General features: G+C 55.6%; 1 protein-coding gene across 1 annotated transcript; it reads right to left on the bottom strand.

Annotated features, from left to right (window-relative positions):
• Positions 1 to 47443: 47443 nt before the first annotated feature.
• Positions 47444 to 50965, bottom strand: BARX1 (BARX homeobox 1). Its single transcript, XM_045064960.1, has 4 exons — positions 50617 to 50965; positions 48686 to 48977; positions 48519 to 48603; positions 47444 to 48093 (listed from the first exon to the last, which is right to left on the bottom strand). Exons 1-4 carry the CDS (start codon positions 50840 to 50842, stop codon positions 47929 to 47931), a joined length of 768 nt encoding a protein of 255 aa, XP_044920895.1. The 5' UTR covers positions 50843 to 50965; the 3' UTR covers positions 47444 to 47928.
• Between the last annotated feature and the right edge of the window lie 19116 nt (positions 50966 to 70081).

The raw sequence follows: 70081 nt of genomic DNA, 5'->3' as shown, positions 1-70081 counted from the left end.
TGAGGAAGGCCAGACACCAGACTGACTAGATGACAAAGACTTTAAACTCGAACAAAGAACTGAAGAAAATTAGAAAAATAATATATAAATGACATGAGATTTTTGAATAAAGACAAAGGAATTGTAGAAAGAAATGAAACAATAGTTTCATTTTTGGAAGTGAAGCTGAAAAGTACAATAACTGGAATGAAAAATTCACTAAAGGAGCTTAACAGTGGATATGCAGGGCAAAAAAAAAAAAAAAAATCATCAAACTTGAAGATAGGCCAAGTGAAATTATTGAATCTGAAGAGCAGAGACAGAGACCAAAACGTGCAGAAAAGGGAATGAAGCCTAAAGAACCCGTGGAATGCACCAAGCAGGCCAACATAAGCATAATGGGAGTCTCAAACAGAGAGGAGGGAGAGAAAGGTGTAGGAAGAATACTCCAAAAAAACAATAGCCAGTTACTTCCCAAATTTGATAAATCTACAAATCCAAGGAGCTCAACAAACTCAAAGAAGGGTAAACTCAAAGAGGCCCACACTGAGACACATCATAATCAAACTGCTAAAAGACAAAGATGAAGAAAAAAATATTGAAAACAAAGCAAGAGAGAAGTGACTCGTTGCATACAAGGGATCCTGGATAATAGCAACAGCTGATTTCTCTTCAGAAACCATGGGAGGCTGGGGTGGGGGAGGGGGGTAATTGGGTGTTGGGCATTAAAGAGGGTACATGATGTGATGAGCACTGGATGTTATATGCAACTGATGAATTACTGAACTCTACATCTGTAAATAATGATGTACTATATGTTGGCTAATTGAATTTAAATTAAAAAAAAGGAGAGAAACCTTGGAAGCCAGAAGAAAGTGCTAATATATCCTGTGTTCATGGATTAGAAGAATTAATATTGTGAAAGTGTCCATACCACCAAAATATATCTCTAGATTCAATGCAATCTCTATCAAGACTAATGGCATTGATTACAGAAATAGAAAAAACAATCCTAAAATTTGTATAGAACCACAAAAGAGCTCAATAGCCAAAGCAATCTTGAGAAAGAAGAACAAAGCTGGAGGCATCACACTTCCTGATCTCACACTATATTACAAAGCTATAGTAATCAAAACAGTTTGGTACTAGCATAAAAATAGACGTTTAGACCAATGGAACAAAATCAATAGTTGAGAAACCCATGTATAGATGGCCAACTATTATTTAATAAGGGTATCAAAAATAATAATCTCTTCAATCAATGGTATTGGGAAAACTGGATATCCCCATGCAAAAGAATGAAATTGGACCCCTATCTTACACCACTAGCAAAAAGTTAATTCCAAGTGGATTAAAGACTTAATTATAAGAATTGAAACTGTAAAAATCCTAGAAGAAAACATGGAAAAATCTCCAGACATTGGTCATTACAATGATTTTTTTTTTAATATTATACCTAGAGCACAAGGAACAAAAGCAAAAATACGCAAGTGGGACTACATCAAACTGAAGTTATTCTGCACAGTAAGGAAAATAATAAAATTAAAAGGCAGCCTATGGAATGGGAGAAAATATTTGCAAACCATGTATCTGATAAGGGGTTAATATATAAAACATATGAGGAACACATACAATCAAATAGCAAAAAAGTTTGATTTAAAAATGGGCTGAGGACATGAATAGATTTTTTTTCCAAAGAAGATATATAAATAGCCAAGATGTACATGAAATGGTGCTCGAATGTCACTAATCACCAAGGAAATACACATCAAAACCACAATGAGATATCCCCTCACACATAGTAGACTATTATCAAAAAGACAAGAAATAAGTGTTGGTAAGGATGTGAAGAAAAGGTAACCCTCATGTACTGTTGGTGGGAATGTAAGTGGGTGCTGCCACTATGGAAAATAGTATGGAACCTCCTTAAAAAATTAAAAATGTGGTCTCCATATGATCCAATGATTCCACTTCTGGATAGACATCCAAAGGAAACAAAATCAGTTTTGAAGAGGTATCTGCTTTCCCGTGTTCCTTGCAGCACTCTTTACAACAGCTAAGACATGGAAACAACCAAAGTGTCCATCAGGGGACAATTGGGTAAAGAAAATGTGGTTGATGTAAAGGGATATTATTCAGCCATAAAAAAAGAAGGAGATCCTGCCCTTTGAAGCAACATGGGCGAAGCTTGAGGACATTATGCCAAGAAAATAAATCGGAGAGAGGAAAACAAATACTGCATGAACTTATATGTGGAATCTTAGAAAAAACAAAGCTAGAACAGAAAGTAGATTGATATTCGCCAGGGGATGGGATGGTGTGTGCTGGAGTGAATGGATGAAGGTTGTAGGTTGTACAAACTTACAGTTATAAGATGAATAATTCTAGAGATCTAAAGCACAGCACAGTGACTGTGGTTAACAATACTGTGATGTGTATTTGAAAGTTGCTAAGAGAGTAGGTCTTAAAATTTCTCACCCACTACGAAAAGGGTAACTACGTAAGGTAATGGAGGTGTTAAGTAACCTTATTGTGGTAATCATTTTGCAATATACGTGTATCAAATCATAACATTATACACCACAAACTTACCCAGTGTTACATATGAATTATGTCTCAATAAAGCTGGAAAAAACAGAGCTCAAAAGTATATGAAGAAACTTTGTCAGATTTCAAGAAAGAAATAGAGAGTTGTATATTAATAACTGGAAACTTCGAAATTCTACTTTCAATAAGAGATAAAGCATATAGACAGAAGACTAACAAGAAGATAGAGGAATTGAACAATTCTCTAAACCAACAAGACCCAATAAGCATATAAAACACTCAACCCAATAACAGCAAAAGACACATTTTTCCCTAGAACATTCTCTGGGATACAACATATGTTAGACCACAGATTTTTAAAAGATAAGTATCATACAATGTATGTTCTTTGATCACTGTGGAATGAAGCTAAAAATCAATAACAGAGGAAATCTGGGAAATTTACAAATATATGGAAATTAAACATCCTAGTCTTAAACAACCAAGGAGTCAAGAAGAAATAATAAGAGAAATCAGAAAATACATAGAGACTACTAAAAGAGAAAACATAACACACTGAGCAAAGAAAAATTCAGACCATATAGCTCCACTAGTGAATTCTACCAAATACTTAAGGAAAATTTACCACCAGTTTCATCAGATTCTTCCCAAAAAAAGAGAAAAGGAGAGATTTGCCTGGGTGACTCGGTTGGTTAAGTATCTGGCTCTTGATTTTGGCTCAGGTCATGATCTCAGGGTAGTAAGATCCAGCTGTGCATAGGGCTCATGCTGGGCATGGAGCCTGCTTGTGATTCTCTCTCTCCCTCTGTCCGTGCTCCCTATGTCTCTCTCCCCTTCAGAAAAAGAAAAAAAGAGAGGAGTGGACACTTCCTAACTCTTTCTGTAAGATTAGTACTACCCTGATACCAACACTAGGTAAGCCATCATGATAAAAGAAAATTACTGACTGTGACTCTTATGAGTAAAGATGTAAAAATCTTCAACAAAATACTAATGTCTTAGTATACCATAATACTCTAGACTGGGTGCCCTAAATAACAGACATTTATTTTCTCACGGTTCTGGAGGCTAGAAGTCCAAAATCAGAATACTAGCATGTTAGGATTCTGGTGAGAAACTTCTTCATAGCTCCCAGATGGCCACTTTCTCACTGTGTGCTCATATGTCCTTTCCTTGGTGCATGGGTATGGAGAGGGAGGGAGAGGGAAGGGAAGGGGGAAGAGAGGGAGTGAGAGCATGAGGAAGGGAGAGAGAGAAAAGAATGAGAGAGAATTCTCTCTTCCTCTTTTATAAGGGCACTAATCCCATGATGAGGGTCCCAATTCATCTAAACCCAGTTACCTTCCAAAGGCCCTGCCAAATACCATCCCACTGTAGGTTAAGACTTTAACATATGAATTTGGTAGTTGTCGAGAGGTGATGCAAACAAAGTCCATAACAACTAGCAAGCTGAATCTAACAGAGTATTTGAAAAATTATACACCAAATTATGCACTAAGTAGGATTTATCCTATGAATACAAAGTTCGTTCAACATAAGAAAATCAATGTAATATGTCAGATTAATAGAAAGAATAAAAACCACACAATCATCTCCACTGATGCAGAAAAGACATTTGACAAAATCCAACACCGTTTCATGATAAAAATACTCATAAAACTAGCAATAGAAAGGAATTTCCTCAACATGATGCAGGGTATTTATGAAAAATTCATAGCAAGTATCATATACAATGGAGAAAGTCTGGTCCAACCTATGATCAAGACAAGGATGCCCACTTTCATCACTGCTGTACATTACCCTGGACTAGCCAGAGCAATTAGGCAAGAAAAAGAAATAAAAATTCATTCAAGTTAGAAATATTGATGTCAAATTTACTCTGTTGTAGATGGCATGGTCTCATATAGAAAAAATTCCAAAGAATCCACAAGAAAACTACTAGAACTAATTGAAAAATTCAGCAAAATTTACAGGGTGCAAGATCAGTACATAAAAGTCAGTTGTGTTTACATATACCAGCAGTGAACAATCCAAAAAAGGAAATTAAGGAAAAGATCCCATTTATAATAGCACTTAAAAGAATAAAATGCCAAGGAATAAATTTAACCAAGGAGATAAAAGATGTACACACTGCAAACTATAAAACATTGCTGAAATAAATTAAAGAAGATCTAAACAAATTAAAAATGTCCTTCATTCTTTGACAGAAAGGCTCAATATTGTTAAGTGTCTTTACTAACCAAGGACTCTACAGATTCAACACAATCCTTATCAATATTTTATAGCATTCTTTTTGCAGAAATGAAAAATCTGATTCCCAGTTTCACATTAATTGGAAAGAGCCATGAATATCCAAAATAATCTTGAAAATGAATCATTTGAAGGACTCACAGTTCTCAGTTTCAAAACTGACTACAAATTTGTAGTAAACAATATAGTGTGGTGCTAGCATAAAGATAGATGTGCACACCAATGGAAAGAACTTTGAGTCCAGAAGTAAACCCATGAACCTCTGGCTAGTTGACTTTGACAAGGATGGCAAGTCCCATTTTGGGGATAAGGATAGTCTCTTCAAAAAATGATGTTAAGACAACTGAATTTCTACAAGCAAAATAATAAAGTGGGATCCCCACCCCATACCATATATAAAATTAACTCAAAATGGATCAATATCCTGAATATAAAAGCTAAAACCATAACACACTTGGAAGAAAACACAAAGGTAAATCTTTATGATCTTTTTAGTAACAGATTCCAGATGTGACGCCAAAAGTGTGAACAATACAAAGATAAGTTGGACTTCAGTAAGGTTAAAAATTTTTATACATTAAAGAATATTATCAAAAAAGTGGAAAGACAGCCTACAGAATAGGAGAAAATATATTGCAAATCACATATCTGATAATGGTTTACTAGCCAGAATATTAAAACAAAAAACTCTACAACTCAACAACAGAAAAACAAACAATTCAATTAAATAGCAGCAAAGGGAGCACCCGGGTGGCTCAGTCAGTGAAGCATCTGCCTTCTGGTCAGGTCATGATCTCAGGGCCCTGGAATAGAGCCCCATGTTGGGCTCCTTGCTCAGCAGGGAACATGCTTCTCTCTCTCCCTCTTCACTCTGCCTGCTGCTCCCCCTGCTTGCACACACTCTCTCTGTGTCAAATAAATAAAATCCTTAAAAATAAATAGGTAAATAATGAACAAAGGCTCTTATCCAAATATCTCTTGTATTTTTATTTATCCAAGGCCGTATCATTAAAATGGCCAATGAGTACATGAAATGATGTTCAACATCATTAGACACGAAGGAAATACAAGTAAGTCAGAACTACAGTGAGACACCTCTTCACACCTACTAGGATAGCTATCATTAGAACAGAAAATATCAAGTGTTGGTGAAGATGTGGAGAAATTGGAACCGTTGTACAATGCTAGTGGTGATGTAATCTGGTGCAACCACCAAAGTTAGGCATTTCTTTAAAAATCCTCTCTGAAGAGATGGCCACCTGAGTATGAGCCTGAGGGAGGTGCGGAGTGAGTCATGAGGGTGTCTGTGGGAGCAGCAGAAGGGACAACCGGTGCAGAGGTCTGGAGGCAGATGGACAGGGACTGGAGCAGAGACCAGTGGGGAGAGGGGCTGGATGTGGGGTCGGGGAGTGGCCCTGCACGGCTTCAAGACAGAAGAGGCTCGGGTGGGGGGGTGTCCTGAGTAGAGGGGGAACGTGGCCTGTCTCTGGTGGCTGCATGGAGTGGACACAGGAAGCAAGGGACAGAGGGAGGGAAGACAGTGCAGAGGCTGCGGCACCAGCCAGACCCCTTGGACGCACAGAACCGGGTGATGGGGTCGTGAAATGACACAAGCTCCCTATGTATGTTGCCAGCTGTAGGGCAGCCTGGAAGGGGCAGAACTTGGGAAGTGTCAAAGAGACCAGTGGCTGCCAGACCCTCAGGAAAGGGATAGATGACAGGGCGTTTGGGGGCAATGAAATGCTTCCATGTGATTCTGTCATGGCAGATACAAGGCGCTACGCATTTGTCACAGCCATAGAACTTGACACAACAGAGAGTGAGTCTTCGCACGTGAAAAAGAATGTGTAGTCATTTAGGATGCCGAGGACCTCAGGACGGGATGCAGACTTGATGAGGGAGTTGTGTCCCAAATGCTTGGAGCAGCCCCACTGAGTGGGCGGGGAAAGGAGCTAAGCCCGAAGGGAGAAGGGCCGGCGGCTGTCAAGGGTCCGCGTGGTCATGGATTCGAGTGGGAGCCATCAGTGTGAACTTGTGTCTGACTGGCTCTAGACACAATGGTCCGCAGAGAAGTATTTGTAGACGCCTGCATACACACCGGTTAGTAGGAAGACCTCCGTCCTTTGCTCTGACGGCGGAGGAGGCCCGAGAGGAATGGTGCCCCAGCAGCAGTGAGCAAGTGGCCTTGTGATCTGGGTTTCTGAGGCCAGGGTGCCTTGGAGAGAGGAGTGATTCGCAGGCTGGGGTGAGACATGTCCAAGATGTCACTTGCCTGGGACATCTTGAAGCTGCAGGAAGCAGGGAAGTGCTCTGACACATGCTCACACGAGCATTCCACAGGCGCACAGCATGGAAGCCAACTGGAAAAGCTCTGCACGGCCAAAGCTGGGACAACTTGAGCAACGGTACAGAGGGCAGCCCTGGGTCGTGGCCCACACTGTAAGAAAATCACCCACAGAATCACACTGATACAAATACGTGACTGAGTGAATTTGGTCACGTGTTTGACCAAAAAATCTTGGTCAAATTCGTGGGAAGTAGGGAAGTGGGGAGAGACACGCATAGTTCTTCTGTTCAGGGGAACTTCAGATAATTTATGAAGAAAGTCTGTCCTCAAGGACTGGAGTTCGACTCCCCAACCCATCGACGCGGGCTGACAAAATGACTTTCTTCCCAAGAGGGCGGTGTGGAAAGGGGAAGGGTGGTTTTCCAGCAGAGAGACCTGACGAAAGACTCCTCAGCCAGCTGGGCCAAGCCAGCTCCAACCGTGAGTCGTGTGGACAGCAGCACCCTTGCTGGGATGTGAGGACTTGGGTGGGCGTGTGCCCGTCCCTGTGGTTTGGGCCTGGACCCAACACACTGTTGGCTTCTCTGCGGCCCAAGCACGTGAGGGCGGCCCAGATTTCCAGCTGGCAGCTGGGCCCCCACTGCACCCTCAGGGAGGCTCTGAGCCTCACCCTGGACAGGGCGTGGGCACGGGAAAGCCTAAAGAACGTTCAGCAGTCAGTCTAGCACCAGGGGCTCGGCCCACAGCTTGTTTGTACAAATAAAGTTTTATCGGGACACAGACACCTTTGTTTACAGTCACCTATGGCTCCTTCCATGGTGAGTAGTTGGGAGAAGTGGGTTGGTGCCACCAACCCACGCCCAAGGAGGAAAGCTCCCTGGCAGTGTCTTTGGGATGGACCTGGCCTGACTGAGGAGCCGCCAACTCCCTGGTGGCCCTGGGAATGGAACACTGATTTCCGTGAAGAGGCAGAAACCAGTGGCATCGTCAGTGCTCCCCACTTGGTCTTGGCTGTGTGTCTCCGGGTGGTCACCTCCCCACCCAGGCTCAAAGGACAGGCCCCTGAGGGTGTGCAGGCTCCACAGGGAGCACCTGTAGACTCGCCTGGTCAGGTGAGTGCTCAGCAGAGCAGAGCCCACAGACCTCCAGACCAGCAGGCAGGGGAGGGGTCCCCTGTTCTAGGCCCCTCCTGCCGCCCTCTGCTCTGCTGGGAGGGCGCATTCCTGCAGCCGCGCATCTGTGGGGGAGATCTCCTTCCCTATCTGTGTCCTGCTAATAAAGAGAAACACACTTGGTGAGGTTAGACAAACAGCAGCGAGTGATTGACACAGCCGCAGCCCGTGGCCCAGCCGCCCGGCCGCGCAGCGTGCTGCTGAGTAAACACCGTGTGGGCTGCCTGTCCGTCCGTGTTTGCTTTCCATTAGCGTCACGTTTTGCCCGTTAGTCACACTCTATCAGGCTGGCCAGGCTGGGAGCCTGCTCGTCCACCGCAGGTCTCAGGGTGTCCCCCGACGTGCCCTGGCTCGTCCCGCGCCTGTGAGGGTGGCTCTGCCAGGGGCTCTGGGCCTGATGCCTCCGTCTGCAGTCACAGCTGGGCCACCCTGGGAGCTGGGCTGAGCCGGCTGGGCTGGAGCCCAGGTTTAATACCTTCCCCTGTGTACCCCCTGTTCTTCCCGCCAGGGATCTACCTGGGGCCTAGCAGCCAGTGAGTCTGCAGGCCAGACTGGCTACGGGAAGGCAGGACACTTGTCTCGGGCAGACAGCCCTTGTCTGTCTACAAGCCCTCACTTGGTTTCTAACGAGGGCCTACACCGGGTGGGAGGCTAGGGCCCTGGACCCAGCCTGGTCCCTGATGTTGGGGAGGCTCTGAGCTCGGCACTCTGTGCCCCTTCCTACCCCTCTCTGGGGGCTTCTCACACCCGCTCCCGTCTCCAGCCTGTGTGTCACACAACGTCTACTGTGGGATGCATACAGGGCTCCCCATGGCCATCTCCTGAGTGTCCTTGGAGTGACAGGGCAAAGCTGCAGGGGGCGCTCCGGGGTGTTGAGTAGTGGGCAGGGGAAGACATCCCAGAGCCTCAACTGTGGGCATCCCTGGTGGCAGGAACTTCATTCAGTCTGACTCAGACAAGCCTGGGGCCAGTCCCCCCCCACCACCACCACCCCGAGAAGCAGCTCCTGTCGAAGCAGAGAAGCCGCAGCTTGGCGCAGGCAAGCCAGCTGCCCGGAGCCCCCAGAGCAGAGCTGGGATTCCTGCCTTGGGCCTCCACACTGTTCTCCATCCCACACCAAGAATGGTTTCAGGTGCCAAGACTGATGATTTGGAAATCTGACCGTTCTGCACCGTTCCTGGGTTCTTGGTCCCTCTCTTCTGGTTCCTGGCCTTGTTGACAGCACAGAACTCAGAGAACACCAGCCCGGCCTCTCGCTGCCTCAGTCTCCCATCTGCTCATCGGGATCCTGGCGGGAGGCAGCCAAGAGGGAAGTCGGCTGTGCCCACTGGGTCCACCAGGCTTCCCGAGGGAGGGCGGCATGCTGCCTGCCTCCCCCAAGGCTCTTTCCTCCTTCCTCCCCCACTCAAGGGGAAATTACCCATTAATGAGAGAGAATTACAAACGCAGCGTCTGGCCCCACGCCCAAGGTCCTCGGGCAAGCGGGGAGGGAGAGCGTGCTGGAAGGCAATTGGAAACAAATGCACGGGGGTGTTTGCTTTCGTGGATCCAGCTCTTTCCCACCCCCGCTCCTACCGCTGTCCCAAATTTGGACTTTCACGGAAACAGATTTCATGCCTGGGCTTCCCGTGAACTCTCTTAATTCAATTGAGGGGCCATTATCGGCCGGGTGTAATGGGCGGTTTCCGCAGCCTGGGGGAGGCCCATGGAGGCGAGGGCTGGACGCATCTCCCCTCTGCAGGTGGGGGCCGCGCCGGGTGGGACCGTGGTCCGGGGAACGACAAGGCTGAAGTCCCTGTCCTGGCAGGTGCGCCCACGGGCACAGGGGAGAATGCAGCTCCCTTGAGTGGGGGGCTCCAGGCCCACGGTGGCAGGACGGGAAGGAATAGCGGGCCACCTGAGGCAGGGGCTGAGTCTAGAGCTGCGAGGGCCACCTGCGGCAGGGGCAGCTGGGTGAGGGGGCTTGGTGGGAGATAGTGTCAGGGCCTGGGGCAGGAGGAGCCGTTTGCCGAGACCCAGGGTCTCTCTCTGCTCCACTCAGAATCCTCTCCCTCCTGCACCACCCCTGTGCAAGGCCCCTCTTGCTCACCCTTTGGTTAGGCCCAGCACCTCCTCTTCCAGGAAGCCTTCCAGGGTCCAGCCCAGGAGCCTTCACTTCTGCCCTGCTGGCACTGGCACTGTGAGTGACCCCGTCTCCCATTGTCAGGGCTCTAGGGGAACAGAACCAACACAATACAGGGTCCCAGAGGGAGGGGTGGAGAGGCAGGGCACAGCATGGGAACAGGCCTTTGGAGCTGACTGTGGCCTGGGCCAGCCCCTCGTGCATCACAGCAAGCTCCCAGGGAGCCTGAGGGTTAAGTGCACAGAGAACAGCGATAGGCAGGAGGAACACGTGGACCCCAGCCCTGGGCCTGTGGCAGTCCCAGGCAAACAAGGTGCCCAGCAGAGCCCCTCCCCACGGAGGCCCTTGCATCCTGGTCAAGGGCAGGATCCGGCGGGCAGCCCTGGGCTTCAGAAAGCAGACCCTGTGGGGCCTTTGCTTTTCGCTTTTGTTCTAGACCTGATTCAGAGTGGAGGCTCCCAATGGCCAGGTCTGCCTCCCAGAAGCCCGAAGTGAGTGGCGGGGGCTGTGGCAAAGGGCGGCCCGGGCCCCATATATACTGGGCAGGTACAGAGGGGAGGCGGGCTACCCTGGTGTCCCCACAGCCACCTGCCTCTGTGGATGACTGTCAAGCTCTCCCCCACAAAATGCCTTGAGGTCAGCTGCCAATCCCCAGGCTCCTTGTGGCCAGGCCTGGCTGCGGGACTAGGTCTTGGCCAACGGCTGGTGGGCAGGGACAGGTGTCACTCCCGGGCTGGAGCACGGTAGAGCCAGGTCCCACTTCCGGTTTCCTCCGTTTGTTTTTGGTGCTGCCACTGGCAGCCTGGGACCCCGAGGGACCTGTGGGGTGCAGGCCCTGGCGAGCTGTGTGCAAGGTGGGGTGTGCATGTGAGTAAACCTTCGGGGGTGAGGCCTGAAAACCAGGGTAGACGCCGTCTTGCCCATGTCCTTGTGTGGTTGGTCATGGCTCTGTGCGTGTCTGTGTCCTCATCTCTTCAAAGGGACACGGGTCCTGCTGGATCAGAGCTACGCTGACGGCCTCGTTTTAATGCCATCCCCGTCAAGGTCCCTCTGCCCACACAATCCCATCAGAGGTGCGGTTGGTGGGGACACCAGCCTGTGTGCCCTGGGGGCCCCAGCTCAGCCCACCGCAGAGAGGAGCTGGAGGAAGGAGAGGTAGGGGAGGAGGGAGAAGTCTGGGGACCGGAACGTCAAGCGCTGAAAACCGAGGCAGGGTGTGCTCAGGAGGGCCTGGCAGGCTCCTGACCTGGCCGGGGCGGGACCTAGTCCAGCAGGACGTTCCTCACGTGGCGGAGGTGCCGAGCCTCTCCCAGACTCCGGGGAGCCCTGTCAGGAGTCCCCTGAGCTTCCCGAGGCTCCGTGAGCTCGTCTCTAACAAGTGGCGGTGGGCCTCTGCACCTGGAGTGGGTTTCCCGGGGGTCCCACTGGGCCAGGCACACAGAGGGTCACAGGAAAGGGGGTTCAGGGACCCCAGTCTGAGGCTGTGCCAACCCAGCCCCCAGGGAAAGAGTCCAAGGCAGGCAGAACTTCAAATGCTTTGGGTTATTTCGTTTTATTTTATTTTACTAAGTGGAGGCAAAAATTGGTTTCTCGTGTGGGCTCCTGCTTTCCAAGCCATTACTTCACCGCTGGTCCCACTCGGGGTGGAGCCTGTGCAGCCCAGGGCCGCCCCCCGACACCCGCTGCTTCGGGCCCCCCAAGGCTGTGTTTGCTGTTGGGCCCGCAGTCTCCCCGGCTGTACAGTGCTGGCGGGGGCTTCCGGGCGTCCGCCCATCTGCGGCTCTGAGTTTCTCAGCGGCCCGGGCCGTCCAGAGCTCACCTGAGAGGACCCAGCTTGCTGTTCAACCTGGAGCAGGGACCCCGAGGGAGCCCTTCCTCCTGGAAAGCTCAGCCCACGCTGGGGAGGTGTTCCGCTGCTGCCCGGACCCTCTTCCCCTGGCCTCAGTCATGGCCTCCCTCCTTCTTCTACCTCCTCCCGCCCACCAGAGCTCTGCCTCAGTTTACCACGCTTTCCCAGGGCCCCTGGAGAAGAGGCTGTCAGGATAAGCACCCCAGTTCCTCGGACTGGTCCCCCACCACTGTCTCCACTTCCCCCTCATGGCCCCCTGTCACGGCCTGTCCCTGTGGTGCTGACACGGCTACCCTTGGGACAGCGTCCCCTAAGGCCCTCGAGGTCCTGCTGCTGCCGGCCAGCAGCCTCCTCCGCCTCCTCCTCTCTGAAGGCCACGCTCTCCTCCTGTCCTCTAGGTGCTCCCCCCCGCCCCCCGCGCACCGTCCCTCCCCATCAGCTCAGACATACCGCCTGAAGCTTCCTGACCCCCACACTCCACCCTCGAAGCCTGTGCACTTGCCCAGCCTGTGTCCTTCTGGCCTTGCTCTCTCCTGGCTTACAGGGGCTAACGAGCCCTACCGGCTCCGGATGCTTAACAAAGCCCCTGGACCTCGAGGTCCAAACTGGGCTCCCTTTTGCTTGAAAGTCTGTGGTAGTCGCTCCCCCGGTCTCCACTGACCCTGGACCCACGGAGACACCTATGGCCGGGGGCTCTACTCAGTTTCTCTGCTGCAGAATCACCCTGTGCTCAGTGGCTTGAAAGCACACCCATTCGCCAGCTCAGGGTTCTGTAGCTCGGAAGCCTGGCGGGGTGCGGCTGGGTCCTGTGCCTGGGGTCTCCTGAGGCTACACAGTGTTCTGTCCAGAGGCATGAGGGAAGACCCCCTTCCAGTTCGTGGAATTCAGGTCCACGAAGTCAGGCCTGAGCTCCTGTCCCAAGCAGAGGGCCAGGAGCTAGATTTCACCTTGAGGTGACAGGAGCTGCCTGGTCAGCGGACCGTGTCCCAGCACTGCTGTGGTTGTGCAGGTGTGTCCCCAAGTGGGGTCCTGGGGAGGTGGGGCTGAGTGTGTCCTGCCTTCATGGCAGGGAAATCAGTGACCCCCTCCAGGCCCAGTCAGCAGCCCACAGACATCGGCGCCCCTGCCAGATACCTGTTGGGCCCACCCAGAGAAGGCTGGTCACAGGTACAAGAGGTGTCAGGTGGGAGAGAGGCAGTTCTGCCCCTGAGGGACACCACCCAGGCCTTTCCTGGCTCAGTCACATGCTGCACGTGGCCCGTCTGCCAGCTGAGCTCGGGGATGGTGGGACAAGGTATGGACAGAGCCTCAGTGGCGAAGGAGCCAGGGTCCTTGATGACGGTGTGGGGCTGAGCTGGCCCAGGCTGTCGTGTAGCTCCTCGGAGGGCATGCCCATGCCCACCGTGCCTGCCCCCAGGCCCTGGCTTGGCTACTCCCTTGGGGCTTTGGGGTCTGGGGACCCAGACATTGGGGCGCTCAGCCGTGAAGCCTCCTGAGTTCCAGACCAGCTGGGGGGATGGAGGAAGAGGAAGTGAGGAGTCAGGGGAGGGGGCGTGGAAGACCAGGGGACGCCAGGAGAGGAGCAGCAGGAGCCAGGTTGTGGTGGGCAGGCCCTGGCCAGGCACCTGTTGGCCCCCTGGGCCCCGTGTCTGCAGCCTGGCTGTCCGTACCATGGCCCAGCAAAACAGTAATGACCACCCCATCTACAGAGGACACAGACCTAGGAGCTCCCAGGCTATCACAGGTGGACTTTGCACACCCCCCGCCACCGCCCCGCCAATGCAGCAGCTGGTCTCAGAGGCTGACCTGGATTCCTGGCCGTGGAGCTGGGGAAGCTCTCCCCATCACAGGCACGACTGGTGCTGAAGGGGCCACTGGGCTCCCTGGCTTCCCTCGGGAGGACATGTCCCCCAGGGCTGGAGGGACATGTGCGGGGCAGCTCCCGATGGCATGCCAGGGCCCTCTAGCACCTGGGGCCCCTGGCCTCTGTTCAGCAGGTGTCACGGGCCCCTAGAGGCTGGGCTGCCGCAATTTGCTCATCTGCCTGGGAGCCTCCGGAAGATATCAGGGCGGCACAGAGAAGTGCCCTCGGGGTCAGTCCCGGTTTCAGATCCTGGCCTTGCCCATCTCTAGCCAGGTGATGGGCACAGGTAGCAGGACCGCAGGCGTGGCACGTAGCCAGGTGAGGAGGACATGAGTGTTGCAGGAGGACTGGGCCACCCTGGGAGGGAGCAACCCCAGACACCTCTCTTGGCAGAGCAGCCCCTGCAAGGATTTACCCAAGGCACTGTCGGGCCTGTCATTCAGGCCTAATCCCTGCCCTTTGTCCGCCTGCCACTGAGGCTTTGGGCTGCCACCTGTCTGTGCCAGGTGATGTCACAGGAAGGGAATGTGGTGGGTGGGGCGGGGAAGGGCTGTCCTGGAGAGAGCCTGCCCATCCCCACCCCACAGGTGGGCAGAGGGCTGCAGGAGACAGTGTGACAACTCAGGACCACCGGCTCCCTGGGCCTCAGGCATCACCCTATCCCAGAGGTGACATGACTCCATAAGATCAAGGATATAAAAGTCGAGGAAGCTTCCAGAGCCTTGTGAAAGGGATGTACACCGCCTGGCTCCTGGTTACCAGCCAGCTGGTGGAAACGTAACAGCAGGACTGTCTGTATCCGGGCCACCAGGGATGCCCTGACAGGGCCATGGAGCTGGGCCTGGACTGGTTTCCCCGGGGAGTGACCTTGCTTTGTCAGGCTTCCAAGTCTCCATGGCAAGGCTCGGCAGCGTCGGGGAGCGGCTGTCCCGTGGGGTTAGAGTGGGGGCTGCTCTGGGGCTGTGTGTCTAGGCCTGGGGTCGTCCCTCCGGCTGGCAGTGCACCTGCGAGGCCCCGTGTCTATAGAGACTCCTTCCCTTGGGTATGTGGTGCCTGGGGACCCAGCCTCCTGCCCGGGCTCCAGACACATCCCACGGCCTCAGCTCCGGGTCTCCTGCAAGGGCCAAGGCAGGATGAGAGATGCGGGTGCAGGTGCGGGTGCAGGTGCGGGTGCAGGAGGCTTGGGGTCCAGCTGGGAAAGACACTCCTCTTTCCTCCGGCCTAGTGCTGGCCAGAGCCCTTCATGGGCCTGGGCTTGCTCGGCGGCCGGGGAAGGGCCGTCCTCTCACAGGGCATGGAAAGGAAATGGGGTTTAGTAAAGACGAGGAGTTTTCTGACCACACCTGGGTGTATTCCAGGAATCCTGGCCTCTCATTCAGGAATGGAGATATTGAGCTGCAAACCAAGTCCCACTTTGGAAACTGGTGTCCCCCCCCACCCCCGGCAGGACCCTGAGCGCTCTTGCACCCCCTTCCCTCCTGCCCCAGGTGCCTGGGAGCCTCGCTGGGGAGGCAGGAGGGGCAGGGAGCCTTCTGCAGATGAGGCCGTCAGAGCCTGGTGGCCCAGGGCAGGCCTGTGGGCCTGTGGGAGACGCCCCTTCTGTGACTTCTCCGGCAGGCCATGCCACCTCCTCACCCCCCGACTGCCCCCCTCCTGATGCGGGCCCACTCCCATCCCCTCCTGTGACTAACCGCGTCACTGAGCAGAGACCGTACTGGGTGGGCCGACCTAATGTGGAGGGGGGCAGCTTCAAGAAGGTAAAGCGTCAGAGAGATGCCCCCCCATGACCTGGGAGGTGCAGACGGCATGGTGTGAACTGTTTTGCAGGGGTGGCCTCCAGGACTGAGGGCAATGCCAGGACTGCCAAATTCCCACACGGCACAGGACGGAATTCTGCCAACCCCAGAGGGAGTGGAGAGGCCCCCCGGCCCCAGGTGAGACTGTGGGGTTGTCAGTCTGGGTTGTCGAGGCTGTGAGGTATGTGGCAGCATGTTTGCGGCTTTGAAGACACACAGAGGCCCCTCTTCCACCTGTAGGGTTGAATGATGTCCCCCCAGATGTCACACACACACACCCGGGCACCTGCGAATATGACCTTATTTGGAAATGGGGTCTTTGTAGGTACCAGGAGCTAAGGATCTTGAGAAGAGCTCCTCCTGGATTATGTTGGTGAGCCCTAAGTCCAGTGACAGGCGTCCTTAGAAGAGATGACACGGACACACACAGGGAGAGGGTGACCCCGTGATCATGGGGGCGGAGGTTGGAGGGACACAGCCACAAGCCCAGGGCACTGGGGTCACCAGTAGCAAGAAGAGGCCAGAGGCGAGCTCCTCCAAGAGCCTCTGGACAAGCCTAGCCCTGCCGACAGCTCAAGCTCAGACTCCCAGCCCCAGAGCTGGGAGAAGACTCGTTTCTGCTAAGAGCCCCCAGCTTCTGGGGCTTTCCTGGGGCAGCCATGAGAAACCAGTACAGGCCCCAGGTGTCTGTGCGGCCTCGTCGGTCAGCACGGACCCCATGCCCAGGTCTGCTTGCACTGGAGCCAGGCAGGAGAGCCTGGGACGGAAAACAGCCCCGAACTGAGAGGAGCCTCGTCAGCCATGGATCTCTGCCGAACAGCAGAGAACAACGTGGCCGTGGGGGTGATTTCTGCCTCCAAGCTGGAGCGCAGCGCCCTTTCTCCCCGCACAGTGGACAATGAGGGCTCAGCAGGTGTGACCTCCGGGAGCCTCCGAGAGTATCAGGGCACTCCCTCCCTGGCTGAGGGGAAACCGAGGCTCAGAAAGAAGTGGTTTGCCCAAGAGCCAGCCATCATCCCTAGAAAAACACTCAGAGGACACCGAGAGTGGGACAAGAATGTTAATTGCAGCCTTGTTTTTGTAGCAAAACCCCAGACCAGCCTAAATGTGCCTTGGTGAATAGAGGTGTCACTAAATCAATTAGGAAGCCCTCTGAGGCGCCCTGCAGGTTTGGACATGACAGGTCTCCAAGACACGCTGGAGGAAGTGGGTGCAGAAACACGATCCGCTGTCGCCTTGACAGCCCGGCAAATCCCGAGTCAACACGTGGACCACAGGAGGACGATTGTGGAACAAGCAGGGCGCGCTGAGCGCTGAGGCGTGTGCGGTGACATTACGGAAAGCCTGCTTGCTTTGTTAAGTGCGCTGATGGGATTGTGCACGTAACAGGAAAGGAGCCCAACCTCCGGGACAGCGATAAGACCCTAACACCCAGGGTTTGGCTGGAACTGGGGGGCAGGTGCAGAGGTGCCAGGAGTGGCCCTGACGGGGATGTAGAGCTGTGCCTTGGGGACACAGCTCTTCACGCCATCCTATTTGAAAGTTCCTGCAACTTGGTTAAGCCCTGTCAAGTCGTCCTATATGTTCTCCACACCTATTTACGTGTGTAGCAGCAAGGATGTCTCAGTGTCCGGAAGGTTGTGCTCCAGACAGGCAAGGGTGGACGCCTGGGGCCGGGGTGGGGCCAGGAGGGCCTGGCCATCATGGGGACAGGAATCTTAACTTTTAAGGTTTCCAGTTTTTTAGAGAGAGGATGCCTTTACTCGTGAACACTGCCCCCAAGCACATAATCTAAGAGAGGAGAAAGGGTGGTGTGTACCAGGGTTCAATGACCAGGTTGAGTGAGTGCTGGGGACCCAAAACTCAGAGCAGTGACGACCGGTAACAGGACGATACACTTCGAATTTGCAAAAAAGAGGTCTTCAGGGTAGTGCGGGGATGGGGGATGAAGCCGCTGACCAGTTTGGGCCAACTGTCACTTCTGCCAGTCCTGGAACAGGAATGTAGTGTCCCCACACACTGTGGTGGCCACAAACCAACAAGGGTCTCCCAGTGATGGTGTCGGGGACGGGGCCCTTCGAGGAAGGAGCCCCCCCACACAGCCCACCCTCTGGTCCCAGTCTCCGTCGACTCGGCCTCCCTAAGGAGTGCCAGCTGCCCGCTCCTCCTGGTTCTGGGGGCTGGAAGCCCGCGGCCGGGCTGCGGCCATGCCAAGGTCTGGGAGCCGCTCCTTCCCACCTGCAGTCGGGCGGGCCTTCTCGTTGTGTCCTCGCGGATGGGAGAGAGCTCTGGTGTCTCTTCCTCTTGTAAGGGGACGGGTCCCACTGGATCAGGTCCCTGCCCCTCTGGTGGCACTTACCCCGAGCCACCTCACTGTGTGTCTGAGACAGCCCATGACGACCAGGGCTCCAGCTGTGACGTGGGGGCGGTCTGCAGCCCGGAGCATGGCATCCCTCTGCTTCTCCCCGCTCTCTCCCACCATGCGGGCGCCCTGAAGACCCTGGGACCTTGTTGTCCCTGCCCTCCGGCAAGGCTGTCCCCACCTCAACAGAGGCCTGTGGTCTCCTCTGTCCGCACGGCCACTCCTCCCGTCAAACGTGGATGGGCCGCGTGGCTCCCTGACGGACAGAAGGCGGCCAGGCGGCCTCATCGCTGCAGACTGGGCCTGTCGGGGCCTCGTGCTCCCTGGTCCACCTCTGGGGGGCCTGCCTGGACCTCAGCCGTGCAGCGGGAGGGCCCCAGGAGGGCACAGTGGTGGGGAGAGGCCCTAGGCCTGCAGGGGACCACCGTGGAGCAGGATGTCTCAGTGTCCGGAAGGCTGTGCTCCAGACAGGCAAGGGTGGACGCCCGGGGCCAGGTGGGGGCCAGGAGGGCGTGGCCGATCAGCTGATGGTTTCAGACCCTCGGTCCTGGGGTGGCTGTCACGCGACAGCACATTGCTGGTACAGGCCTCCCCTCACCCTTGGGGCTCTGACGGGATGAATGAGACGGTGCACTCTGAGAACCAGCTGCTGCCCTGGGTGCCTTGAAGACATGCTTCGGTGGGGGGCGGGGTGAGTGGCACCTGAGGGCGGAGCCTGGAGGTGGGTTCGACTCCATTTCTGCTCTGGGCCTCAGTTTCCCTCGGCTCTGAAGGGAGCTTCTTGAATGGCCCTGGGCTTCCAGGCACGAGGTGCCCCTTCGAGTGGACATGGGTGACCTTGGCACCTGCTTCTGGGCATAACACAGGTGCTCTTCCAAAATCCCCAGTCCCCTTGGAGAAGGTTGGCTTGGACACGGCTCCAGTGCCCGTCCTCCTGCTCTAGGGAGGTGGGCGGGCAGTCCGTCCTGGCCCAAATCCCACCATCTAGCCTTGTGTGTCCCCAGCAGGGGGCTGTTCCCCTGCAGCCTACAGGGGTCAGAGCCAGCTGCCTGATCCAGGGTCAGGGCATGACAGTCCCAGTCCCCGCACTCAGCAGGTGTGCAACCTGGAGCAGCTTGTGCATGCTGTGCCTTGGTTTCCCCCACCGGTACAGTAGACTAATCAGGGCTGTCAGAAGACCGCCCGGCTGTGTAGGGTGCCGGCACACAGGAGCGCGACCGAAGCCTCAGCTGGGTAGCTGGTGTTGACTGACGCCACCAGTCCTGGCTTTACGATCCCTTGGGGCTGACCTACTTACCCTCTCCTTCCAAACCCGACACTCAGGCCTCCCCTCACCCCACAAGCTCCTCCCCTCCCTGCTATTGCTGGCAGCAGAGCTCCCCTGGCTGTCACAGCCCACACGCAGACCCATGGCACAGTACACAAGGCCCAACGGGGCACAGGCGAGCAGAGCCGCGGCAGGACAGGGCAGAGCAGCCTCTGGCCCAGGGCTGCCCCTCATCCTCTAGGGCTGCCGAGGGTCTCAGTGCTCGGGCTCCAGCAGGGGACTCGGGCTCCAGCAGGGGGCGAGACCCCCAGTGTGTGTACACCACCCCTCCCCTGGGGCCCTGGAGGCCAGAGCACCCACCCTGCAGGAAGTCCTGTAAGGGGAACGGCAGGGGAGGGGCATGACCCCCACAGAGTCCCCGGCGTGTGCCAGCCCTGCGCCTGGGGGTCCCGCCAGTTTCAACAAAGACAGTCACAGCCCATGGCCACCCTTGGCACTCAGGTTCATGCCGAGAGGAGGGACGGGTAGTGTCCCATCTCACAGATAAGCAAACACCGCCGGTGGGGTCGGTGTTGGATGCAGGCAGCCGTCTGGGTGCTCGGTCTTGATGCCGAAGGTCCAAGCCCAGGCCCCTGAGCTGCCCAGCCGCGCTCCACCTCTGGTCACCCCGGGGTGCAACAAGCACAGTGGGGAGTTGGAGGGTGGTTGGGGGCCCTGTCCTACCTCCCCCACCCACTGGAAGAGTCAGGGGAAGCCACGGTGGAGCCTGGCGTTGTGGCTGCCGCCTGCCGGAGGCCCTGTGGCCACAGAACCTGCAGTCATGCAAATGATTAATGTCAGCTCCTTGGAGGGCCGGGGTCCACAGGAAATTGGAGTCGATGAATTTAAGAGAGAAACTCCTTGTTTAAACAGAACTACTTTAGAAAATAAATACTGCCCAACATGATGGCGAATACAGATACTCGCACAGAAAGGAGGTGGAAATATGAATTTAATGAATCTGGCGGCACGTGGGCCTGCTCCGTGGGCCTCAGAGCCACCATGGCAGCAGCGCCAGGCACTCAGAGCGCAGCTGGGCGGCCCAGCTTCCCATCCTGTCCCACCACCAGCTTGCTCTGTGACCGTGGTGACTTGCATCCCCTCCAAGCTTCAGAGGGGTTTGCAAATTCTCTGGGCAAGACTGGAGCTGTAGACCTGCCACTACCCTGTCCACGGACTCACGGCCACCAGAGCCTCTGCCACCATTCAGGTGCTCAGGTTGCAAGGCTTTGGTCACGCTGGCCCTCCCACTGGGAGACCTTCCTAGGTCTCTCCTCGGAGCCCTGCCCTCCACGCACCTCAGAGGCTTCCACAGGGCCCTGACGGAGGATGGTCACACGGCAGGCCACAAACCTCCCTGCTTCGCTCCTGGCAGAGCCCCTGGGCAACAGAAGCACCCAGAACTCCTGGCAGATACTCCAGCAACTCGACATCTGGGCCCTCGGAGCAGGTGTGATGGCCGCCTCCACCTTTCCTGTGAGGGGACCGACGCGCATGGAGGACTAGAGCCCCACACACAGCGGGCACATTGCGGGGGGCAGCCGCAGGATGCATCTGAGCAGCCAACCAGGGCCTGCAGGGCAGGACTACCAGGGCACTGAACCCCCATGTCCCCTGCCTCCCGGCACTGGGCACATGGGCCAGGCTCTGCTGCGGAGCCCATCTGAAGCCAGCAACCCCTGCACGCACCCCTTCCTCAGACGAGTAGACTGAGTCGCCAGCAGACTACCCGCCTGCAGGGTGTTGAGGCTCCCTGAGGGTATCCGTGTCCCGCTGAGGATGGCCGCACCCCGGCCCTGGGCCAGGTCTCTGCACAGCGGCCCTGTTAGGTCCACATGTGCGGCGACTGATGATGGACAGGGGCCCCCGAATCCCCGCCGGGCATGCCTCCCGCGCCCACAGGTGGACACGCTCTCACGGCCCCGGGGGTGCTGCTGGGAGCTTTTCCTCCGCCTGCCTTGAGATTCGTCAAACCGCATGCGGTTCGCGCACACGCCCGCCCGCAGAGCCCGTGCCAGATGGGCCGGCTCCCCACATGAGCTCCAGGCGGCAGAGTCACACATCGGCTTCAGTTTTATGTCAGACCTTTAAAAGGGGAAATAAAAAAGAAGACGGAGGAGAGACTTTTTTAAAAGAGAAGAAAGAAACGAGCCGGAGTCTGAACAGACAGGGCTGTGATCGTGCGCAAATCCTGGCTCGCTGGGGCCCAGTTTTATATGGAAACTCGGCCGTGGTAAATAGACCTTCCCGGCTGTCAGGCCCTTCATTAGCGAGGTGTGCATAATTTATGTATGTAAGAGCTGCCTTCAGCCAAGCTATCACACGGGGAGCATGCTTCATAGGTGTTAGTGTTTATATGGACGGTAAATAAATGTCAAACACACACCAAACCCACTCTCCGGCGAGTGCTGACACTGTCCCATCCATCATCCGCCCAGCTGGAGGCTTCGCCAGGCTGCCAAGGCCCGAGGGCTGCCTGGCCTCACCATGGGGCTGGCAGGGCCGGAAAAGGCTGCCTGAAGGCGGTAGGGCTTGGGGCTTTCACACCTGTCCAGAGGCGGCAGGAGCCCCCCAGGCGGGGAGGAGGCCGCCCATCTGGAGGCCTCTGAAGCAGCCCGTCCCCCATGTCCAACTTTGTGGGGCCAGGCTGGGCCAGGCTGGCTCCAAGGGCTTCCCGGGGCGGGGTTGGAAGGACCTGGTCCATCTCTGTTCCGCCAAGGCAGCGGAGGTTGGAACCACCTCAGAGCCCAGCACAGCTTCAGAGCTAATAATAGCACAGGGCTCTCCGTGTTTCCATCCGCTAGCTCCCTGGCTGGTCACCATTGCCTACCAGGTAGGTCCTGTTTTTTAAGGTTTAAAGTTATTTTTAATAAGAGTTTAAAGAATCTTTTTTGCAGTTCTTTCTCGTGGTCCACCACTGAAATGCACACGCCGGCGGGTGATCAGGGACAGGTCTTCCCCCACCCCCAGCAGAGTCCCTGTCCCAGAGACACGGTCTTCTGCAGCTCCGGAGCAGGGGTGGGGGTCATCACAGGAGAGCATGTGCATTGCAGCACGCTCCTCTTCCCAGCTCCACACAGCCCTGTCCCACCCTCGCTCCTTGAGAACCACGCCTTGTCTCAGCCCTCAGCACACAGGGGAGCCGCCCTGGCTTCCTGGGGATACCCCACCAAGGGGTCACCCCCCAATCCCCTGGTGGCCAACCAGCAGCCAAGGCGACAGCCACAGCAAACTGAGAGGCTGCCGTAGGTTGAATTAGGTCCCTCCCCAACTCGTCTGTTGAAGTCTTAACTGGTACTTTGGAATATGACCTTGTTTGGAAACCGGGATATTGCAGAGGCGATCATTTCGGATGAGGTTGTGCTGGAATATGACTGGTATCTTTACAAAAAGGGGACGTTGGGACACAGACAAGGATGTGAAGATGAAGGTGGAGACGTGGGGTGTGGGGCAATGCCAGAAACCACCAAAGCCAGGGGAGCGCCTGGACCAGCGCCTCCCTCAGGACGGTGGGAGGAGCCAGCCCTGTGCACCTTGACCTCCCCCACTCCGGAGCAGTGGGGGAGCAAAGACCTGCCCTGGGAAACCTCTAGCCTTTGGTACTTTGCTGTGGCAGCCCTAGGAGGCTAACACAGAGCCGCGGGGGCTGGGGGCTGGGGGGGCTGGCACACACCCAGACATCCCGGGAAGCTAGTTAAGGGCAAAGACTTTGGGATTGGACAGGACTTACCTCCCTGGTGTGAGCTTGGCCAGGTGGCCTCCCCTCTCTGGGGTCAGTCTGCTTCTCTGCATAGTGGCACCTGGCACTTGGGCGTCCTCAGTGCAAGCCGCTAAATGGTATTATTTAGAGATGGCTCAGGGAGAGCCATGATGAGGTCCATCTCTAGGGACCACTCTGTAGTGATGCTGTGTAACAAACATCTGACTGACGATGGGCTGCTCTGCTGGGTTTGGCCACATCACCTCCTGGACCAGCAGTCAGACTGGTGGCCAGCATTTGAGGGTGGGCCCACAGTCCCTTTGTGAAACAGGTTCTCTGAGCCCCATCACAGGCCCTTCCCCACCCAGGCCCCACCCCATCAAGGTCCTGGTCACCTTGCCCCTGCCCAGGCCCTGCCCCCCCAGGCCCCGCCCTCCCGGCCCCTCCACCCCCCTGCGGCCCCCCACTCCTGGATGCCTCCTCCACACTGCTCTCTTCACCTCTTCCACGTCCTCCACACTGGCCAGTGGTGTTTCCCTGCTCAGGCTCTTGTGGCTCACCATTACTGTCACTTCCTACCTCAGAGGTCTTGGACACAGCACTGAAAACACTAAACCTCAGTTTTTTCTTTTGCAGATTAGGTTATGGTGCCTTTTGGGGTCTGTTCCCCTCTGTGGTCCATTTGGTCCTGGCGGGGCGGCCCCCACAGATGCAAGGTCCGTCAGCACAACCCACTGCCCCAGCGCCGAGCTGACCCGAGTGCGGCCGTTGCGCCATGTCGGAGCCTCTGGGCCCAGCTGTGCCTGCAGACAGACCTCGCTCCCCTGCAAGTCAGCTGCACACTCTGCCCTCTGACTCGGGATTTGGCAGACGGGAGCACTGAGTCCGAGGAAGCCTGGTGCCTCCGCTGTGCCCACGTGAGCGGATATATACTTCGGAGTATGTGGCACCACGTGCTGTCCTCCACCGGACAGCCCTCCTCCCAGAGGCCCTGGAAAGGTATGCCCTTGTGTATGCTAGCGAGTCTGTGTGCGTTTGAGAGAGTGAGCGGTGTGTGCACTGTAACTGCCGGGACCCCCGGGCAGAGGAAGCTGTGACAGACATTGCCAAAGACGGAGGCAGAAGCCAGAGCAGGTGTCCAGTGGCAGGTCTGGCTTTCGGGTGGCCCCCTGCCCTGCACCGCTGGTTCTCAGGGTGCACTGGGAGCCAGGGGACTCATCCCAGTCATGGGGGAGGGAGATTCCAGGCACCTGTCTGGGCAGTGCCACAAAGCATCAGGAGCCTCTGCTTCCTGGACCGTCCACTCTGGCTCAGGCCAGCCTGGTGGGCAGGTGGGTGAGCATCTGAGGTCACCATCCAGCCCCGGGGCCAGAACACTGTCCACTGGCCAGACCTCTACCTCCCAACTTGCCAACACCTTTCACCCACCAGGAAGTGAAAGGGCTGGGCTCCTCGGAACAGACTTCACACATCAGTTTTCAGAGGCCTAGACAGGGGGCCTGGATTCTTGGTGAGGCGGATTCCATGGCGACGGCCAATGAGGGTGATCTCGTCTCCCCCTCCCCTGGGACAGGTGACTCAGAGGTGTCTACACCATGGGCTGCAGGGCCTGGGCTTTCTGCCACTAACATCACCCTCCCCAAATCCTCCAGGAGTTTCTGTGTGGACCCCATCCCACTTCCCCACACACAGCCCCACCCCACTGAGTTCACAGCCCCTACCCCTTGACCCCAGACTTTCTAAAGCCCAAATCATATCTGCACCCTGAGGGACGCCCTCACCTTCAAATTCCTTTTGTCCAGTAGTAGCCCTCCAGGAAAGGAACTTGGGGACGCCCATAAGTAGGTTTACTGGAGACTTAGGGCAAGTTGCTTAACCACTCTGTGCCTCAGTTTCCCATCTGTGTGGCAGAGTGCTAGTGATCATACCTTCCTTCCAGAGCTGCTCCGAGTATTAACCTTAAAAATAAGATAGCCAGGAACCAATTTCACCATATATGCTCACTAACTAGTATTGAAATTAAAACTTGAAATAAAAAAATTAAAATTAAAAATAAATTAAGAAATAAGATAGCCAGCCATTTTACCAGCAAAATTGGTTTATTCAGGAATGGCAGAGAAGCTACAGTTTGGGACACAAAAACTATTTCAAACCACAGGCAAGTCTGGAGAGCAGAGAAACACCGCTTTATAGAGAAAAGGGAGAAAGTTAGGAGCAACAGCTACTTTGAACAAAAGTCCATTGGAGGAAAGCCAGACCTTAGGGTGGTGACCTCTCTCATTGGCTGGGCCGTGACTGTCTCTCATTGGCTGGGCTGTGACCCTTTCTCATTGGCTGGTCTGTGATCCCCTTTCATTGGCTGGTTGTGACCTTCTTTCATTGGCTGGCTGTGACCCTTTCTCATTGGCTGGGCTGTTGGCAGGTGAGGAGAAAATCATCCTTCCTCTTGGCAGGAGAGATCAAATGGATTTGGTCCTGTGGGAATGCAACCTAGGACTCTTCCTGTTGCATCTGCAAAGGGCTGCAAAGAGTGGTGGGCACGAGAGCTCCCCTGTGTGACACCCCGCCTCCACTTTAAGTGAGGTTTCCTTCACTCATTTCCATGTTTCCTCCTTTTAATCAAGATCTTTTCCTAAAACTATCGCTGGTCCAGAGTCAGGTTTTCTGTATTTAGTCATTTTGTCCCTCAGTGCCAGGAGGACCTTCCCTGGTTGTCCTACGTCAGAGGGAAGGCGCATAGCAGCTTGTAAGCACTTAAGGCAGCAGCTGAGTAACAAGGAAGGTGAAGAGGGAGAAACACTCAGGCACTTCCCATCTAAAGTCTCTGTCTTCTCAAGGTTATAAGTGTTGGAAATCATCTTGAAGCATGAGCTAGAGTCACCTTGTTGGGCACATCATTTTTGCAAAAGTTTGACAGGCAATAAAATGCATAACCTAAAAATAATTACGCAAAATGGAATTGAAAGTAACATGATAAAACCAAATTCTAATTTTGCACTATGAGCTTTCTGTGTTGAAGTTCATTTTTCATTTTAATCTTGGCCAGTTTGATTATACATAAAATTCCCCTCCCAAGATTCCTTTCCTACAAATCTTCTACAATTTTCTATGTCCATTTTAGCTTATTTCTTGTTTTCTTTCCCTTTCCAAAATAACCAGGGACAAAATCATATTTATTTTCCTCAACAAAATGCATTTCCATTCCTCAAGTCTTCTTTTATTGAAAACACATATTCTATATTTTCTTTCATCCTTATTGTTATTAATAGTTTTAATATATTGATTAGAAACCTTAATTCCTTGTGAAAATTAACAAGTCAGCAGTTGTGCACTGCCAAACCTATAAATACACTTCATAAATTCTAGATACAAAATTTTCTCAGCATGGCATAAAGTTTAGTAAAGAACTCAAATATCTTTAGTTTCTCTGAAATAAGAAGTCAAAGTTGGATAAACCTATGTTCTGTAATTAATGTTTTCATATTTTATCTTGCTTAGAAAGTGATCCAGATATTTACAGAAATTACAACATTTACTTTAACTTAGAAAAACTGTGAAGTTTTGAGTTACCACAGTAAGATTTAGGGTAGCTATTTGTTTTAAGCACACATATCACAAAGCTCCTAAAAACATTTATCCCATTTGTATTCATCTATCTAAAGCAGTCTGTTCCCAACAGTTATGTATAGATCATTCACAAAAACTTGATGAGATACTAGACAAAGTTAGCATCATCTCAAGCAAATTTTCTTGCGGGCAAATTTTGCAACAGAGTTAACATGTACTTAGGTGAGTAATAAACTCAAGGAAAATAAAAGTTTTCTACTTGCATTATATTCAAAGTTCATAATCCTAAGTCATGTCTCTATTAATTAAAGCAACAAACTTAAACTAGCATTTAATTATCAAAGATTATCCCAGATCATGTGAACTTGAGAAACATTTTGGTTAGTTCACTTAATTTATATAAGCACTTACTTTTCTTTAAGCCCATTGAATGGAGCTCTTCACAAATTAATTTTGGTAATATTATCTGGGGATAAAGAATATCTTATATAAACATATAGGCAGATATAGTAATCTTATAGATTTCTCAGCCATGTCTCAGGTGCAAAACTTAAAGAATAGTTGGATCTAAACTGTGTTTCTGGCCAATGGGTAAGTTAAGGTTGCTTGCTCAGATGGCCAAAACTTTTACCAAACTGTTTTTTTTTATTGAAGTATAATTAAAATACAATGCTATATTAGTTTCAGATGTACCACATATTGACTCAACAATTTTATTTATTACTCAATGCAAAGTTTCTTTATTTGTATGCTGTAAAGATTCTTTTAGAACTGTTTTTGAAGTCATTTTGTCTTTTGGGAGTTTCCTCATATCAATCAAACCATGCATTTAACTGTCTCCGAGAGGTTTGAGATCCTCTCTTTTATGGGTGCCCTTTAAGGTGGACTTATCTAAATTAAAGTGTCCCCAGAATGGCCATTACAATTCCAAATTATTGGAAATTACACCCACTTTTTCCAGAAAAGTACAGGATCTTGCCCAAAGACCAGGAGGAATCTGTCCTGCCTTTGGATTCCCCAAAATGACCTAACTGTGAGAGTCCCTGTCTTCCAACAGCTGCTCCAAATCACAGGGAATCTCATGTTTTATCCATTTTGAACAGGATGGTGATGTACCAAGAAGTTTCAGCAAATAGAAACAGAGAACAAACAAATAGAAAACAGAAGAGTCCTAACCAGGAAGGACAATGCCTTCATAAAAACAAAAACAGATCCTGAATAAAGACTGGCTGAATGGGAAGGAAAGACTCCCAGACCTAGAGTGCACAGAGGGCTCTTGTGGGTGCTTCCCACGATTCCAGGATATCAGTCCCTTGGGAGCTCGTGCCTTCAGATCCCACTTGTGACACCAAGGAATGTCAGCCTTAAAAGTAAAACAACTAGGGGCATCTGGGTGGCTCAGTCAGTCAAGCAGCCAACTCTTGATCTCAGCTAAGGTTTTGATCTCATGAGTTCAAGCTCCACTCTGAGCTCCAGCCCAGCATGGACCCTGCTAAAGAAATAAGTAAATAATGACCAGTTATCTTATCAGCAATGTGAACTTACCTGGAAATAGCAGAGGAATTGCAATCCAGGACATGCAGGCTGTGGTAAACCACAGGCAAGTCCAGACAACACAAGAGAAGAGCATTACTTTATAGAGAAAGAGGAGGCCACACTGCAGGCTGCTTCCAATGAAAGTCCCTTGGAGGAGAGCTAGGGTTCAGGGTGGTGATGGTTTCCTATTGGCTGGGCTGTGACCCTCTCTCATTGGCTGGACTGTGACTGTGTCTCATTGCTTGGGCTGTGACCCTCTCTCATTGGCTGGGCTGTTGCCAGAGTGGAGAAAATCTTCTTTCCTCCTTCTGGGGTGGGAAAGGCTATGTCTTGCCAGGGAAGACATGTGCAGCAGGTGGTATGTACATGAGAGCTCCCCTTCAGGGCTTCCTGAATCCATCCTAAAGGAGGTTTCTTGTTATTAATTTTCACAGCAGGAGATGAACTAGTGCACAGGAATCAGAGGGCTGCTGCCGAGAGCTGGGGTTTGCCGGCCTTTGTGGGAACCTGGCCTGCATGGTCTCCCCAGCTTGTAACAGGCACGCGGTGCTGACAGCACCATCCAGAAACTCCTCACTGTGGGCTTGCAGCACTGTGTCGCCACACCCACAAAGTAGAGGACTGCAGACAAAGACTGACCCTCATCCCTGGAGCCGTGGAGGCCCCCTACTCCTGTACCACGTGATGGTGAGGCAGGGAGGGAACCCCAGCCTCCCTCCGGATGAGATTTAAAGGTGCAGGAGTTCTGACCCCTCCTGGCCCCTAGGCAGTACACACCCCATTGTGGAGACCTCAGCCCACAGACGGGTTTGGGCCTGGCCTTCTCCCCTCGCACCCCTCCTTACCCTCCTCACACTTCTGCATTTCTCCAGCTCTCTGTCCTCCTCTCCTACTGGCCAGTTTCGAGCAGAACCCTCACACCCCAGAGGGAGGTCTTCCTTCCTGCCCTGCCCTGGACCTCCTAGTCCTTTGGCATGTGCAACCTGCCCTCGGGTCTTTTTCCCCTGGCCCTTCAGACTCCACATCAGCATGTGCCCCAGGTGACACCTGACAACACACAACAGCTGGGGTGGGGGTAATACTGGCATCTGGTGGGTGAAGGCAGGGATGTGCCTGACACCCTGCAGGGCCCTGGACCCAGGCACCCCCATAGCAGAAGACAGTCTGGCCCCAGAACTGGGCACTGGTGGGGTTTGCTAAGCGGAGTGGAACCTGGGGCCTTCACTGTCCATAGCAAACCTCCGCCAGTGGGTTCTCTCCTCCCCAACCCTGTTGTCAGAAGACAGCTGAGGAGCATACACAGGAGCACAGCTCACAGCCTGGGGGAGCTGTGGCTGAGGGTAATCAGACGCATCCAGCATGTGCAGAGGGAAGGCCAGGCTGCCATCCAGCCACGACATAGACATAGACAAGACACCGATGACGGGAGGGGGGTGCTGGGGGACAGATATTGGGGGGCGTGGTCTGATGAGAATGGACGTGGCACTGCAGGGCATTCCCAAGTCCATCTTTGTATGTGAGGAACCTGGACTGGACTCTGACGAACAGCCTGGCCATTCGGCTGGACAGATGCCACTGCGCCCTTTTACATGAAGTGTCTTGGAGGTCCCTGTCTCCTGAACCATCTGCTACACATGGTTGGGGCCAACAAGAGACCCACAGTGGCTCTGACACATCCATCCTGTCCAGCTGAGCACACCAAGCCCCCGGCAGCCCTTGGGGAGTGGAGCCCAGACAGGCTTCCTTCACTGTAGACAGCTGGGTTCATGCCCACTCCCCGGGGCGGAGGACCCTCCTGGACACCAGTAGCAAGGCTGCACTGTCCTCACGCCTCCAGCTGGTGTGTGCTGCAGTGGTCCTTCTGGAGAGAAAATCTGCCTGTGTCCCCCCCCAGCAGGGCCACACAGAACGCCCTGTGCCTGGGCTCAGGCCCGGCACCAACCTTGTCTCCCAAACTCTGGCTCATTGCTACAGTCTCGGGGATCCTGCTACTAAAGTCCCTGCTGTGGGGCCTTAGGTCAAAGGTACATGAGGGCTACGGTGGGCAGCTAGGGCCTGGGTCACACTCAGTAGGCTCAAGCCCTTAGCCTGCATGCCAGCTCCTGATTGCAAGCCCTACAGGATCTTGAGTGTCATTGCCTAGCATTTGTCACCATGCTCAGTGAAGACAGGTTGGAGAAATGTGTTTGTAGAAAGAAAGGAGTAAATGCTTTTACCCATCCAGCTCCTGCAGAGCCTGATCTGCGCCCCTCCTGAAGTCGCTCGAGCATCCCCACGGTTCGTGAGCCGTGGTAGCGGATTCTCAGCTGCAACCCACCCTGGCCCAGATTGTGCCTGCTACAGTGGAGCCCAGCAAATATTTGCTGAGTGAATGTTGAGTGAATGAGCAACCTCAGGACCCCAGAACGTATTTCGCCAGCAGAACCCCGCCCCTGTGGTGCAACTGCGATGACCCCCAGGTTGGGGGTCAACGGTGCGTCCCCGTCCACGACTCTGAAGATCCCGTGTGAGCAGCCCGGGCTCCGCACTCCTCCATTCCAACCTGGTGAACCCGCGGGACGAGGCAGCACGACGGGGTGGGACGGGATGGACCCTGCAACCCCGCCCGGCTGCGCCCTACCTGGAACTCGGGTTTGAATCCGGCCGCCCCCACCGCGCTTCGGGTGGTCTGGCAGCTGTAGGGGACTCGCTCAGCGGCGCCCCCTCCACCGTGCTTCACATGCTCGCTCTGACTTTCCTCCGGAACCGGCCCTCACTGTCTGTGGTTTGAGGGGCGAGCCAGGCCCTGGGCTGCGGGGATGCATGCAAAGCCGAGGCCACATCCCACGCACCATGGTGACTGCTACGGGGACAAGCACAGGACCCCAGGACAGCCGGTCCCGCCTTCGCTTGGACTGTCCGAGCCTGCGGCCTGCTTGCTGCACCACCACAGGAGACCAGGCGGGGCGGGGCGGGGAGCGACATGCGGCTGAGAAGGTTTGCTCTCTTCCCGGATTCCTTGAGCCTCTGGGCTTCTCAGTCACCGATGAGCCAACACATTCCCTTCCATGTTCAAACCAGCTGGGGTTGGTTCCTGTCGCTGGCAACCAGGAGAGCCTGGACTAATGTCAGCTTCCCCATCCCTGAAACGGGCGGTGCCCTGACTTCTACCAGATTTACTACAGGTGAGAACACTGCCACCTACATGCTCCAAGGAGAGGGTGGCCCTGTGGGTGGCCCAGGTCAGAGGCCGTGACAGGGAGCCGCACTGCCCAGCAGGAGCCAGACTGAGCAAGAAAGGGGGTCAGGGAGAGGTGACAAGTGGAGAGGAGAGACCGTGCCTGGGAGTCTGGGAGCGTGTCCCCTGCAGTCCCTCACCAGCACCTGGCCTGGCCCAAGGCTTTGAGCAAAGGGGGCATTTACTTTTCCAACAGAAACAGGTTCCCTGGAAACAGCCTGGACCACAGGATTGGAGAGGGCAAAGCCAGTTCCATCTGAGAAGTGGGGACGGCTCTGGGGCAGGGTCTAGGAGGTGGACCCCTCCTAGCTGCACCCTCATGCGGGAAGTGTGAGAGCAGGGAGCCCCCCACCTCCCAGCCCTGTGAGCACATTCTCCCCCCAACCCGCCCAGCTGCCCCAGTGCCTGCGGCTCCTCCAGGCCCAGACCAGGGTCTCAGCACGGAGCTTTCCTGACGCCCAGAAGTCGAAGCCGGGCTTCCCATGCAGAGCTGATCCACGGCAGCACCAGCTGCCTGTCCCCCAGGGGCCACAGGCCACACCACCCAGGCCAAGGCCCTGTGCCGCCCAAGCTGGGCTTTGGGGGACCTGACTGCCCTGAGCCCCGCAGCCCACTCCTCTTCTGGGAAGGGCCAGCGCCGGAGGCATTCCTTTCACTCAAACACCAGAAGGAGGAACGAACAAACACCGGAAAAGTGGCGTCCTGGGAAGCAGCTCGAGGGGCCACGGAGCGAGGCTTCTCCCTCCTCTCCCGACTTCCCGCCCGCTCCATCTTGGTGTGACATTCAATACTTCCTTTTGGAGAACACATAGATTTGTTTGACTTGGAATATTGAATTTGGAGGCTGTTCAGCAATTTCAAATTTCAGGAGTGGAGCAGTGGGGAGACACTGTAAATTAAAAAATTCTTTCCTCTTCGGTTTCTACCCAAGATTGTATATTTTTTGATGGCAAAATTAGGGATTAACTATAAACATCTGTTTGTTCAATACGGACGTGGTTGGGCGAACAATGACCACACCACGGGCGGGGGGAGGCTTGGGAGAAAGCTCCGGGCCTCCGACCGGGCCTCGGGAAGGGTAGAGGAGGGAGGGGCGGGGGGCGGCATCAGGGAGGGGGCAGAGGAGGAGATCGGGGAGGAAGCAGCAGAAGACCCCGGGGCACCGGACAAGGACAAGCCTCGGCCACCCCCTGTCCACACCCTGCCTGGCTGTCCCTGCTCTGCCCTTCCCCCTCGATCCTTCCCAGGGGGCCTCCCTCCCTCACCAGCCTCCTCCCTGCACAGCTGGCTCTGAGGACAGGAGGGCACGCGACGACATGGCCGTGGCACTACTGAACAACGAACGATGCTTGGTGTGATGGGTCGGCTCACGACAGGTGACAGGTAAGAGCCCCAGCGGAGACAGACGGGGTGTGGGGTTGGACAGTGAGCCGCGTCCGGCTCAGCAGGGCTGAGCAGAGAGGGCTCTTCCCGCGGAGCCCTGGATCCAGGACACAGTGGAGGGACGCGGGGAAGGCCTTCGAGACAGAGGCGGCCTGTCCAAGGGTCTCAGGGTGGGAAAGCATCCAGATTGGGTGTTACGACAGAGCTGCTGAGTGGAGGGTGTGCAGGTGTGGAGGGTGCGGCCGCAGGCTTAAAGCCCGGAGAACCTGGAGCTTTGTAAGCTGCTGAGAACAAGATGAGCTTTTTCTGTGCGTCAGGGAGATCCCAGCGTTTGGGAAGCAGATGCGGGATGAAGCAAGGGCCATGGGGAGACCACGAGGAGCCCGAGGTGTCTGTGGAGGTGCTGGCGGCTCCGGTGAAGGTAAGCTGGGGTCTTGGGGAGAGCGCTGCCATTGCAGTGGGGGCACAGGGGAAGGGGGGGTTGAGGGAGAAGTTGGTGAGTCTGCCCTGGACAGGGTGGGTTTGGGGTGCTTTAGAGATGAGACATGCAGGGAAGCCCAGCAGCACGTGTGCTGTCCGGTGCTCTGGGCTGAGCTGGGGACATGCGGAGCCAAGAGGCCTCTGGCTCTGTCAATACCCCCAACCGTCGTGCTCACTGCCCCCGGTAATGGGGACCCTCCAGACTCAGATGTTCAAGTCCTGACAGCAGAATGTGACCTTATTCGGAACTGGCGTCATCATGGATGATTTGGGGTCAGAAGAGCCCCAATCCAGCACGACTGGTGTCCTCACAGAAAGGGGACATGTGGGCACAGACATGCTTGGGCACAACACCGTTCGCAGGTGGAGGCAGAGCCTAGGGGGATGCTCCTCCCAGCCTCGGGGAGCCAGGAAACTTCCAGAAGCTTAGGTGCAGGCCTGGAGCCCACACTCCCTCAGAGCTGTCAGGAGAAGCCAGCCCACCCACACCTGGATCTTGGGCTTCTGGCCTCTGACAGAGAGACAACGGATTTCTGTGATTGAAGCAGCCCAGTGGTGCTTTGTTGTGGTCGCCCCAGCAAGGTGAGGGAGCCCAGAGCTCAGGACAGAGGGCAGTTCTAGAGGGCGCCAGGGAGGCTGAGGAGCTCGGTGTTCTGCGTCAGCAGAGAGCCAGGGTCTCCCCTGAGAGATGGGGTGGGGAGCAGGGGCCCTCAATGGCAGTGCACCCGTCAGCGACTGCCGCATCAGAAACCTGCGAAGCTTAGTGGTTCTGCACCAGGACGGCTCCTTATCACTGCCGTGTCTGTGAAGGAGCCAGGCTCCCCCACACAAGGCTTGTCAACGTTGGTGGGGGCCCCAGGATGTGGAAGGGGCTCCAGCTGGTCCAGCAAAGGGTTCAGAGGGATGGAGAGCCAGCCTGGCTACCCACTCCCTATCTTGTCTTCAGTACCGGAAGGCACCATGCCAGGTAGGGACAGCCCTTTGCCCAAAGAGTGAGTGAGGGAGTGAAGGAACGAACGAATGAATGAGTGAGCAAGTGAATGTATGTGAGGGAATGTATGTGTGTGAGTGAACGTATGAGTGAACAAGTGAGTGAGTTAATGAATGAGTGAAAGTATGAGAGAACGAACAAGTGAGTGAATGTATGTGAGAGAATGTATGAGTGAGTGAGGGAACGTATGAGTGAACGAGTGAGTTAATGAATGAGTGAAAGTATGAGAGAACGAACAAGCGAAGTGAATGTATGTGAGGGAATGTATGTGTGTGAGTGAACGTATGAGTGAACGAGTGAGTGAGTTAATGAATGAGTGGAAGTATGAGAGAACGAACAAGTGAGTGAAGGTATGTGAGGGAATGTATGAATGAGTGAGGGAACGTATGAGTGAACGAGTGAGTTAATGAATGAGTAAGTGAATGTATAAATGAGTGAATGAACAAGTGAGTGAACAAGTTGAGTGAGTGAATGAATGAAAGTATGAGAGAACAAACAAGTGAGTCAGTGACTATGTTCGTGAGGGAATGTATGAGTGAGTGAGTGAACAAGTGAGTGGGTGAGTGCATGAATGAATGAATTGAATGAATGAGTGAGTGAATGTATGACTGAGTGGAGGAGGGAGTGAGTGTCTCGCCTGCTGCCCCACACTCTCCTCTGTGTGGCCTGCAGAGCCTGGCCCCTGGCAGCGCGCAGGCATTGAGCCCGAGGGGAATGACCAGGGCCCTGGTCACCCTGGTCACCGTGTCCCTGAGACCCCAGAAAGTTCCTGTGGGAACTTCTGAGACGCCGAGGGCTGGGCTGCCTGGGGTGCGAGGGAGCTCCGCGGGAACGCTGGCTCTGGGATCTGAGGCTCTCAACTTGTTGTGATGTGCTTGTGAAAGTGCCCCGAGAGTCCTCCAGTTCCGAACCATGACACTATACAAACAGGAAGCCTCCGGGGGACGTGTCAGAACGAACCACCACAGACGGGGTGTTTTATCCTCTCCCACCTCGAAGCCGGCAGTCCGGGGTCCAGCGCTGGCAGGCCGGGTGCCCCCAGGGCCTCTCTGCGGGCGGGCAAACACCGTCTTCCCCGTGTCCTCACGTGGTCGTGGCTCTGTGCATGTCCATGTCCTCATCTCGTCTTCACAGGGATGTGGGTCCTAGTGGATCAGAGCTACTCTGACAGCCTCGTTTTAGCGCCGTCCCCGTCAAGGCCCCTCTGCCGGTGCGGGTGGTGCAGGCTGACTGCACTGTGACCGTAGGATCGGCGGTCACCCAAAGGGGCTGCCCGCTGACGTCCACGCAAATCCCCGGGTTTACACGGAGGTCCACAGCAGCCCGGCCTGTAAGTGCCAAGACTCGGAAGCATCCAGGACATCCTTCCGTGGGTGATGGACCGATGATCTGCGGTTCGTGCAATGAGGTACTATTCTCCTGCACGCACACCGATCGGGCCACAAGGCAGGAGGACACCCGGGACCTCAAGTGCCCATCGCGGGGGGAGGTCTCATGCCATGGCCTGTGCTTGCAGGACACGTAGGAAAGCCGCACTCTGGACGCAGCGACATGATTCGGGTTGTGAACGGGCAGAGGGTGTTTAGGGCAGTAAGGATGCCGTGTGTGATGCCCTGGTGGTGGGTGTGTGACATCATGAGTGTGTCAGAGCCACAGAACACACAGCACCCAGTGAGCCTCACTGTGCCCTGGGGACTCGGGGTGAGGACTACGTGCCCACCTGCGTGCATATAGTCTGGAGGGGGTGTGGACAGTGAGAAGGCTGTGCCTGGCGGGGTATTTCAGTACCTTTTCAGTGTGCTGTGAGGCAAAAACTGCTTTAAAAATAATGTTTATTCTAATACAAAACATACTGAAAAATTCTGAAATGCGGAAACAAGAATTTATGATTTTTTTTTGAATGAAGAGATTTACTGAAGTGGGGGACATAGGTGTCCTCATTCTATAGCCTCTGCTGGCTGACCAGGGAGAGGACACGGCTCCAAGGTGCAGACTCACAGACTCTCCAGCATACACGAACACCTGCCATACACTGGGCCTATCGTGTGTGGGCAGCAGACTCTGAGGGCCAGGGAAGCACTGGTCCAGTCTTCCCAGGTCTCCCACTTGGCTGGGAGACAGGCATGTGGGCAAGGATGGTGCAGCTGAGTGAGTTGGGAGACTCCAGGGTAGGAAGATCTTGGAGGACTTCCTGGAGGAGGCAGCCTCTCAACTGAATCTGAAAGGGAAGCAGGAGTTCACCAGACCAGGGGGCCAGTGGGGCCTTCCTGCAACGTGTCAAGGACACGGCAAGCTAGGGAGGGTTGGGGGTGGGCTGCAGCAGGGGAACCCATGCTCCTGAGCACATTTTCTAAAATGCCTCCCTACAAACAACATTTGCAAGACACTGTGTTAATATAACCATTGATGATGGCAAACACGGTGGAGAGCGGCCCATTTCTGTGCATCCTGCCCAAGGGTGGGAGGAGGGCCGTGGTGGCGCTCCTCAGGCCAGGTCCTCCTGGAAGCCCCTAGTGTGACCAAGGATTTCATCTAGAATATGCACAGTATCCCACAATTTAATAAGGAAAAAAATCAGAAAACAAACCAGGTGGCCCTATAGGAAATGGAACAGAAGTCCTGAATAAGCATGCCACCGAAGGGGACGCCCAAGCAGCCGTCACCGTAACAGAAGGCACTAGTGGGAATTAATCCCAGCAAGCCATCACTGCAGCCACAGAGCAGGACCCTGAGGGGCCAGAGGCCTCAGGGGAGCAGTAAAGACAGAGGGAGGGGGCTGAGGGAGGCAGGGCTGGCTCACACACCCCTTGGCACCCCGGCGAGCTATCTCTTGGCAGGTTCTCAAAAATGCAGCAAGCTGGCCCCACAAGGACAGGTCCCTGGCTGCCTGGTGCACCCCAATGTCTAGCCTAGGACATGACCCTTCTTGCCTGACCCAGCCGGCCCTTGGAGCAGGTCCCAAGGTCCCGGCCCTGGGTCTGCGGCACCCGACAGGAACCCACAGGGTGTGGACACTGCCCAGATCCCATGCAGTGGAGCGGCCCTGCTTGCTGTTTGCCACTCTGGGTCCCTATAAATACCCCGGCTGAGGCAGAGAGCCTCCTGATCATATTATGACCAGCTAAATAAGACGCCTTTAATAAAGAGAAACACACGGCCCCATTTATACACAAGTGTGTAAAATATATTAAAATAATTTTAAATGCATGAGTCACTCAGAGAGAGTGTGTTTTTTAAAAACTCACAAACAGCACTTTGTGGTGAAGATGGCAGGGAACAGGGGCTTGCCCTGCAGACACGGACCTGGCAGGGAAGGGGCACAGACGTGCGGGGGACACTGTTGTGTCTCCCATGCAGGCTGGCGTTCCCTTGGTGGTTGCACCGAGTCGCAGCTCCCACCTGGACAGTAAAGGGAAGCATCGGTGTGGGAGCCAGAGTCTGGCCCACTTTCCGTACTTCACAGCCCTCTGCAGGCACCACAGGCAGAGCCGGTAGCCCCGTGGAGGCTGGGGCAGAGGGAAGACAGGCTGCTTTGCATTCCTTCGGCTCCTTACTTTCCTTGTTTCTGGATTGGAGAGAAGCCTGACACTAGTAGCCAGAGAAGACTCCAGAGGCGGTCCCCGGCACAGTGATCCTCTGACGGCCCCTCTCGCTTCTCATACCACCAGTGACGGGGAGCTCACTCCCTCACTGGCATCCCTAGCAGCAGAACAGAGCCCCAGGATGGCCCTGCTCCTGCCCAGGGCCCAACCCATCACTTTGGGGGTTAGCATTTCCTCTTGTGGGTTTGAGAGGGACACAAACATTTGCAGTCCATAACACCTAGCTCCCTCCAAAAGCCACTAATTGGTTTTCCTTAGTATCATTATAAAGTCTTGAGTTTTCAAATATTTGATGTGTTTCAAACCATTGTTGCAAAAGTATCCCATTGGCCCAGCAGGATCTCTTCTCCTTGCTCCCCCTTGGTCCTCTTCCTGTGGCCTGGTAGTCCCACCAATTCCTTCCTGTTGCCTATGATGAGAAGCTCAGGGCATCTTGTCCATTTATCACCCCAGACACGGGCCAGCCGTTTCTAGAAGGACCCCTGGCTCCGTATCATGCAAGTGATATATGGAGCCCGGAGTGGGGCACAGGCATGCTCGCCATGACCGGATTTATAGTATCTTGGAATATTCGGTGCAAAGAGCTATCACATTTGTATTTTTCTGAAGATTTTGTTTGATCGTGCTAAAATACACACAACAGAAAATTTACCATCAACCATTTCTTTTCTTTTTTTAAGACTATTTACTTATTGGACAGGGAGAGAGAACCTCAAGCAGACTGCGCGGAACACGGAGCGTGATGCGGGGCTCGATCCCCCGACCCTGAGATCATGACCTGAGTCAAAATCAAGACTCGGATGCTCCGCCAACTGCGACCGCTGTGTGCCCCTCCCTCAGTTTCTAAGCGTACAGGTCAGTGGTTGTGCGCTTGTCACTAGCACTCTGTCCAGAACTAAACTGCACGTGTGAGCCACTGCTTTCCACCCCTCCCCCAACCCTTCCCCGCCCCCCCTCCCCGTGTCTCTGTGATTTTGACCTCTGTAGGTCACTCACAGGAGAGCCATCCTTGGGGATGCGTCTTTGTGTCTTTCTGTGACTGGCTTATTAGGCTCAGCACAGTGCCCTCCAGGTTCACCTGAGCTGTGGCAGATGTCAGGATCTCCTTATTTTTAAGGCTGGATATTTTTCCATCGTATGGATATACCACACTCTCCCTCTCCACTCCTCCACCGATGGATACTTGGGTGGTTTCCACCTTTCGGCTGCTGGGAATCATGCTGCTGTGAACATGGGTGTGCAAACAGGCGTGGATATGTTTTTGTTGCCTCCCAGGAGGCAGAGAGCATGGGTGTGCATGCATGGGGCGTGCTCCGAGTGTGCAGGCTGGGGTTGCTCCCACAGACCCCTCTGGTGTGGCCTCGTCGCCGCCCTCCACCCCCACCACCCCCCGGCTGGCACACCATCAAGCAGCGGGGTTGCCGCCCACCCCACAGGACCCTGGCTAGAGAGATACACAATGCCCCTTCTTTACAGGGCTCCTCTCGATTTGTTTCTCACGACCCTGTTTACCGCTCCGGTCTCCTGGATGAGCAGGATGGGCAGGCCAGTGTTCAGAAGCCTCTGAATGGCCGCCGTTGGCATCACATGGCCCGGGACCCTGGGGCCCTCCTGGGGGTCCTCTTTTCCCTTCTGCACACTCTGCCTCCTGCCCGCTCCCTGTCACACACCAGGGGGCTGCAGATGGTGCACGCAGAGCCCGCAGTGCTTGAAGGTAGGTGGACCGCATCAAGGGTTCCAGAAGCTCTGAGCTGGGAAGGGTCCTTTGATATCCGACAGTCCTCACCAGACAAAGCGCCTTTGATATCTGACAGTCCTCAACCTCATTGCTCAAATACAATCCTACCCCATCCCCACTCACCAGAGTTGCCAGGGGAGCGGCTTCTGTGTACAGAGGGCAACATGCCACACAGAAGACAAAGGGTGTGATTTCCAGCAACTTCCACGGTGGGTAACTGGGAGTCCATGCTCCCCCTCCAGTGCCAGCCGTCACTGCTGGGGACCGTATGCTCGCTTGCTCCCTGGAAGCCTGGGTGTGAGTTCCTGCATGGCAGGGGCTGGTGAGAGCAGAAGCCCTTGGCCAGCCCAAGGCCTGCACTTGCAGAGGTCATTCATTCATTCATTCACTCATTCCTCCACTGCAGCCCTGCCAGTGTCTGCCCACAACCTGGAGGGGACATGAAATCGTGTCCAGGTTCTCGGCAAGCCTGGGGGCTGTGGGAGCACAGTCCGGAGCCCAACGCCCGCAGGGATGAAGTCAGGGAGGTCTGTGGAGAAACTTTCTCTGGAAAGGATCTGTGTCTCTGTGGCTGGCCAGCCAAGGAGGAGCTGAAGCGTGGGGGCCTGGACAGGGTGCTCCCCAGCAGGTGGGACAGGAACCAGCCAGGCAGGGTGTGTGTTCAGAGAAGAGGGTGCAGGGGTGGACTGGCCTGGATGGGGGTATGGGGGTTGATGAAGAGTAGGCACGGCAGTCTCTCCCCCACCCCCGCAGTGAGTGGAGCCCCCCAGGGCCAAACCCAGGCGGCCAGAGGTCTGCTACCACCGGGCCCTGGGAGAAGGGGGCATTGCATTCTAGAGCCTGTGGGAGCAAAAGCCAGGCGAACTTTTGTCATGTGAGACCTTCATGTCCTCCTCAGCACACACTGGGGTTTGGCCCAGGGTCTCCCAACTTCTAAGTGGCATTTACTCCTGTGGCCCACAGGTGTTTCTGGGGCACTCAGCATGTCACAGGCACTGTCCCAGGAAGAGGGGCGCAGGGGTGAGAGGCCGGACAGGGCAGAGTGCCTGAGGAGAGACGGCCAGAAATCCATCCAGGGATGACCTCTCAGAAATCCCCCTACACTTGGGTAAGTGCCATGAGGACATGTGGGGGTGGGGCAGGGCAGGGGCTGCTTCCCTGAGGGGCCCCAGTCGCTCCCACAGTCCCGAGACACCACACCAAGACACCACACCGACCCTCAGGGTGTTCCAGAACTCCTTTGTGAGGAGCTTCCGCTCAAGGGGGATATGGGGTTTTATTATTGGTCATTATTTTAAGGAGAGGGAAACTGAGGAATGGGGAGAATGGGTCACACCGCCCATGAGTGGTGACGTCAGGCTACTTGGCTCACAAACCATGCCCCTAACCACTGAGCCAGCTGCCTCCATTGTTCCCAGACACAGAGCTGGAGCAGGAGGAGCTCTGCCCCTGGACCTGAAGGCAAGTCCCCCTTTTCTGAGCTTCCGGTTCCTCATCTGTGACATGGAATTCGTGGCATGTTTCTAAGGGTTTCAAGGCTATTCCGCAGGCAGGAACCCAGGCAGTGCACAGCTGGTTGCCCTGAGAAGGCTCAGGCGGTGTGCGGCCCAGGTATAAGCCTGGAAGGGCCCGAGGTTCCAGCTGGGCTCCAAGGCTAGGGGGAGAGGTCACACTGAACTCCCACACCTCCCAGGCAGCACCCCAGGAGAAGCCCGAGTCCCTCCCGCCCCTGTTCAGACCGGAAGGTAGGACACTGCGCAAACCCTGGCAAGGAGAGAGATCCCGGCCAGGCGTCGGGCCGGCACTGGGCGTTTCTCCAAGCACCCGCAGTGGGTGCGAAAGCCCGGACGTCTGAATCCAGGTCTGCCTGTGCACGGGCAGACCCAGGGCCTCTCCTCCCGCAGGAGGACGCCAGGGATAGGGAGCAGCCCGAGTCCCAGCCCAGACCCCAGGCAAACGCACAGGGCAGCTAAGCAGAGCGGAAAGACAGCCGTCAAGGCAGCTGGGGCTGCGCACTGGGAGACAGGGCCCCGGGGGGGCGGGAGCTGCGCGCCCTTGGGGAACTGAAACGCCGCAAGTGAGCTGCCGGCCAAGGGAGCCCAGGCTGCTTTCCATTTTCGCCTCCATCTACCAGGCTACACCACCCCCCCCCCCGTTTCGTGCACAAGACCACCTGTCGGTCTGGGGTCGGGACCGGGAAGAGCCTGTGGCTGGGCTCCCCCTTCCCTCCTTCCCTTCCCGGTTCCTGTCTCCCCTTCCTCCGCCTCCCGCGCGTCTTTCGGCCGCCGCTGTGCGTGCCCACCGCGCGCACTCCCACCCGCCCTCTCCCCGTCTCCCTCCGACACGCATCCGTACGCGTTGGTCCGTTTCTGCATCTTCGGTCCCTGCACGTCCCTCTCCCCTGTCTCTCCGCGCCCCTCGCGTCGCCGTGCCCCCGCCCCCCGCGGTCCCCAGGGCCCGCCCCCGCCTCCACCTGCCCCTTCCCTGCGCCGCGCCGCCTCCTGTGCACAGCGCCGAGAGCCCCGCTAATGCGTTTCGCATGGCGCGTCAGTCAAACGCCCTTCTAATGTCCTTAAAGCACGCAGAAAATTGCATCCTTATGAAAAAAAAAAAAAAAAAGGCAAATTGCCTGGTGGAGGCGGAGCTGCCGCGGGGCTCTGGTGGCCGAGCGCCGTTAGGGCGGGTGGAGGCGCCGGCCCCAGGGCTCCTAGGGCTGCCGGGCAGCGGGGGTGGGGGTGGCGGCCAGTGGGGCGGGGTAGAGGGGGAGCCAGGGGTGCTGCCTTCCGGGTAGCTAGTGCCTGGGCCCACCGCCTCGCCCCCTCGCCCACTACCCTTGACCACCTCTCCACACTTGTTTGCTCCGCTCTGACCCAGCCCCACGCCCCACCAGCCTTTAAGGCCAAACTCCTAACTGCCTCAGCTGTCTGGCATTCATTCCTTCAGATCTCAACAGCAGGATCAGCTACTGACAGGGGTCCTCACTGATGACGCTGAGTAAAGCCACCCTCCTACTCATTGTCTATCACATGCTTTATTTCCTGTAAGACATGTGTGACTCTCTGAAATAATCTTGTAGGGTTAATTGTGGTTCCTTTGGGACCTATCCAAGTGCCCTCACCTCCAACGCGAGCTCCGTGGTTCAGAGGCTGTATGCCTCACACCTAGCACAGTGCCTGGCACACACACACACACACACACACACACAACAGGCATTTAATAAATACTTAGTGAACAAGTGGACATACCCATTCTCGGTAGGCAGAGGCTGTTGGGGACCTTAAGGCATCTGGGACACCCCAAGCTGAACCTCAAGGCTGCTGGGTAAGGGGCAGTGGAGACCCATACAGGTGAAGTCAGATCCAAATTCTGCTGCTTATAGCTGTGTGTCCCTGGGCAAGCTGCCTAACATCTCTGAGCTTTATCTTCATCTGTGAGACAGGAGTAAGGTACATACCTTACTGGGCTGTCACTGGATCAGCATAGGGGAAGGGCCTGTGTCACAGTGCTGGGAACTGCCGGCCACACTCAGTCACTGCTTTCTTCAATGAACCAGTGGCCCAGGGAAGTACTTGGTTAAGTATCAGGGTCCATGACGCCACCGAAGTCAGACACTGATATTTCCAGAAGCACTAAGAAAGAAAACGTGTGAAGACACTGCCAATAGTCATGACCCAATGCTTTCATGTCGCCAGAATTTTTATGTTATACTTACTCAAAGACCTCTTTTGGACCTATTCACACATTGATTCTGCTGGTGCCCCCCTTGCTCCCCTACAGATTTCCAGTAAGTTTACATAAAAAGGAAACTATTAGGGAAATCAATGGCTTGAGGTGTTCCTAAAACTCCTCTGAGGTCAGAGCTGCCTCAGAATCTGAGCCATCTTGCAGCCAAAACCCTGAGCCCCTTGGCCTCTGCCTGGAGGATGATCAGCTCACCGCACCTACCACCCACCCCATGTCTCCCTGCACCTCAAGAAAGGTCCCCCCCTCTAGCAGTCTTCCAGGCTCCCTCCATGGGGGGAGGGGTCAGTGCCCCTGCTACGGGGACAGTCACATCTTGCAGACACAAGGTCCCCAGTGCCCTGGACACCTCCCCCCAAACTGTTGTATGAACTCAGATTTCAGAAAAGGGAAGACGTCTTAAACTTGATGAGGTTCAGTAATATTGTATAAGAATTAGGAGGGGGGCTTTTTAAGTCATACAAGGGAGAGGCCCCTGCAGAGCTAGGCCATGAGGTGACCCACTGGGCCTTACTACAGACAGGAGGAAGACCTGCCTTTCACTACATTTTGTGTGTCTAGGGCCCAGGGACTAGATCAGCAAGGAGACTGGCCCAGAGCCAGGCTGACTGCAACAGATGGCCCTGTCTCTTGGGTCACCTTTCTGCCCCACTCACTGAAGGAGTAAGGCTCCCCCACTCCCTAAACTGGGAAGGTAGTATTTGAGACATTTCCTTCAGCTCTAAGACCAGGCCTGGGTGAACTGACAGGCCAGTGAGGCACTTGTGGTCCTCCTCAGCCTGGCTGTGGCTCCTGGAGAGGCCTTGGGGACAGAGGCTTCCTGGATTAGCTGGGACCCTCTCTGGACACGGGACCTTGGTGGTGGTGGGGGGGTGGTCCTTACTTCGGAGGCAGGAGCTGCTCTTGAGTGTAGAAAGAAAATCAGGCAGCAGGGTGACCAACAATGAAGGAGATGCGTGGTTTCTCATCCCACGTGGGAGTCCCCAGAAGGCGCGGCAGTGGTGCTGAGGGCTGCGCGGCTCCCTCCTCCCTACCCCGCCCCCCCCACCCCGACTGTGGGCACAGGAAGCGAGCGCCCTCCCTCCAGGAGGTACAAACCTCATACAGGCCTGATTAGTTTGATCCCAGGTCCGAGTTTCTTCTCTTCCTATTTATGAGTTCCCACCAGAGAACTTGAAACAGGGAAAGGGTTAAGCCAGAGTAAACTTTATATTTTACAAAGAGGTGTGGCGTGTGGAGCACCCCCCGCCCCCGACTCCGACTGCACCTGTCACGTCCTGGCGCTGCCCAGCTTTGGGCGGAACCTGGGGACGGACTGCGGACCTCAGGCCCGCCTGGATCGGACCACCCTCTTCCCAAACGCTCCGATGTGCCTGCCGAGCTAGGCTCCCGCTTCCTCCGATGAGAACGACTTGCACAGGCTCGTGGTCACAGTACCCCTCCCCGGCTCGGCCCTGCTGCCAGCCTTCCCCCAAAGCCTCCCCTACTGCCCAACCCGGCCAACCTCCCTTCCCTCCGCCCTAGAAGCTCGGAAAGCGCAGATTTGGCGGCAGTCGACGCGGCAGCCAGGCTAACCCGGCGCTGCTCAGCCCTCGGGCGGCCCCAGACTGTGCAGCCAGGAGGGTCCCCGACGCCCCGGGAGCGCCCTGCAGTCCCGACCCCAGCGCCGCGGCTCTCGCGAGATGCCCGAGCCCGCTCCCTCCCCCGGCCGCCGGCCCTGCGCTCGCCGGGCGCAGCCGCGACCTCGTTTGCCCGCGCAGTCCCAGGGTTGTTTCCCAGGACCTTGGGGCGGAGAAGACGTTCGTGCCGCCGGGGAACGGGGAGGGGCCGTGGAGACCGGCCCTTCCCGCCGCCTGGCCTGCGGTGAGGGACGCGCGTGCTGCAGTGCCGGGCGGGCCACCGCGGGGGTGGCATCCCGCCGACACACCGCGTGCCCTCCGCGGGGAGGATGCGGCCCTTCTCCTGGAGTCTCGGCTCTGCCGGCCGCGGGCAGCGAGCCAAGTCTGGGGCGCCGTGGGCACGTCGTGGCTTCTCCGGGAAGCGCTGAGCTTCCTCCTGGGCTTCCCGATCAAGGAACCCCGAGCTGCCCGTTCGGCCGCCCCTTCCCCGGCGCACGGAGGGGCACAGCGGAGCAGGCAGTTTCGGGAACCCCCCACTCCGCCCGCACTGGGGACCCAGCTCCCCCTCTGACGAGCTGGTGACCTCTCCACAGCACGAGCCGCTCAGGCCCCCCCCCCCTCTGCGTCTGGAGGGGCTGCCCTCGCTGGAATAGTGGGGCCCCTGTGCTCTGGCTCTCAATTCGCTGGACGCCGCCGCCCTCTCCGACCTCTTCCCTCCGGGCCCTGCGGTACAGTCCAGTGAAGGGGGGCTGCCGTGGGCAAAGGCCGCAGAACCGCAGGGCAGTCTGCCTAAGGTCGCTCCCTCAGAGTGAGTCCAGCCTGCGGCCCCAGAACCCACCGCAAGGCTGGGTCCGAACTGCTCTTCTCTTCTTCTGCAGCCTCTTTGCCCGTACAGCCCCGCGCGGCTGACAGAGGCTGTGGCTGGAATCTGCACCCGGCGCCCACCCGGGACAAAACTTGTGGGACCTTCCCTTCCCTCGGATTCGAAGTGGAGAGAAGGACACGCAGCCTCGTGCCTCTCTGGGCTGCTCTGGGCCTGGGGCAGAAAGGTTACTGCCACGGCCACGTGTAACTCCCTGAGGGTAACCCTCTGGGCTGGAGGGATCAGGACCGAAGCCCAACACTGCAGATCCGATCCCTCCATCGCCTGGACGCTGCGGTATTTCTCCCAGGCTGCTGAGAGCGAGGAGGCTTAGCAACTGCTTGCAAGGTGGGGCTAAAAGTCCCGGAGCTTGTTTCCCTGAGACCGGCAGGGCTGGGGCGTGTGGAGAATCGTCTGCAGCCCTCAGAAAGAACCCACTCTCTTACTCCTCCCGGCCTTGACCCAACGACACCTGCGGTGCTCGGGGACTAGACATCCAATCATTTATTTTCCCCCAGGGTAACGCTGAGGCCGCAATTTGGAGGGAAGCCGTGGCCATAACCGTCGTTTTCACATTGGAAGATGCCAAACCTGAATCTGGGTATGCTGTTCCTCTGTCCCCAGTATTTGCGCCTGGAGGACCTGGTTATGTCCTGGTCGCCCTCGGAATCTGCAGGGCCAAGATGGGGTCTCTCCCTGAGCCTTAACCAGCAAAGTGGCCATCTCTCCATGCCCATGCCCTGATCGTCTTCGTAGGAGTTGCAAGGTCAGGATACACAGGTCTGCCCAGTCCAACCTAGAGGGACAGAAGTCAGCCAAAGCCTTCCCGTGAGGAGAGGACACCCGCGGGCACACGCCATGGAGCTGCACCCCTATAAAGGGCGCCGGGCGAGAACTGGGGAGGCTCTGGGTCATCTGCCTGGGTCAGGTGCCCCCGCTGCCGGCAGCCGGACCAACGGGCTAGGCGCCACAGCTGGGCGTGCACCGCGCAAAACCTGAAGACGCGGTGGCAGGCGGGGCTGGTGGCGCCCCTCTGTGGGGACCTCGGACCCCAGGGTTCTCTTCTGCCTCACGAAGAGCTGGCCGGTACCATCTCGAGGACCTCACAGGCGGTTCTTCAAGTCCCCAAAGACCGAATCAACAACCGGAATAGGCTCTCAGCCCCGGTACACTTCCTGAGCCAGCTCCGTGGCGGCTTGGGGTTCCAGCCCCTCTGGGCGAGCCCTGTGCTCCCGCCGGAGCCCTGGCCTGGGAAATTAGGGGAGGAGGCTCAGTCTGACCTACACGGAGAGCAGGCGATTCCTGAGATCCTGCGGCAACGGGTCCGCCTGCCCTGCCAGTCCGAGCCCGTTCGTTCCCACGAAGCCCTGGGAGAGGATGTTTCAGAAGCCAGTGCGAGGGTCCCCCTCACGTTGCCGCGACCCCCCTCTTCCAGCCCCGCAGACTCAGAAACCCCTTCATCAAGCCCCGCTGTGTCATAAAATATTTTATTGGGGAAAAAAATCACTGTCTTCGCAAGAGAGGGGTAGGAGCCCCAGCGACGTGGGGGACCCGGACTCAGGGTAGAGCCTCGGGCTCTCTGGGCGCCCTCTCGGGCGGTAGTGGCCTGAGCCGGGTGGCGGGGTCCCCGACAGGCGGAAGCTGGTGTGTGCCGGCGGCGTCAGGACGCAGAGGGCCGGCCGAGGCGGGAGGGGGTGCGGGAGAGGAGCGGGGCGTGAATGCGCGCGGAGCTCCGCAACCAGGTGTTCGTCCGCTGCGCGGGACGAGTCTCCAGGCCAGGGCTGGGAGCACACTGGGGCCGGGCTTGGCTGCAAGGTCTGTGTCCTTTCTTGCTTGGCCCCTAACTGTCCGCATTCAAGGTAATAATAAAACGTTTGTAAAGTAAACGGCGTGGCCGCAGAAGGGCCGGCTCGCGGCTTCCAGCGGGCGGAAGGAGCCTCGGTCGACGCTTTGCGCGCTCAGCCCTCGCGGCTCCTGTCGACGGTTTCGCCTGGCGCCTCTGCCGGCTTCTCTGCGTCCTTGGCGCGCTCCTGCTCCGTGAGCTGCTCGCTCGTGGGAATGGAGTTCTTCTTGGGCCGCCCCTTGGGCTTGGTGGGAGACTCCAGGCCGCCGCCCTGCAGCACCTGCGTATAGGACGGCCCCGCGGCCGTGAGCTGGGACCCAGGAGCGGGTCAGCGCGCCCCGTGCCCCGGCAGGGCCTGCCTGGCACAGCGAGGCCATCTGAGGCCGCGCCTAGTCCGGGGAAATGGCGGCCATTTGAGCGCTGCTGGGGAAAAGCAACCGAAGGGTCGAGCCTAGGGGTTCAAGACAGCCGGAAGGCCTGAGGGTGCAGCGGAGCACAAAGGAATGTGGGCTGTACTAGGGCACCCAGAGGCAGGGAGAGAGCAGAGAGAGTCCCTGCGAGCACCAGGCATGGAGGGAACCAGGAGTTGGGTAGAAGTCTCCGCGGAGGGGGTGGGGATGGGAGCTCCGGGAGGGCACAGGGGCCTGGGAGCGACGGTGGCGGGGGGGGGGGGGGGGGGGGGAAAAATCACACAAGCACACTCACTATTTTCTTCCATTTCATCCTCCGATTCTGGTACCACGTCTTCACCTGCAACTGGCTCAGGCCCAGGGATTCAGCTAGATCTATTCTGGAAAGAATAGGGTGCACCTTCAGCAGAGCAAGCAGACCCCTCCCACTACCCGTTGGGCTCAGCCTGGCCCCACCGCTACCTGTCCGGGGTGGAGAGGTACTTCTGTTTCTCAAAGCGTTTCTCTAGGCCCATCAGCTGCAGCTCAGTGAACACCGTGCGGCTCCGACGCCCCTTCTTGGCCTTGGCGCCCGGCTCCCCGGTGCCCGGCGTCTCCAACTTTCCGCGGAGCTGCAGCTCAAGAGGCAGGTGCGGCGCGCCAGGGGCGCCGGACAGTCCAGGCCCTGCGGCCAATAACGCGGAGCCTAGCCCGGAGCAGCCCAGCGGCGCCAGCGGGAACTTAAACACCGCCGCCTGCTCCGCCTTCAACACCGCTGCAGGGAGAGAGAGTGCGGAGCTGGTGAACTTGGGCCGTGCTCCTCCTCCTGGAGCTCCCCCGCACTGTGCACTGCGGGAGTGCTCGCCGCAGCTGGCCAGTGCCACCCAGCGTGAAACCTTCCTGCCCGGCCACAAAGCTCGAGATTTGCGCCGCCTGCCTAGGGTGACCCTCTTCAAAGCCAGCTTCAGTTCCCGCAGTCTAAGAGGGGGACCTCCCCCACCCGGGCCTCTGCCTGGTGTCCCCCAGGCCCCAGCGGCCTCCTGGATTCTCAGTGAACAAGGTCGAGGCTCCAAGATGCACAGTGTGTCTTTCAAAGAAAAGGGAAAGCAAGAAGAAATGGCAGCGAGTCAGGAAGGTGAGCCTTTGCCCCAGCCAAGTCGGCATGGCTGCGTCCGAAACCCGAATGTTAACTGCGTGAGCGCATCTGCTCCTCGGTGCGGGCGCCACAGCCCCGAGGCTGGCAGGCTGGGGTCGCTAGCGGGGGCTGGGGGTGGGCGCTTCCCCGAAACTCCAAGCACCCCCGCATCAGGAAATTGTCCTTCCCGCTTTCTCTGTTTAGACCCTTCCCGGGAAGACGTTTCCATTTTTCACAAGTCCTATGATAATTATTTTTTTGCCCGCTTCAAACGAATTGTTAGCAACAGTGCAAAAAGCAGCGGAGGGGCTGCATCAGAACTGTGTTAAAACGAACGAACTGGCCCTGTGGCCCTCCGCGCTGGCGGTGCCCTGGATGTTGGATTTTTGGGTGCAGAGCAAGGGTGTTTGCAGGGCGGTGCGCCTGCTGGGACGTAGGAGGCCTCCCTTCCCGGGCAGGCATCTTACTGCCGCGGGTGCGCGCCCCGCTGGAGTCGTCCGGGGCCGGGCAAGGTGCGGGCGAATGTGAGGAGGGGACGAGCGACCCTTGGGGGAGGGTGGGAGAGGGAAGGCAGACAGGCCCCATGGAGAGAAGTCCACCGACGGGCGGAGAGAGACCGGAAAAGGCCAGAAGAAGAAGGGGTGCGGAGGAAGAGCACAGGCAGGAAAAGGCAGGACCAGCCAAGTACGTTAGAGAACCGGTGGCGGCAGAAAAAGCCGGAGCAGACAGCTCAAGATCCAAGGAGGCCCAGCCGACCTGGACGGAAAGGGCCAGGCAGGCAGCAGCGCACAGCCAGGCCTCTCTCAGGAGACAAGGCCCACAGGAGTCAGCGCTGCGGCAGAGGCCGCGGGTTCCCCCACATGAGACCCCGGGACGAGCGTCAGCTACCAGAACAGCCCTTGGAGACGCGGGCTTCTGCGCCGAAGGTCCGGCTTACCCGCCGTGGGCAGCCGCGGCCACTCGCGACCAGCCCTCTGCGGCTTAGGCCTGGGAGTCCGAGGCCTGAGGTCTCTTAGACCCACAGTCTGACATGAGCAGTCGGCTCCCGCGCTCGGGATGCGGGCTCGGGGCCCGACTGGAGGCCACAGGTCGGCGGTGAAGGACAGAACCGACTCCCTCCGAGCCGGCTCGGCCCGCGGGCACCAGGCCTGCCTACTGCGCGGCAGGGCGCCTGCTCCTCCTTTCCCTGGCCGGATCGCGCCCCGGGAGCCTCTGCGCCCAGAGCTGCGTCCTCGAGGCAACGCGACTCGCTCCCCCCAACCCCCGGCCCCGCACGTACCCAGGTGGCTGTGGAAGGGCCGCGCCGCCAGCAGCGCCTGCACGCCGAACTTGAGCAGCTCGCCCGCGGCGGCGGCGGCGGCGGCGGCGGGCGCGGCGCCCTTGGGCCCCGGCGGCTCGGTGAGGATCTCCTCGATCATGAAGCTGCGGTAGCGATGCGGCGGGTGGTCGGCGCAACCCTCGGGCAGTCCGAAGCGCGCGACGCCGGGCTCCCCAGGCCTCTGCATCGCGGCGCCCGCGGCTCGGTGGCGGTGGCGGCTCGGGCACGGGGCCCGCGCGGGGCTCTAGGCCGGCCCGCAGCTCCGGGCGGCGCGCGGGTACCGGCTCATGCCCCCTCCCCCGCCGGCCGACCGGGCGGAGGCGCAGGGCGCGGGCGGGGCGCGCGGGGCTCGGCGGGTCGGACCGGGGACTGCGCCCCCGCCCCGCGCCGCCGCGCCTCTAGCCCGGTCGGCCCCGCGTCACCGCCCCGCCCCGCCCCGCCCGGCCGCCCCGCCCCGCGCCGCCGCCCCCACCCCCCAGGCCGAGCCCGAGGGAGGCCGGAGAGGGGAAGGAGGCGGGATGGAGGGGGCCGCGAGAGGGGCGGGCCGACGAGACCGAGGGGACCCAGCGGAGCGCACGCCCAGGAAGGAGAGCGCGGGAGATCACGGAGACCAGACCCCCAGAGATGGGAGCGAAGGGTGAGAGAGGGGCCAGCGCGAAACGGCGAGGCCACACAAGACGCGAGACAGCGAGGAGAGGGTGCCACGGACGCCGAGACGTGCGCACACAGAGGCCGACGCACGCGCGGGAACCAGCGGGCCGCGACGTGCCGGAGGGCACAGAGGCAGGCAGGCCCGGGCATGGGTAGTAAAGTAAGGCCAGGGACCGGACCGCTAGGAAGGCAGCGGCCTGGCCGGGGGTTAAGGAGCCCTGGAGAGGTCGGGAAAGGAGAGACAAAGTCCGCGCAGCATGGCTGGGAAAGAAGTAGCCATGCGCAGCCTCCTGGCCCGCGCTCAGAGCCACCCGCCATGGTGGAGTGCAGCCGCAGGCAGGTGTGCAACTCTCAGAGCAGCGGGCGCACCTGTGCACTCCCGCCTCAGTTTACCAGACTCGGCCTTATCTGTCTCAAGCTGCGGTGAGAGGTGGTCCAGCCCCGATGTGCTTATATGGCCAAGTGATGCAGGGACACATCTTCCTTGGCGATCCCCTCCTGGTGGAATGGGTCCTGTCCCCTTACTTAGAGAAAGAGACGGACACCCGGGAAGGAAACGCTGTAGCTCCACCTTTTCCCAGCTTTAGAGTAAGAGCATAGCGCTGAGCTGGGTGAAGGGCCACAGGCTGTCCTGGGAGCCTGAGGACAAACTGCGGCATCACCCTTCGGGTCTCTGAGCTGTAGAGTGCCCACACGTGACTGAGGGAGGTCCGACTTTCCCTGGCTCCCCGGAGTCACTGCAGAAATATAAACCCAAGCTGTGGGGTGAACAATCTCCTCAGCTCTCTGCTGAGTCTCTCTCTCTTGGGCTCTGCCCCTCCTGGCAAGTCACTGTCCCTTCTGGGCCTCAGCCTCCTGACCTGTCCTGAGGAGCTGCCGCTGTGGGGCTCCAGGGAGACCCTGATGACTGAACAGGGAGTCCTGCACCCATGTGCCCCACAGGTCTGCTGGGGAGGAGTGCACAGTTTGTCTGGGCAAGGCGGATGGGTTTCCAGTGGCGTCGATGGGTATCTCTGGAGGCTGCGGAGAGTGCCAGTCCTCCCCTCTCATCCCTCTGCTGACGTCCTGGACCACTTCCCCACCTCTCCCACTATGTGAGCTCTGCCCATCCTCTGGGTTTGCTTCTGGGAAATACCAGAGTAGGACCTACCATAGACATGGCCCTTCTCTCTGCAAGCTGATGCAATTTCTCCAGCCCCAGCTGCTGGCAATGAGATCCTGAGGCCAGTCCCAAGCCCTGGCACCTGCCCTAGACCTTTCGTTAAGTAGATGGCCAAGACTCTTTGTCCCCAGGGACAAAGAGAATGTCTTACCAGAGGCTCTGAGGTCCCAGCTGCCCCTCGCCACAGTGGCTGAGTGCATTTTGCTGGCACTGCCCCTTCCTGAACGTAATCGCCATCATCAGGTCTGAGAGGTGGCCTCCAGGTGCTCCATGTGTGGGTGGTCCTGTGAGTCACACGGCAGCTGTTTGGAAGGGGACAGTGTGGGACCCACGGAGGATGACCCACACGAGCAGGGCTCCCTCTCCGTGAGAGGCTGCATGACGGGGAGGAAAGCCGGTGTCTCCCTCGGCGCTGGACAGCCCAGCCTGGACCGTACTGGCCTCTAGGGCCTCTGCCTCTTTGCTGTTGCTCCTGGCATAGATCTGACTCACACTCTTCCCCTCTCAGCTCCCGCCACCCCTGTAGGGCCCACTGGCCGCTGCCATCTTCCCCCACCCCTGCTTCCCTTTCTCTCGCTACCCCTCCTCCTGCTTCTGCCCACTTTGGGAGCTTTCCAAGGACATAACTTGGGGGTGCTTTCGTTTGCGGGTTAGGCCCAGCCATCCCCATTCTATCCCTTCACTCCTTCTGGGCCCCTGATGGACTCCGCCCAGCTTGGAACCGTCTCTTCTCCATGCATTTGCTCTTGGGGGAGGGGGGGGGTGTCTCAGGTCCTTTAGATGAAGACCCCTTCAGGGTCACATTGGACAGTGAGCAACGGTCACCAAACCCATTTGACCCCTAGTTGGACTCCGAGGTCAGGCTTGGGGAAAGGTCACTTTCAGGGTGAGACCTCATCTCTAGACTTAGGGGAATTGGAAGAGCAGGGCAGCCCAGCCCGCACCTCATTTCACAGGTGCCGCGGCCCAGAGTGCCTCTCCTAGCTCTTTGGACCCCGGCCAGGGCACTTTCTCAATGGCCCAGTGAGGTCTGTAGCGGCGCAGGTAATGAGGCCCCGGGGCTCTTTGGAGATTGCCCTTGGGGAAGCAGTCGGAGGCCTCGGCTGGCGCAAAGTACTGAGAGAGCCCGGCCGGTCACCCCTCAGACTCTCCCAGGGGCGGGAAGGCCCCTGACACCCCCCTTCACCCCGCCGCCAGACGAGATCTACCCGCGCGGTGCGATCCCAAAGCAGACCCGCAGATAACCCCTTTTAGGCGAAAAAATGTGCGCACACAGCGGCAGGGCCTCCTCTGCTCCCGAACTTCAGCGTTGTCGGCCGGCAAAGGGTTCACAGCGGGTCCCTCCTCCCCGAACGAGCCCCTCAGCCCCCACCCCAGGGGTGCAGCAGCCCGGCCAACGCCTGGGACCCGGCTGGGGCCTCCAGCCGCCGCCGCCGCGAAAATCCCGGAAACCGTCCGCTCGTGGCGGGCGCAGTGGAAAAGGTGACCTCAGCGCCCGAGGCCAGCCACCCTCTCCCGGCGGCGGGCGGCGAGGGGCTTCGGGTGGCAGGGGGGTCCCGGCGCCGCCCCGCCGTCTGGGGCCCTTTTCCCCCACTGCTCTGCCCTTCCGGACCCCACAGCCCAGCTGCAAGGGAGACGCGGGGGAAGGGGGTTACCTCCCTCCCTAACCAACCCCCTCGGCCCGGGTGCGCAGGTTCCAGACTTTCCCCCTCCGCCAGCCAAGCCTCCTCCTCCCCCGGAGCCTCCCGGTGGGATTCTGAAGTCGTTCGCCTTATGGGTCCTACGTGCCGGGGGAAGCGGAGACTCGGGGGCAGCGGAGACTCGAGTGCGCAGACCCGGGCGAGGTTGGCAGCCCTTGGCGGTGTTTCTGCACCGCCGGGAGGGGCCTGGGACCAGCTCCCCCCGAACCCCCACGCGACCTCGGCCGGTGTCCTGGCTTCTCTCCTCCTGGTCGCGCGTTGGAATCTTACGAGGCAAAAACGGCATCCGGCGGGAATGGAGCGTAGGTGGCTTCTGGACCTGTCTGGCTCACCTCCGAGGCGATCGCCCAGCAGCTGCGCGCGGGGAGTCCCACACCTCCTCCGGGTCCACAGAGCGGGAAACCGAATCCCGACGGGCCCTCCGCAGCGCCGCGCCCCCGCCCCGCCGCCAACCTGCTTCCGGAGCGCGCGCAACGCAGCTTCGCTGCCCCGCACACAGGTCCGCCTCCTCTCCCCTTTCCTCCGGGAAGTCTTCGGTTCCGATGGCCCCCAGCCTGGGGCCGCAGGCGGCGAGGACCCGCGCATCCGCCGGATCTCAGGTGGGAAGCGGCAGGAACGCACCGTCCGGCGCTCTGCTCCGCCTGATGCGTAAGTTCGAGACTGGCGACCTCTGGCCTGCCTTCAGTGTGGAAAATCTCGGGGTGCTCTCGCTCGAAGGTCACATCTCCCAGGGACCGCCGAGTTACTGTCTCGCTGGAGAAGCCGGTCTCTGTGGTACCTTCCTTCATGAAAATTTCGATGTCAAGTGTGGACTTTTCGTTTTGGATCGTTCCAAATCGCTGTGAGCTGGGGGCTCGAATTGGGTTTTGAGACGGTGCCTTAAGACACATGCCTCCCTCTTTCCTTCAAATTATCCCTTTTCGGGTATTTTACAGAACTTGCTCCTTTGGAATGTGTTACTTTATTTTTGTTTTGTGGTTATTTTTGTTAAACGTGTGGTTTTCTTTAAAAGTGTGAATTTTAGAAGATTATAGGCAGGTAATAACTGGCCTGACCCAGAGAAGACCCAGGGCGACCCTGCTGGACAGGCAGAGACAAAGGCCGCCTCCGCTTCCTGCCCACCCCTCCCGTGGTGCGGTTGGCTCACGCAGGGACCTTGGAGCGCAGTCCAGCTGCGCTGATCAGCGCCGGAGTCCATACCGGGGGCCTGGAAGCTTTGGCCACTGCGGCCTCCGTTCGGTGGGGCCCCTCCGCAAGCGACTGCAGCGAGGCCAGATGTGGGCCGTCTGCGGGAACTCCGAGATGTGCGCGGCACTCTGGGCGCTGCGCACCGGGGACTCAGCGCCAGGCCCCAAGGAGACTGGGTCTGCCTCCTGCGGGGTGCGGGTCTGAGACCACATTCGGACTCAGAGCTGCTCCGCCTTTGGGGAGAGCGAGGGTCAGTGCTCGCCAGCCCAGGGTCCTTGTGGCTTCATCCCAGCAGGTGCCAGGTCACCCACTCGCGGGGTCACTGGTCCCTGAGGTGGAAGAATAGGAGAGGCCCTGGGACGGAAGCCGATCCTCGGGCACCACCGGCCAGGTCGCCTTTCTTTCATTTTCTTTGTCCTTCCTTCCTTGCCCTCCTGCTTCGCTCCCCTCCCTCCATTCAGTTACCGTCTTTCTTCCTTCTTTTCCTTCCTGCTCTTCCTTCTCCACCTTCGGCTCCCCTTGTCCTCCCTCTCCCAGTTTCTTTTAGTGAAAAGGAAGGAGCCAAGCCACAACTGTCCTCCTAATAATAAGGGGAGGTGTCGCACTCACGAGTGGCCCCCCAGGTACCGGATACACAGACACAGAACCGTTGGAGGCATCCGTGGTCCGTGTGTCTGGATGGGGGTCTCCTTCCCAGCCAGTGAGTGGAGAGGCTGCCCAGGGGGCCGGGCTGAGGTCAAGTAACCCCAACCCCCAGGGTGGTTGCCAGGGGCTTGCTGGCTCCTCCAAATTCTGTTAGGCGGCAGTTGGGAGGCCAGATCGCGTTGTCCTGTTCAAGTAGGGACTCCAACGTGCTGCCCTCATCCCTGACACAGAAACCCCTTCCCTGGAAGACTTGGGATGAGGATGGAACTCCAGGGGACAGAGGCCACAGCTGCCCTACCTCAGATACCAGGCCAGGCCAGGCCTCCAGTCCCCAGACTACAGGCCAGTGCTCCTCCCTCCTGCTGGTCTGAGTGAGGATGGGGTCAGGAGCGCCCACTTTTCTGCCCCCCCCCACCTGTGCTTCATGCAGGATCCTGGACCCGTCCCTGGGTGCCAAGAAGGGGCTCAGAGGCTTAACTCTCAAATGTCCAAATGCAGAGCTCGAAGGACTCCACAATGAGCCCAGGACCCTGTTTTCTGGTCCTTCCTTGCTCCTGCCCTTGAGCAAGCCCACTCCCTGTGCAGGCCTCAGTGTCCCCAAATGAGACAAAGAAAGGGGTGAACTGGATGAATCGTCCTCCTTGCCCGTTTCAATAGCCCCATCGGGGCTCCCCAGCATTTTCTGTAAAGGGCCAGTAAGGTCAGTGTCTTGGGCTTTCCACGCAGACAGTGTGTTGCTGCTGCCCCACTCTGCCCTTCAGCACGGACGCGGCCGAGGGAACGCATGCAGGCTGTGTTCCGCCACACTTCATTTCTGCACACCAACACTTGAGTTTGATTTAATTTTCACGTGTAACGAAGTCTTATTCTTATTTTTATTTGTTCTGACCATTTAAGAATGTAATCCCGTTGTCAGTTGTTAGGCGGCTTGAAGCCTGGCAGGATGGAGTCCTACCATCTCCTCGCACAAACGCGTGCTTCCACACCAGAAGTGTTACCTGATCCAAAAAAAAAAAAAAATTTTTTTTCTGTTTTTTTCCCCACAAAATCACCCATTTGTTTTATAGCACTGGAGCTTGGGATATGTAAATTATGTGGTTCATCCCCTATGGCCATGTTTGACTTCTCAAGGATTTAAAGTCTTCTCAAAGCCAATACTGTCTTACACCTGGCTGACTGACAATCGGCAGCTCATTTTTTTCTTTCTTTTTTTTTTTTATTAACATATAATGTATTATTTGCCCCACTTCACAGCACTCACCATAGCACATACCCTCCCCACTGTCCATAACCAGCTACCCTCCATTTGTTTCTTGAGATTAAGAGTCTCTTATGGTTTGTCTCCCTCCCCGATCCCATCTTGTTTCATTTTTTCCTTCCCTACCCACCACAACCCTCGACGTTGCCTCTCAAATTCCTCATATCAGGGAGATCATATGATATTTGTCTTTCACTGAATGACTTATTTCACTAAGCATAATACCCTCTAGTTCCATCCACATCGTTGCAAATGGCAAGATTTCGGTTTTTGATGGCTGTATAGTATTCCTGTGTGTGTGTGTGTGTGTGTGTGTGTGTGTGTGCCAGATCTTCCTTATCCATTCATCTGTTGATGGACATCTAGGCTCTTTCCATAGTTTGGCTATTGTGGACTTTGCTGCTTTAAACATTTGGGTGCACGTGCCCTTTCGGATCACTACATTTGTGTCTTTAAGGTAAATACCCAGTAGTGCGATTGCTGGGTCATAGGGTAACTATTTTTAACATTTTGAGGAACCTCCATGCTGTTTTCCAGAGTGGCTGCACCAGCTTGCATTCCCACCAACAGTGTAGGAGGGTTCCCCTTTCTCCACATCCTCGCCAGCATCTGTCGTTTCCTGACTTGTTAATTTTGGCCATTCTGACTGGTGTGAGGTGGTACCTCATTGTGGTTCTGATGTGTATTTCCCTGATGTCGAGTGATGCTGAGCACTTTTTCATGTGTCTGTTTGTCAGCTCATTTAATAGACGGACTATCACAGTAGCCCTTAGGGATTGTTCAGCCCACTTTCCAGTGCCTTGGATACTCCTTGTGACAGGGTGCTCACTCTCTTAAGTGGTAGCCCTAAGAGACTCAGAGCTGGATCCTCTGAGAACCCTAGCTACTGAGAGCCCAGTGACCTGCCTGACACCTCTAGAAGGACAAAGGCCACCGTGGGTATGAGTGCTCCCTCCAGGGCCTGTCCTTTCCCATCTCTGCTCAATTCCATCTAAATCCTCTCCAGCTGCTGAAATGTGGATGGGCAAGGGGACCACAGCCTTGATTTTCTGGAAGTTTCCCAAGCCCTGAGACTTTGCAGGCCTTTGCAGCTGCCAAGTGACAGATCTTGCAAGGAATAGGCGAGGGGAAAGAATATGACAGAGAAATAGCTATTATAAATGTTTCTTGCTAGAAATATTTCCAGGAAATCTCATTCTGGTAAGGGCCTCACAGCGCCCCCCCCACCCCCCACGTGCATCTTCAATGGCTCTCGCGCCCTCTGCTGGTCAGATGGAGTCCTAACTGGGCTCCCTAGGACAGTCTCCTTATCCAAAGGAAAATCAAGCCAGAGCGCTCTCTCCTTTTATGTACCAGACGCTTACTGGATGCTAAGGAGACAGAGGAAAAGGCATCTTATCTGTCCTCAAGGAGCACGGTGGATCCATGGAGCCATGGAGAGCGGTAGACAGCGGTGTTCACGTGAGGGTGTTCATGGAGGGCGTTCACGTTCCAATCAGTGGGCTGGCGGCGCATGTCGGTTTTTACATGTTTGGAGACTTTTAGTGCCAGCCACAGTGGGCCTTTGCAGCCAGGCTGGAGCCCCATGCCCCGTGCTCTCTCCTGAGGGATGCTTTCTGTCCCCTGCTGCTGAGAAGGGACATCTCGGCGCCCAGCTGTGGGCTCCTGCGTGTGCTCCCTAACTGGAATCACCCTGGGGACTGTCTGAGGAGCATGTCCTCTGAGTACCAGCCCCCAATATTATCTCGCTGAATTCCACTGGAGGGCACCTTTACCCCAAAGTTATAGGTAAGGAAGCAGGTACAGAGAGGCGACCTCATTTGCTAAACTGGCAGAACCACAGTTTGAGCCAGTGCTCCCTCCAGAGCCCCACCGCGGCCTCCGGGGGCTCCTCCGCCTCCTGACTTAACCCCTATATTCTCTGCAGCCCTGAGTGCTCCTGGGCTTCAGACTAGTGGCCCTCACTGCCCAAGTGCACCTCCAGCCAGGTGTCTAAAAGCACATGGTACTCACTGTGTTGAAGTCTGGACCCCTTATCCCTTGAGGCTCCCCAGGCTGCTGCTCCTGCTCCCCTAGGCGGGCAGGGTGGGGAAGATCTGCTGAGCAGGTGCAGATCTGAGCTCAGCAGGACCCTGCTGGCCAGGGGCCCTGGGAGGCAGGCCCCATTCTACCCAGAGAGCACACAGCGGGCAGGGCACCCCATGGAGGGGACACAGCAGCTAGGGTACTGGGCCAGGCCCTGTGCTGCCCCTAACTGGGGCCTAGCTGGGGTGTCCAGGAGAGACAGGATGACCACACATGGTGGCTTCAGGAAGAGCGGTCGGTTCTGAGGTTCTGAGAATCGCAGGAGGCGTTAGGGGAGGAGGGAGCTGAGCAGGTGTTGGGGTGCATCAGGTGGGCTCAAGGACCCATAGGAGCACCATTTGCTGGAGCTGGAAACCCGTCTGGAATGGAAGCTTAGAGAGGGGGTCCAGGCCCTCCTGAGAGGTCTGGGTAGTCACCTGCTTGGAAACTGAAAGGCTTGTTCTGGAAACATGGCGCTTCCCAAACGGTTTTGCATTCAGTGGTACACACAGTAGTGTCCTCAGCCAGGGGGTCACAACTGGAGACCGTTCTGGTGCCTGGGGACCGCTGTTGGAGGCCCAGGGAAGGTCCGGAGACCTCTGCTTTAAGCTGGAGCAAGATGGCCATGGACAAACTGCGTAGCTCTCAGGGGTGCATTGCCTGCGTGGTAAAGGGTACTTCAGTGCACAACCCACACAACTGTCCAGGAGTCCTGCAGGTATTCACTGCCTCTGTTCTCCCAGAGCAAAATGGGTTTGGAGAGACGGATGTTGTCCAGCTTATCCTGTTCTGTGGGCCCCTTTCCCAGATGATGTGCCACATCAAAACAAGGGGGGAGAACGTCCTTTCAGCACACGTCACCTGAGGGATCTACCTTCATTCGGAAATTCCGTTGTTTTTTTTTTTTTTAAAGATTGATTGATTGATTTGACAGACAGAGATCACAAGTGGGCAGAGAGGCTGGCCAGCAGAGAGAGAAGGGGAAGCAGGCTCCCCGCCAAGCAGAGAGCCCGATGTGGGGTTCCATCCCAGGACCCCGGGATCATGACCCGAGCTGAAGGCAGAGGCTTTAACCGACTGAGCCACCCAGGCGCCCCCAGAAATTCCGTTTTTAAATGTTTTGCTGTTTTATGTTTCTATTACAGATTAGAATTTAATGTATTTCTTGGCGTTCTGAGCAGGAACAAACCCAGAGCCTGCCGTATTCCACAAGCGCCCTCTGGTGACATGCCCTGTGTAAGCCCTGACTGGGGACAGACCTGTGGTCTGCCTGTCCACTACCCACTATCAGGCAAAAGGCATTTGCTAATGTAATTGAGATCCCTAACTGGTTGTGTTGCATAGATCAAAGGGGAGATGATCCCGGACCTGACCTACCTGGGGGACGGGGCCTCCCTGAAGTCAGAGTGGTTCTGCAGGCCTAGAAATTGGCTGCCACATGCTGAGGGGTCCACGGAGGGGCCATGGGGCCAGGACCCCAGGGGGCCTCCAGTTGTTGAGAGCAAGGAGGTAGACTCTGCCGACAGCCTGAGTGAGCTCTGGAGTAGTTCCGTGGTCGGCAGGGCCCGCAGCTGGGCCTCTGTGGGTCGCCGGCGGAGAACCCTGCCTGCTCCCCTGACCACAGACGCGCTGGGATGACGAGCCCGTGCTGCTCTGTTTACGGGAACTTGTTAGGCAGCAGTAAACTCCAATTCAGTAAGGAGCCCTGTGTGGTCCAACAGGACTTCTGCTGGGAGAGACAGAACATGAGAGAACAGGACTCCGGGGACCCTTCCCCTGACTGGGACCCGGGGGGCAAAGCTGGGAGTCCGCCCTGCTGAGAGACCGTCGCATGCCTGGTCCGCATGCACAGGCTGATACCTTTAGCAGCACGCTGGCCACGGGGGCCAGGATTTCTTCCCACTTCTTGCCTGGGGCAGAAAAAAAGGGCATTACTCTGGTCACCTGGTACCCTGCTATCCAGAGGCCATCTTGCTGTGCATAAGAGTGAGTCCGACGAAGCCCTCCCTGGAAAGGGGGGGCTGCCCCCAACCCTGTCTGAGCCTGCAGGGCTGGCGGCCACACACGTGGGACCGGGGTGTCCAGCTCCTCTGTCCCCCGTGGCTGGTTGACTCTCCTGGGCTCCGGGAGGCCAGACAAGGTAGCACGTGGCATTGAAGTCTGTCCTCCGACCTCGGGTCTGGTGCACTGAGCCAGCCTGCTCTGTCCCTACCCGCTGTCTCAGCCCCCCACCCCACTGCCCTGCAGACGCTGCCCTGCCCACAGGAGGCCTCCCCTCCCTGGTTGCCACAGGCTTCAGCCTCTGCCAGAGCCCGGCCGCTCTGGCTTTCCCACTCTTGCTTCCCTTGTTCTCCTGGCCAGAGGAAGAGCTCAGCGGTCCCCGTTGGGGGGCCTTGCCCACTCCGTGCAGGGGAGCACATGAGGCATCAGGAAGGCCCTGAGTACGCCACGTCCCTATGCCGCCGTGTAGATGCCGTGTGTGCTCGCCATGGGAGGGGCACGGAGCTGCACAGCCCCGCGGCAGGTGTCCTGCAGCGCGGTAGGGAGGGCGGTGCTGGAGCCACCCCAAGGACGTGTGTCCAAGAGTCAGGGCGCAACGATATATCCACTAGCATCCCACACAGACAGCGCAGGGAAACTGGCCCTGGGCAGCTGGATGTTCCGTCCGTGGCCTGGAGGGTCCAGGGTGGGTCCAGGTGGGTAAGGGCTTCCGAGGCTCGCACACACCCCATAGGAGCCCGGCCCGGGGAGGCGTGTGCAGCTGGGTCAGAGCACCCAGAGCTTCTCCTCCGTCTCAGCTGAGAACCTCATGTTTCTAGGAGGCTGGGGTAGTTCTGATCTTTAAAAACGCCCGCAAGGAAGGTTCTGGAACAGGGCCGTCACTGGCTTTGTGGTTTCCTGGGCTCAGTCTGTTCTCTCAGCTGGAGGCTGGAAGTGCAGGATCAGGGTGTCCTCGGGGCTGCCCTCCCCCTGAGAGCCAAGGGAGGACGTGTCTTTGTCTCCTCCAGCTTCTGGTGGCTGTGGCCGCTCTAGTGTCTGTGGTCACGTGGCCTTCTTCCCATGAGTCCATGTCCCCAGATCTCCCTCCTCATGAGGCCTCCAGTCACTGGGTCAGGACCCACCCTGATCCAGCCTGAATTCATCTCAACAAATTACCTGTTTCCAAGTAGAATGACATTCAAAGGCCCCAGGGAGTTAGGACTTCAATATGTCTCTTTGTGGGACACAATTTACCCAGCACTGCCCACAGAGCATCTTCATACAAATTAGATCAAGACACACTGTCTTGCAGATAGGCATGGCGCAGCAGCAGAGCACAGGCTGGGGCTGAGCCCCTTGCTTGCCCTCGAGCTTGATACCCTGGCGCTGCACAATTGTAAGCAGCAGCCCTGTTCTAGAACCTCTCATTTATAGGTTTAACATCCATCCCAGGTAAAATGTCCAGACTGGAATTTCACTTTCAACCTGGGCCAGAAGGTGTTTTGAAGCCCAAGGGAGGAGCCGAGGCAGGGGGCCAAGGCAGGGTCTGCAGCAGGTGAGGCCAGGGGTACATTATCTGCAGAGAATTTAAGAACAATCACAAAGCTGAGTATAAGATGATCTGCTTTTTATTACCACCATGCACCACTATTCTAAACAGGGTAACCCAAATCTTCCATTGCTTTCAGTTCTTTTTTTTTTTTTTAAGATTTTATTTATTTATTTGACAGAGAGCAATCACAAGTAGGCAGAGAGGCAGGCAGAGAGAGAGGGGGAAGCAGGCTCCCCGCTGAGCAGAGAGCCCAATGTGGGGCTCCATCCCAGGACCCTGAGATCATGACCTGAGCTAAAGGCAGAGGCTTAACCCACTGAGCCACCCAGGCGCCCCTCATTGGTTTGAGTTCTAAACAATCACTACAGGGTTTCCAGGTGAGCACGTGCTTAGTCTCTGTCTTTTCGTGAACACTGTGGCCTATGTGAAGTTGCTTGGAGATCCGGGACATTGCAGCCACCCAGGCATTCACATCCATCTTGAGGGTAGGGGGCTTTGGGACCTTGGGCAGTCATGGCACAGTGGAACTGCACACCCATGACACCCAGGGTAGTCAGTGTCCCTCCAGAAAGCACAGTGACCACAAAGACAAAGATAAACCTCGAGCTCCTTCAAGTCTGCGGTTCTGTGAGAGCGCTGGGAGTTTTTATTAGTGTTTAAACCTTCCGACGGTGGAAGGTGTGAGGTGAGGGGTAACCCTTCTATATCCTGCACACAGTGGTTGCTACTAACCTGTGATTAAATGGGGGCGCCTGGGTGGCTCAGTGGGTTAAGCAGCTGCCTTTGGCTCAGGTCATGATCTCAGGGTCCTGGAATCGAGTCCCGCATCAGGCTCTCAGCTCAGCAGGGAGCCTGCTTCCCCCCTCTCTCTCTCTGCCTGCCTCTCTGCCTGCTTGTGATCTCTGTCAAATAAATAAATAAAACCTTTAAAAAAATGGTAAAGAATGGGGGCCCCCCGGTGGCTCAGTTGGTGAAGCCTCTGCCTTTGGCTCAGGCCACGATCTCAGAGTCCTGGGATCGAGCCCCGCATCAGACTCCTCATTCAGCAGAGAGCCCGCTCCTCCCCTTGCCATCATCCCTCCCCTTTGTCTCTCAAATAAATAAGTAAAGTCTTTTTTTTTTTAAATGGCCAAGAGCAGCATCATGTACCAATGCCAGCTTCCTGCTGTGGATATTGGTTAACTACAGTTAATCAACCTCAGTCGTCACCACTTGCAGAATGGCCAGAAGGCACTCAGGGACTTCTCTATACTACCTTTGAATCTGTGATATAGTTCAAAATAAAAACTTAAAAAGGTAATGGGGGACAAGAATGATTTCAGAAACCAAGCCAAACCAAACCAACAAACAACCCCCCCCAAGACACCACAATAGTCCAAATCGCAAAGCATAATCATTTTGTTTGTAGTGTACATTTATTCTGTATGTGAACTATTTTACTGCATTCAGATATCTTTGAAATTGAGATTTATTATTCCTTTAAAATTATGTCACTTATCTGAATTCTATTTAAAGGTTTTTAAACCGTAACAGACCAGTATATAGGTTGAAGGTTTTCCCCTTGGAAAAAGTGCATTCAAGTCGGTTAGAGGTATCAACCCACTGGCTTCTTCCTATTTTGTGTGATAATATATATTTTTTTACTGGCATGTAGTTCAGAAAAAGTCAACTGAGTTCCTTTACTGTCATGATGGAGGCTATGACTAAAGTTATCTGCGAGGTAAACACAGGGGCTTGTTATCTGCGAGGTAAACACAGGGGCGCCCGTGGCCCGAATGTCAGGGCAGGCTGGCTCTGCGTTTGGTTCCCGGGAGGGAGACAAGTTGCAGGAAGCTTTGCCCCCAGAGATGAAAGCTGCCCCACTCAGATGTACTTACCAACGCTCTTGTAGGGGTGACTCTTGGTCATTTGGGACCCAGTGCACGCGGACACTGGGTTCAGGCGGGAATCCGAACAGCAACTGTGTTCCCTCTGTGGGCCTCCCACATAAAAGGGCCCACAGACACTCATCCTCGTGCTGCGGAAAGGAGCTATTGGGTCCCATGTGGGTGTGCCGTGTTCCACATCCTCACCACTGCACACGCGTCACTGCTCTCAGCTGCTCTCTACACAGCCCAAGTACCCCTCCACCCCTGGGCCTCAGTTTCCCCATCTGCAAGTGGATGGCCCTCCAGGTGCCTGCCAGTGCTGATGTCATATTTGCCCCAGATGTCATGGTCCAGGACCCACCCATTCCTCTCTGCAGCTACTCAGTCCATGAGCCAGCCACCCACAACAGTCCTAGGGACTGGGCACGGTCTTCTCCCCCTTCTACGTAAGGAAACTGAGGTGAGCTACGTTGGTAACTTGCCTGTTTACTCTGTAGTGAGCGTGGAGCTTGAACCTCAGCGCTCCCAGCGCTCCCTGACCGCCAGGCCTCCCTTCCTGCACTGCGGGCGGAAACAGACTTGAAGTTCCCAGGACCAACGGTGTACCAGTGAGACTGCAAGCCCGGTATGGCAGGGGGCCCGCTAACACTGCAGGAGTGCAGGCAGAGGCAAGGTTATTTGTCAGGCAGGTTGTGGGAGGTCAGATAGAGGAGTGGGGGAGACCCACCGGTGTCGGGGCAGCATCGTATTAGTATGGGAGGTAGACATTGTAATAATATTACCTCTTCCTATCCATGAGCATGGAATGTGTTTCCATGGATTTGTGTCTTTTTAAATTTTTTTCATCACTATCTTATAGTTTTCAGTGTACGGGTCCTTCCGTGGTTAAATTTATTCCTAAGTATTTTATTCTTTTTTGATGCCGTTTTAAATGGGATTCTTTTCTCTTTTTTTTTTCTTTGAGAGAGCACAGGTGCGCACATACACACACACACACACAAGTGGGGTTAGAGATAAAAGGGCAGAGGGGGAGAGAGAATTGTAAGCAGGCTTCACGCCCAGCTCAGAGCCCAATGCAGGGCTCAATCTTACAATCCTGAGATCATGACCTGAACAAAAATTGAGAGTTGGAGGCTTAACCCACTGTCCCACCCAGGAACCCTGGGATTGTTTTCTTCATTTTTCTTTCCAATAGCTCAGTATTAGTGTATATAAACAGAACAGATATTTGTATATTGATTTCGTGTCCTGCAACATTAATGAATTCATTTACAAACTCTAGAGATTTGGGGGTGGAGTCTTTAGGGTTTACTGTATATAATACCATGTTTCTGCACATAGTGACAGTTTTGCATTTCCCTTTCCAATTTCCGTGCTTTGTATTTCTTTTTCTTTTCTCATGACCCAGGCTGAGGGCTTGTGTTTTTATATCTAAATGGATTTTTTGTTGATGACACTTAATTGGGTCTTGCTTTTTTATCGATCTCTGACTTTTAGTATGAGCATTTAGACCACTAACATTTAATAAGGTTCCCCATATGGTTGGATTTAAAATCTACAATATAGATTTTCTTTTTCCCTTTATTGCCTTTTTACTTATCCTTGCCTCCTTTTAGGGCAAAAAAATTTTTGTGGTTTCAGTATGTCTCCGTGTTCATTAGTCACTCGAGGGTTTACACCAGTCACAATCTATGTTCAGATAATATTATCTCATTTGCAAAAAATTTTTGTGGTTTCAGTATGTCTCTGTGTTTTTTATTAGTCACTCGAGGGTTTACACCAGTCACAATCTATGTTCAGATAATACTATATTATCTCATTTGTCATATATGAATCTTACAACAGTCAACTTTGCATGTTCTCCCTCCCCCACTCTGCGTGTTGTTGTTGTACATTTTAATCCTGCATATGCTGTAAACCGCAGAATACACTGTTGGTTTTTTGCCTTAAACAATCCATCTTCCTTTAAGAAGATTTTAAAAAAAGGAAAAATGTATTTAGAATTTATGTACAATTTGCCAGTGTAGATGTTCTACGTTACTTTTCTGGAGGAACACAGTTTCTTCCTGCTTCCATTAGTTCTTGAAGCAGCGGCTTTAACATTTCTTGTAGTTCCTGTCTGCTGGTGAATAGTTCAGCTTTTCTTTCATCTTTTTTGAAAGATGTGTTCATGGGGTATAGATTTCTGGGTTGATACATGTTTTTTTCTTTCAGCCCTTAAAAGTGGTGCTGTATTGGGCTCTGGTCTGTGCGGTTTCTGGACAGAAGACCACTGTCACCTCTAGTCTTGCAATGTGCCTTTCCGTCTCCAGCGACTTCACTTATCCTGTACCTTTGTGGAGTTGTCTTTATATTTCTTCCTTTAGCATTTGCTGAGCTTCATGGATGTTTGGGCTTGTCATTTTCCTCAAATGTGGAAATTTTCAAGTATAATGTCTTCAAATATTTTTATGTTTTTCCTCTCCTCCTGGGACTCCAATTACAAGTCTGTCAGACCACCCGATATTGTCCCACCGCTCACTAACATTCCTGGGTTTTTCGAGTATTGTTTTTCTCTGCGTGCTTTAGTTTGGATATGCCCAAACTGCAAGCTGTGAGGTCGCTGATTTTTTCCTTCTGCAGAATCTCATCTGCTCTCAGTCCCGTCCAGTTTATTTTTCACCTCAGTGTCACAGTCTTCATCTTTTTCACGCCTTCCATTTCTTTCCTCACGATGTCCACATTCCCCTTTACAGCCTTGAACACAGTTACAAGATTTTTAATATAGCTGCTTAGTATCTTCATCCATTAGCGCCATTACCTGTCACTTCTCAGTCTGATTGTATCGACTGATTTTTCTCTTGGTTGTGGGTCCTTTTCCCTGCTTCTCTGCATCTCCGGTTGTTTGAGGATTTTATCAGCTCTGCAGTGCTGTTCAGTGCTGCGTAGCATTATGTTATTTTACAGAGTGTTGCGTTTTGTTCTGTCTGCAATTACTTGCAGATGAATCCAATCCTTTTGAGTTTTGATTTTAAGATTTACTACAGGGAGGGGCACCTGAGTGGCTCAGTGGGTTAAGGCCTCTGCCTTCAGCTCAGGTCATGGTCTCAGGGTCCTGGGATTGAGCCCCGCATCGGGCTCCCTGCTCAGCAGGGAGCCTGCTTCCCTTCCTCTCCCTCTCTGCCTACTTGTGATCTCTGTCAAATAAATAAGTAAATAATATAATCTTAAAAAAAAAAAAAGATTTACTACAGGGATTTCAGAGCAGCTCTGGGTCTAGGGATAATTTAGCCCTGCTACTAGGGATGGCCCTTGAGAACACATTGCCCAGCGTCCCAGGCAGTATGAGGACTATGGGAACAAATACTATTCCCAGCCTGATCTAAACTCCCAAGAATTGTTGTCTACTGCTTTCTGAATCTCTTCCATTGCTCTCAGAGAGTTTCCTCCCCTATACGCACGAGGACTCTTGACAAAGACTTGGTGGAATGCCTCTGTAGATGCCTGGAACTCGGTCTATAGCACTTCTGCACTCTGTCTTGAATTGTCTAACTTTCTTGATGCCATCTGTGTTCTGAGTGCAGTGGGACCTCTGAGTCCTGCTCTGCTGCACAGACATCACCCCAGGCAGTGATTTGGGACACCTGTGGGGCTCGCCCAACTTTTCACTTCTCAGTCCTGTGCTACCTGCTTTATAAAGCCTGGAAACTCTTGCTCCAGACATTTCCCCAAGTGTTCTATTTTTGTATGGCCAGAGGGCAACTCCCATAACGTTTAATCCTTCATGGACAGGAGTAGATGTCATCCACTGAGTTCTTAATTTCAGTTATTACGGCTTTCAATTCTAGAATTTCTGTTTGATTGTTGTTAATGGTTTCCAGTTCTCTGAGAAGAACTTTCCGTGTTTTTATGGGATGTATTGAAGACATGAAATACAAAACTTAAGTATTTTAAATTTCATGTCTGATAATCCCAGTATCAGGGCGTTCTGTGGGTTTGTCTTCAGTCTTAGTTTTTTCTCTTAATTTTTGGTCAATTGTTGCCTTTTTGTGTGCCTTCCTAAATCTGGCTAAGTGACAGACCTTTGTGGTTTACAAACTATGAAGACAGCTTGAGACTTTGGATTCTTTCTTACACAGAGATTTACTTTTGCTTCTAGCGGGCCATTAGGAAGGGACAGGCTACCTTATTATATGAGACACTGGGCTGCCTTGAAGCTGCCTTTTGTCCTTGTGATTGATGATCCGCTTCCTGTCTACCCTTTTGGTTAGAGTGTACCCCTCCAGGGACCCAGTAGAGAGCCTGGGGCATTGGACATCCTCCCCTCCTTGGCCACCTCCGAATGACAATTGTCCCCAGGCTCATGGAGTCACCAACAGTGAGCTTCACAGCCTCTGCAGCAGCAGCAGCAGCGTTTGTAACTGGCAGATACTTACCTTGAGGGGGAAATGTACCAGTCGTTGGACTCCCCTCCCTGGGCTCTTTGCAATGCTGTCCAAAGACACTTATTTGTACTGGGTCTGTCTTTTTATAGTCGTTCTTGGTTCGAGGGTTAGTTCGAGACAATCTGGTTCACTGTTACAGGAAATAAAACTCAGCCCTGATTTCTTCCTAGTAATATCTTTTGAGCCTGAGATGGCAGAGGCTGTGCCCAGTGATGAAACATCCCTGAAAACATCCTGTAGTCGAGGCTGACTTGGAGTTCCTGAACGCCGAGGCTGGAAACGTGAACAGGACCCTCCCCACCCTGTAATGAAGCCAGGCAGCAGGATCCTTGAACTCCAACAACTTTGTACAGAAGAGATTTACCGCTATGACACATGCAAATGCCTTGTTAGAAAGGGCGTGGCCTGCTAGGCATCCTAAGCTTAGGGACACGGTTATCCTATTAATATCCAGGAACTAGATATTAATATTCACTCAAGGGACCGTTGCTAGCAAATCTAAGTCAGTTTTCTGAGGGTATATCATAAAAATCTAGTCCAGATGCTTGCATTAAGCTCTGAACCTCTTTCCTCAGTTGCCTCCAGGAGAACTCCCCCCCCACACACACCTTGATGTCCAAGAGTACCTCAGGCTCAAGGCTAAACTGTCTTTCCCCCAGATCCCTTTTTTCAGAGAAAAACTTCTGAAAGGACACTGATGATACTACTTTAATAGGGGCCACATCTGGGGAGTTTAACTGTGGGACCAGAGAAGAACAGAAGGTGGGGGGGGGCTGCTTTTGCTTTGTAGCTTTTGCTCTCTCCAGTCTTGAAAACAAATTTAAATGATGAATGGGTATCCCCCTCTGGGCACAGCTGGCACGAGGGAGGGAGAGTGGATCTGATGGGCAAGCAGACTACAAGTGCACCAGCCCAGGTTCAAAGTCCAGTGGTC

The sequence above is a fragment of the Mustela putorius genome, unplaced genomic scaffold, assembly GCF_011764305.1.
Source record: "Mustela putorius furo isolate JIRA1106 unplaced genomic scaffold, ASM1176430v1.1 tig00003854_pilon_pilon_pilon, whole genome shotgun sequence".
NCBI lineage: Eukaryota > Metazoa > Chordata > Mammalia > Carnivora > Mustelidae > Mustela > Mustela putorius.
The sequence above is the reverse complement of the archived record's forward strand: the minus strand, read 5'-3'. Positions and strand labels throughout refer to the sequence as shown.

Coding starts and splice junctions, on each gene's coding strand:
- BARX1 (XM_045064960.1), bottom strand. CDS start 50,842: ATGCAGAGGCCTGGGGAGCCCGGCGTCGCGCGCTTCGGACTGCCCGAG. Junction 48,978..50,616: donor GCCCTTCCACAGCCACCTGG/GTACGTGCGGGG, acceptor CTCTCCCTGCAG/CGGTGTTGAAGGCGGAGCAG. Junction 48,604..48,685: donor TACCTCTCCACCCCGGACAG/GTAGCGGTGGGG, acceptor TATTCTTTCCAG/AATAGATCTAGCTGAATCCC.